The 71,339-nt window shown below is 43.4% G+C and overlaps 2 protein-coding genes and 1 non-coding gene across 6 annotated transcripts; 1 reads left to right on the top strand and 2 right to left on the bottom strand.

The window, feature by feature from the left end:
• Window positions 1-9,449: 9,449 nt before the first annotated feature.
• LOC114890107 lies at window positions 9,450-9,553 on the bottom strand. The gene has a single exon (XR_003792242.1). It is a non-coding gene; the product is annotated as a U6 spliceosomal RNA (small nuclear RNA).
• Window positions 9,554-39,794: 30,241 nt separating this feature from the next.
• Window positions 39,795-45,321, top strand: LOC114908620 (cationic amino acid transporter 3-like). Its single transcript, XM_029244909.1, has 12 exons — window positions 39,795-39,803; window positions 40,061-40,463; window positions 41,069-41,227; window positions 42,174-42,351; window positions 42,558-42,670; window positions 43,157-43,379; window positions 43,550-43,689; window positions 43,791-43,893; window positions 44,088-44,287; window positions 44,487-44,653; window positions 44,926-45,034; window positions 45,203-45,321. Exons 2-12 carry the CDS (start codon window positions 40,082-40,084, stop codon window positions 45,319-45,321), a joined length of 1,893 nt encoding a protein of 630 aa, XP_029100742.1. The 5' UTR covers window positions 39,795-39,803; window positions 40,061-40,081.
• A 5,090-nt stretch (window positions 45,322-50,411) lies between these two features.
• Window positions 50,412-62,939, bottom strand: ZNF331 (zinc finger protein 331). 4 transcript variants are annotated; one of them, XM_029244736.1, is made up of 5 exons: window positions 62,834-62,939; window positions 61,729-61,795; window positions 59,196-59,280; window positions 57,315-57,441; window positions 50,412-54,474 (listed from the first exon to the last, which is right to left on the bottom strand). In XM_029244736.1, the coding sequence occupies exons 3-5, from the start codon at window positions 59,202-59,204 to the stop codon at window positions 53,144-53,146; spliced, it is 1,467 nt and encodes a 488-aa protein (XP_029100569.1). In that variant the 5' UTR covers window positions 59,205-59,280; window positions 61,729-61,795; window positions 62,834-62,939; the 3' UTR covers window positions 50,412-53,143. The 4 variants fall into 4 exon arrangements, with proteins under 4 accessions (XP_029100569.1, XP_029100586.1, XP_029100578.1 ...); XM_029244753.1 differs by having other exon boundaries at window positions 61,743-61,795; XM_029244745.1 differs by lacking the exon at window positions 62,834-62,939 and having other exon boundaries at window positions 61,729-61,946.
• Between the last annotated feature and the right edge of the window lie 8,400 nt (window positions 62,940-71,339).

Below are 71,339 nucleotides of genomic sequence, written 5' to 3'. Positions count from 1 at the left end.
ATCGGTCACAATTTCATTACTGGGGACCTGAGCTAGGAAACTTCAGACTATGCCAATGATCATTGGCAAACTTCACTAGGCTGCCATGAGCACGCCATGCTGAAGATGTCTAGAAGGACCAGAATTTACCAGGAAGCAGAGAAAATTTGTACATAAGACTTAGTGACTTTGTAAACTATGAAAGGTTGAAAACCCCAGACTCTGAAGATGACATTCCTGTGGCCATCAATAAATGTTCCGGCTACTCACATAAAACTGTCCCTTGGGCTTCCCTGGTGGTGCAGTGGTTGAGAGTCCGCCTGCCCATGCAGGGGACATGGGTTCGTGCCCCGGTCCAGGAAGATCCCACATGCCACGGAGCGGCTGGGCCGGGAGCCATGACCGCTGAGCCTGCGCGTCCGGAGCCTGTGCTCCGCAACGGGAGACGCCACAACAGTGAGGCCTGCATACCGCAAAAAAAAAAAAAACTGTCCCTTGAAATACTAATTGCTGAACCCTATAATTAAATCCTTAAATTATTAAATCTTTGGCTTAGCCCGGCCTCAGATCTCCCTTACAAGCAGCTTCTGAAACAGTTCTCACAAGCTCTATTTGATCATGACCAGACTTTTTAAGGCTGACTGAACTAAGGGTAACTTGTCCCACTTTAACCCTATTCCTAGGCTGTTATAAAGCTGAAGGCTAATGAAATCTGTGGGTGTGAAAGTTGAGTATGCCTTGACGTGAAGGTATGGGTTTTCTGGTTTTCTGTTCATAGTACACAACTAGCAACACAGAACTCCCAGGACTTGAGTTTAATTACTGGTCACTCAAGGTCCAGTAGCTGGAATGGTTTGGGGAGGGCTACTGGGAAACGAGTCTGTCAAGAGATGGGATTTCCCAATTATAATAGCGGGAATTTTTAACTATAGATGGAGTATAACCTATATAAATTGTTAATCACTTATTTCTGTACACCTGTAATTCTATTAACTATATTTCAAGAATTTTAGAATTACCCCCAATTACCAAGCAAATCATGAGGCTGCATCCCCAAAGTCTAAGGACAGTACTCCTGGCACAAGACTTTACCTATTTACCTGTAGTTTAAGGGTCTTGGCAGACTGCTAGCCCATTGATTCTAAGACCCTAGTTCAGCCATTTGAACTTCTGAGCAACTTCTTAACTTGCACTTAATACAATTAACTCTTTAATATTGGGTTGGGCATTTGTCTGGGCTATTCTTGTTATACCAAACTTTTTGGCCAACCTGATGTTTGAGACCCTCCTAGAATTGTCCTTTGCCACTTACACCTTTCATAGCTTTCTCTTGCCAACCTGTGTACAGCTGATCAGAAAGCTACAAATTCCTTGGTCTTCTGAAGGGTATTTTATGTCCTGAGTGCTATTAACCAAAACTTGAAAATATGAATATGGCAGGTTTCCCCATAAAGATAGGGAACACTAGGCCTTAATTTTTTTTGCCACACCTGAAGGTTTCTGGGATCTTATTTCCCCACCCATGGACTGAAAGCACACCCTCCACAGTGAAGGCCTAACCAGGAATTCCCTCTAGGCCTGCATTTACTAAGCCCAAACCCTCTCCATTTGACTAATTCTGATAAAGGGCACTAAAATCCTAAGGGAAACATGCTTTTCCTCTCTTGCTGCTTAAAGGGCAAGCAAAATGTTCAGGAGACACACTAGTGGGTTCGCGTACTTCACCCCCCCCCAGGACCCCCCTAACTTACAGAAACTGGGGATTTGGAATTCCCGGAAAAATAGGCAAATTCACACACAATATGGGTATACAATTTTATTGACATTTAAATTTCACTAGCCATTTTTTCAGATCTTTAAAGACAAACAGCTTTAGGGCTGCATGTATTGAACACTGCACAATATACTCACCAACTAGACAATCGAAGGGCTATAACTATACCCTTAGGAGCACGGAATTATAGGAACAAGCCCTGGAACTGGAGGACAAACCTGCCCCGCCATTCAGGAATGAACAGAGATCTTTGGTTGCTGACAGAATCTCCCCTTGACTTCGGACTTGAGACAAACCGAGGGAGTCTGTCAGTATACAAAAACCACCGTCTTCAGTAACAGGATGAACTGGCCAGGGCCAATTCATATTGGGGGCCAGTCTGAGGTGAGCAGGGTTGGCTGGAGGCTGGAAATGTTGCAGCTGAAGGCCAGCATCGGCAGATCAGAGCAGCCATCTTCTAAAAATCGCCGATTTCTACACAAGTTCCTAACATGCCATTTCCCAAACAGGGACGCTCGAAATGGGAGCACTTTCCAGTCGTATAAAACGGCAAGTACCCCCATTTTGAGTATCACGGTCTGAGTTGTTGGAACTTGTTCTTGGAGAAAACACCGAAGACTCTCGACCATATGAACCTGGTTCTAGAAAGCGCCTAGACTTTACACATGCTTGAAAGGTCACTGGTCTTAAGACGTTAAAAAGCATAGAATTATTACCATTACTTGGAGAATGATCATGTTTGTAGGCGGTATTGGTATTTCGCTACTAATTTTTACTCCCCGTCCGCCACTTAGCAAGCACATACCGGTGGGGTGACCATTCCTGAATTGCTCCCTAAATTCACATGAGCACCTATAAGATTAATAAGGCATTTACTGTATTCTAAGACACTGATTTCCCAATGGACCCCAGAATCCCAGCAGTTAATACCCTTCACATAGGAGTTACCAGAAGACAGTCTGACCAGAACAGGACAGACTGGTCTTGAGCCGAGCAATCCCAAAAGTCTTTGGCTAGAGGTAGCCTGAAGTCTGCTCAGCCCAAGAAACCCACTCCAGGAGTTCAAAAAGCGTGTCAAGGACCACCGCACTATGTGAAATGGAAGCTACCTTTAGTGCCGCCGCGTGGCATAAGTGACCCATTTCCCAACCACGGGTCGAAGCCACGCCCCCTGCAGTGGAAGCGGAGTTTTAACCACTGGACCCCCAGAAAAGTCCCGGAAGCTACTTTCTCAATCGGTAACACTCAAAAGATGGCGGCACTTCCCTTCGTAGAACAGAAAGTGCCCCCACAGTTTGAGTACCACAGGCTGAGAAGTTCCATAAGGGACACATGATCACCAACTGAAAGACTTACCAGACAGGGAACGCCTGCAAAGGACCAAGATGAACCCCACCTTAATCCCCAAATCTGGAAAATGAAGAGGTAAAGGTAAGGAAATCAGACCATGGAAATCAAGCTCATAGCATGCCCTCCGCACGCAATTAACTAGTCAAAATTCAATGAGCAAGCATTCAGCGCATGCAACAGAGTTGGGGGTAGGTGAGATGGGCTTACCTTAAGGGGCTCCATTTTGAACCTGTTAACCAACTGTTGTCACTTAACACACAATACACCCCAAACCACAGATAAAAGACGAGACTTACAAAACCTGCCTTAAATTGCTCCGCTATGAGTGAAGACCGAAGCTTCCCAATGTAGATATCCCAAGTCATAGACAACACTACGCCCACACATATAGCTTCTGGACCCAAAGGCCGAAAGAGGGAAGAGCACGTGGTGTTATTAAAGCTGGAGAGGAAAGGGAGCTTAGGGTGAAAGGAGGGGACGACCATCCCAATCGAATTTCAGAGCAGAAGGCAAGGCAAGTCCCCAAAGGATACAAAATGAAAGATACTAGTTTCCTGGAGGGAGGAGAGGATGGAAAAGTAAAGGTGAAATAAAGTGCAGGCGACACTTACAAGATGCTGAGTCACGCTGCTTTCCTCTTCAGGTGATGAGAGCTGGACGCTCCTGGGCTCTTATATAAGCCAACGACCCAGACTTTGAGGGGAAGACCACTCCCCTCCACTGGTCTCCACCCACACCCACCCAGCCTCCTTCTGGGTCAGACCCACCCTCTTTTTTTTTTTTTTTAAACTGTTGACTCCTTTATTGTTTATAGCACCAGAACAAATTATTGTTGTAAACAAACTGGGGGAAAAAAAAAGGATAGAAGTACCCAGAAGAATGTCAGTCTACCTCCTGGGGACTCAGTTATTCATTCAACAACTATTTACATATAATATTGATTTGTCGTATTTATTGAGCAAATAAAATACACCAGGCCCTTTGCTAGTTTTGGGGGTGATTGAGGTGAATAAGACCATGGATTTTATAGTCTAGAACAGTGGTTTTCAACTGAGGGTGGCTATTTTCCTCCCCTGGGGACATTTGGCAATGTCTGGAGACATTTTTGGTTGTCACAACTGGGGTGACGAGTGGAGTACAGCCAGCCTATAGTGGGTAACACCGGGGATCTTGGCAAACATCCTACAGTGTACAGCCCCTCACAATAAAGAATTGTCCCCGCCTAAAATGTGAATAGCGCTGAAGCTGAGAAACTATGATCTAGGTAGAGGTAGGGTGATGGACAGAAAAAAAACAAACAACAAACAAGCACACATCTAATTGCTGTTCATATTATTTCATCTGAATCTCTCCATATTCATATAAACATTGATGTGGGGATCACTTCTGTGCTCTTTAAATCCAATAGCCTATTGAAAAGTATTTAAAATAGGTTTTAGCAACCATGAATATTAGAATAAAATTTCTCAAAATGTTTTCAGTATCTTTTAAAATGTGCACAAGTTTACTAAACTGATGCCTATTTTCGAGGTCTTATAATTATTCTCCCTGTAACACATCTTGGACAAGGAGTAACAAATCCATGGGACTTGCTAAGGATGGTTGGATGAACTACAGAAAATATATAAATGAAATAGTAGAAAAATAAATAAATGTGCTTTAATGCTTGAATGGCAGTACAGAGTACGCTTTTACCATAATTTGATTAATCCCCTAATTTTAGACATTTTCAAATTTTATAAATTTAGGATAATTTATTAATAGTGCTATAATGAGCATTTTTTATTATTTAAAATTTGGGGGGGTTTAATTTTCTATTTAAAAAAAATTTTATTGGAGTATAGCTGATTTACAGTGCTGTGTTAGAATGAGCATTTTTAAAATTTTCTTTTTTGTTTTTTTCTCTTTTAAATTTTCTTTTTTTCTTTTGCAATGAGCTTTTTTTTTTTTTGGCCACGCAGCTTGGCTTGCAGGATCTTAGTTCCCCGACCAGGGATTAAACCCGGGCCCAAGGCGGTGAAAGCACCAAGTCCTAACCACTGGAACGCCAAGGAATTCCCCAAAATGAGCATTTTTGAGAGCAACTTTGATAGGAGTGGAGACATTTGTTTCTGATGTCTTCTACAAATCTGTGTTAACCCTCCAAATATTCTCTGCATTTGGAAGTACTGAAATGAAGTGATTTGCCCAAGAAAACATGGTCAGAAGTAAATGGAATTGAACCCAGGTTTAGAAGTTCTTGCTTTGGTCCTGGTCAAGGTTGCTGCGGGAGAGCACTGCTTCTGACCTGGCATCTGCTGAGCCCATTCAGAGGCAGATCTAACCTGTCCACTCCTCTCCCATCCCACCTGGACCTCTCATACATCCCCAGCAAGCACCTACCCATCACCTTCTTTTGTGTGTTTGCCATTTTGTCAGCCACGGGCAGCTTTCTCTTCCTGCCCTTCACCCTCATGGAGTACATTCAGCGCTGACCCCTATGTGTCTTTCACGTTTCATGGGTTTAGCATTTCTGTTAGTCTAATAACTAACCTACCAGTTCAACTATTTGTCGCAGTTATTTGTCTTTTGAGCTCAGCTCCCGGGGCGCGGGGGGACAATGGTTTTTCTTATTCACCTGGTCCCCCACCCCCAAACCAGCCCCGGAACTGGCCCATTAGTAAAGGTGCATGGGGCATTTGTTTTTAAGGGTGCAAAACTCTTTTAATGCAATTGAATTTAAGGAACATTAAACAAAGACTTACATTCAAAGTTGATTTTAAGTAAATTTAATGTAAATTAAATTTTACATTAGACCCTATTTGATATTTTCCTAGTGATCCCTAACATTTGTGGTGAGACAGTTGTAAGATGACTTTTATTCCTCTGAGTTGACAATTACATATTTGCTTGGTCCAATAGCCTTTGCAATTTTGGTAATTTAATATGCCAATTAAAACCTCAAGTTTTAATCTTTATTAGCTGGTTTTTCCAATTTTTTCCCAGCTTTATTGATGTATGATTAATTTGTTAACTATTAATTAACATTAATTCTCAAATTAATATCTTTCCTCTTTAATAAGCTGCTTTTTTAAAAAAAATTATTTTTTTGGATTCAGAAATTCCGAAGACTTAAGAACTGAGATTTGATAGCCTGAGGTGGCCAGGGGAGGTCGGGACTAAATGGAGGTTGGGACTAAATCAGAAATTCTTCCTGCTGAATTGAAAGGTCTTCATCTGCAAATCACTAGACCTCGTTGTCATTACAATCACCTGGACTCTCCACCTTCCCCACCCAATTCTTAGCTTTATCTGTCTGGTCTCCATACCAATCAGAATAGGGTTTTTTTGTTGTTGTTGTTTTTAAGATCCTCAACAGTTTTTAAAATCCTTTTACGTACAGCATTCTTTCCTCAACATTGATCTACAGCCTGGAGGTGAATGGGTGATAATCCTATTTATTAAAAGGATTCCTACCATGTACTGCTTTGTGATGAGGTTAAGAAAAAAAGTGGGGGGATGGAAGAAGGACTGTTTCCAGACTAAATGAAATGCTTCTCTTGGGTGCCTACTTTGCTTACGTGTGTGTCTGACACCTCTGAGACTTAATAGGCATCATTTAATATACCTTGAGCACCTAAGATGTACTGTCCTTAGTCCTAAATCCTCAGTCCTAAGTGCTGAGGATAAAATGGCATTTAAAAAAGAAAGAAAATCCTGACCCTAGTGGAGTTTACATTCTAACAGCGAAGAGAGTTGACAATGAATTTAATAAACCAATAAAGTAAGCGGTTACGTTAGAACATCACAGGCTATGGAAAAGACAGAGAGGAAGATTGTGAGTGTTGCAATGATGCAGTGGGTCTACTTGTCCGGAATTTTCTAGCTATTTAATTGCTTACTTCCCTGATTTCATGCAAGGCTGTCGATCAAATCATGCCTCCTCATGGACACCTCCTCCAACCAGCTTTTCTTTTCTTTCTTTCTTTTTTTTTTTGCGGTACGCGGGCCTCTCACTGTTGCGGCCTTTCCCGTTGTGTAGCACAGGCTCCGGACGCGCAGGATCAGCGGCCGTGGCTCACGGGCCCAGCCTCTCCGCAGCATGTGGGATCCTCCCGGACCGGGGCACAAACCCGTGTCCCCTGCATCGGCAGGCAGACTTTCAACCACTGCGCCACCAGGGAAGCCCCCAACCAGCTTTTCTAAAATAGCAATTCATGATGTTCACCTCCAAGCTGTGTCTTTATACTTAATATGTACAGTGAGCTGACATTATAAGCTCATTTTCTTATTTCTTTATCATCTGTCTCCACAACTAGAATGCAAGCTTGGTGAGGGAACGACATTTTCTGTTTTGTTCAGGGATGTGTGTGCCACTGCCTGGTCCATCACAGACATGCACACAATAAATGAATCAGATGTTCACACAGTAAATGAATCTGTCAAGTTAAAAAAGAAGTGATCAAGTCTGGGAGAACACTAGAAACGGAGAGAAAATCCCTGTGAATGTGTATCTGTTATGATAATTTTACATTTGAAAAACAAAAACAGGACTTCCCTGGTGGCTCAGGGCCACAACTGTGCAAGCCCAAGCGCCTAGAGCCCGTGCTCCGCAACGAGAAGCCACCGCCATGAGAACCCCGCGCACCGCAACGAAGAGTAACCCTTGCTCGCCACAACTAGAGGAAGCCCGCGCTCAGCAACAAAGACCCAGCGCAGCCAAAAATAAATCAGTAAATAAAGTAGTTTTTAAAAAGATGAATTTAAAAAAAAAAAAAAAAGGAAAGAAAGAAAAACAAGAGCAAACCTCTACTTTTAGCAACACCCATTGTGAACCGGGCAGAAGCCTTTGGGAGGCATTTCAGAGGTTAATCACAGTCGCAGAGTGCTTGGGGTAGAGTGGGCTTGGAGTGACACAGCCCTCTTTGGGAATATTTTCTCAGGCATCTTTGTGAGTTCTGTCCTGGTTTTCTCCTTGATTATCTTGTATTTCCTTCAGGGTTCGGTACATTGTGTGGATAAGAAATCCAGTTAAAAAGTGTGAGTTGGGCTTCCTTGGTGGCGCAGTGGTTGAGAATCCGCCTGCCGATGCAGGGGACACGGGTTCGTGCCCCGGTCCGGGAAGATCCCACATGTCGCGGAGCGGCTGGGCCCGTGAGCCATGGCCGCTGAGCCTGCGCGTCCAGAGCCTGTGCTCCGGAACCGGAGAGGTCACAACAGTGAGAGGTCCGCGTACTGCAAAAGAAAAAAAAAAAAAAAAAATGCGAGTTTGTGTTTTTTTTGCCTGACCTACCATCTACATTCAAGCTTTTCGAGGATGGCCATTCCTTTTTTAAAATAAATTTATTTATTTTTGGCTGCATTGGGTCTTCGTTGCTGCGCACAGGCTTTCTCTAGTTGTGGCCAGCGGGGGCTACTCTTCATTGCGGTGCATGGGCTTCTCATTGCAGTGGCTTCTCTTGTTGCAGAGCATGGGCCATAGGTGCGCGGGCTTCAGTAGTTGTGGCTCCTGGGCTCAGCAGTTGTGGCTCCCTGGCTCTGGAGCGCAGGCTCAGTAGTTGTGGCGCAAGGGCTTAGCTGCTCCGTGGCATGTGGGATCTTCCGGGACCAGGGCTCGAACCCGTGTCCCCTGCATTGGCAGGCGGATTCTTAACCACTGCGCCACCAGGGAAGTCCAGGATGGCCATTCTTAATAATATTGGTGATGGAATGTACATGATAGATAAGAGAGAGGAAGGTATGAAAGATGAGATTCCAAGTGTCAGGAGTGTGCAAATGTGTGTTTGGAAGTGCTGTTGATTCACATGGATGAGAAAACATGGATGTGCCTCAGCTTTAGGGAGGAGCAGAGTCATGAGTTTTAATTTTTGAGTTTCTGAAGGCACCTTGTAAAATCTTGGAACCACTTAACTAATTGAATTATTCAATACACTTTCCCGAGTGTCTGTCAAGCTCCAGGGTCTGCCTGGGCTCTGAGGACACACATATAAACCATTCAGTACATATATATTTTAATCATGCCACTCACATCCTGTTTACTATTCCAGCCTCAGTTTTCCCATCCAACAAATCCCTGGGAAGGTTGAAGAAAGGGGATTGTTTCTATATCTGGGTACCACTGTCTTTATGTCAGAGACTGTCCATCTCTATTTCCTTTTATCCAAAAGAGCAATTCAGCCTTACAAATCACTACTTTATTGATGGATGGTTAAAAAAAAAAAATTCCATGTGAGAAAGAAAAAAAAAGTAAGGAATTGCAATAGGGATTGTAAGGGAAGCAAACTTTTATGTTTTTAAGGTTCTTGCTGGTGGTTCCTGAGTTAAATTGACATAAGTTTGACCAGCAGGAGGAAAACATACACATTAAAAAAATACAGAATGCTTCATAATGTTGCGTGTCATCCATGCACAAGGCCTATGCTAATTTACTCTGTATCATTCTGTTCCGATTTTATTACCCATGCTGTGGAAGCAAGCTCCATGCAAATTTATTGAATACAAGTTTTACATGACACGGGAGCCTTCACGAGGACTCAAGACGCAAGAAGATGGCAAAACTTACTTGCTTTTTTTTTTTTAATCAGTAATCACTTTTTTAAAAATTGGAAAGTATTGTTGATTTACAATGTTGTGTTACTTTCAGGTGTACAGCAAAGTGATTATACATATAGGGCTGGCCAAAAAGTTCGTTTGGTTTTAAGGAAACAGACACATTTTCATTTTCACCAAGAATTTTATTGAACAATGTATTCACTAACCGAATGAACTTTTTGGGCCAACCCAATATCTATATATTCTTTTTCAGATTCTTTTTCATTATGGCTTATTACAAAATATCAAATATAGTTCCCTGTGCTATACAGTAGGAACTTGTTGTTCATCTATTCTATATATTGTAGTTTGTATCTGCTAATCCCAAACTCCCAATCCATCCCTACCCCCCTTTCCTCCTAAATTTGTTTTCTGTGTCTGAGTCTATTTGTTTTGTAAATAAGTTCATTTGTGTCATTTTTTTTAGATTCCACATAGATATCATATAAAACCTACTTGCTTTTACATTGGGTTATATAAGAGACGTGTCTAGAACTCTCTCATTTACAACTTGTATTAAATAAATTTACATGGTTTTCTCAGCTTCTCATCCTTAATGACAAGAATGTGACTTCCTTCTGAATAAGAATCATCTGTCATCTGGGAATTTCACCTTCCACTTTTAGGAAAAAGAAGGAAGGTCAGAGTGTTTTTCCTGTATTTGCGGTTTCAGGTGCCTTTCACTCAAAATAGTCAGTATGCCAGAGCTGCATAGTTTGGGGTGGCCTGTGGTAAACTCCTTCAGGGTGAAGACTTTTTCAATAGGGGAGACGGACTGAGCGCATCTCCAGTTATAACAAGGAGAAATGGGGATTTGCAGCCACAGTGTAGAATGAGGGGATCAGTGGATGGAAAATCACTGAGAACAGTTCCAAAGGTGGAATTCTGACTTAATGAGTCTAATAGGATTCTCGTTAAGGCAGGTCAAGGACTTAGACATTAAATGGAGGGATGAGAAACTTGATCAGATGTCAGAGGTGATCAGATATCAAGGGTGGGGGAAATTATTTAGTCGAATTCTTTGCTAAGAAGGGGCTTGGGCATGTGGAAGGCATGCCCAAGACCAAGGTCAAGGTCGTTATTCCCTCAATTACAAATGCGACCGGGGGGGGGGGGAACGGAAAGACTAGGGGGCCAGAGCTGGGGAAATTGATGCAAAAGTAAAGGGCAATGGAGGCGGGAGTGGGGGTGGGAATCTGAAAGGGAAACGGGGACTTGGAGGCAAGAATTCCTCCCTCCTCAGCAGGAAACACATTCACACCCTCATTCAGTGCAAAGAATGAGATTTGACAGCTGTTTCAGAGAGTATTTTGAATATCAACAGAACACAAAGAGTAGGCATACATCTGTTAACAATGGTAAACAAACTTAATTCTATTTACTATGAAAGCCCTAGGGGTGGGGATTTGGGGGGGGGGATGGGACATACTCTCATTCTTCGGGTTTCTAAGAAATTACCGATCCAGAACAGTAGTTTTTTTTTTAATTTTTAAATTTAATTTTATTTATTTTTTATACAGCAGGTTCTTATTAGTTATCTATTTTATACATATTAGTGTATATATGTCAATCCCAATCTCCCAATTCATCCCACCCCTCCCCCCCAACCCCCACCGCTTTCCCCCCTTGGTGTCCGTATGTTTGCAGTAGTTTTTAAAAATAAACTTATTTTCTTTAAGACACTTTTAATTTTACAACAAGTTTAGATGTACAGAAAAACTGGAAAGAGTACAGAGTTCCCATCATACCTGCGACCAGTTTCCCCTGTACATTAATACATTCTTAGTCCAACAAGGACCTACTCTATAGCACAGGGAACTCTGCTCAATACTCTGTAATAGCCCAAATGGGAAAAGAATTTGAAAAAGAATAGATACATGTAAATGCATAATACCTGAAACTAACACAACATTCATAATCAACTATACTCCAATATAAAATAAAAGTATTTTAAAGAATAAATTTAAAAATACATTAGTGTGGCAAATTTGTTACAATTGTTACCAATATTATTATTATCAGCGGCAGTTCATAGTTTATTCAGAGTTCCTTAGTTTTTTTTCTTTTTTTTTTTAACCTAATGTCCTTTTTTCTGTTCCAGGATCCCATCGAGGACATCATACTACGTACAGTTGTCATGTTTTCTTGGGCTCCACTTGGCTGTGAGGCTCTCTCAGACTCCTTATTTTTGACAACCTGGACAGTTTTGAGGCATTCTGGTCAGGTATTTTGTAGAATGTGTGCTTCAGCTGGGATTGGGCTCTCGCTTTTCTTATGACTAGACTGTAATCATGGGCTTTGGGGAGGAAGACCATACATTTCAGTGCCTTCTGATCACATTTCAAGGGTACATCCTTTTTTTTTTTTGGCCTCGCCACAAGGCTTGTGGGATCTTAGTTCTATGACCAGGGACTGAACCTAGGCCCTCGGCATTGAAAGCTCGGAGTCCTAACCACTGGACCGCCAGGGAGTTCCCTTAAGAATACATACTGATCCAAGACTCTCTCCTTGACCAAACTTCAGTCAGGCTCCCCTGAGGCCTGTAGGGAAACACAACTGGCCACCCCGATATGCGTCTCTTTGGCACGCGGGTTATTTGGAGCTGAAAATAATCAAGGCCCAAAAGACTCAGGAAGAACATTTGACCTTCCCCCTAACTGCTTAAAGAATTAAAATGGTGGGTCTGTTCCCAGAATAGAGCTACGACCAGAGATGTCTGCAAAGAATATGAGCTAACAGTGGGGGAAACTTGGCAGGACCTGGAGATCAGAGTCCTCTTTGTTGCATTGTCCCTGCCCGGCCCAGCAAATCTTTGTCTACCAAGGATTTGCTTTTCCATCTCCATGTGAATTGTCTTCCTCCCCTTTCAGGTCCCAAACCACCAGCCCCAACATCCTCTCTTGTCTTTAGCTGAAGGTGGCATTTAAGAGGACAGTGTTGGCCATTTTGACAAGTTACTCAGTTTTCCTGGGACTCTCCCATGTACCCATGTTATTAAATGTTTGTTTCATTTTCTCTTGTTAATCTGTCTCATGTCAATTTAACTCTTAGATCAGCCAGAAAAACCTAGAAGAGTAGAAGCACATTTCTTCCTCCTGGACAATACTGACCAAGACTTTCTCTCTCTTTTAAAAAAAATCTTATTCATTCATTTATTTATTTCTGGTTATGCTGGGGTCTTAGTTGCGGCCCACAAACATTTAATTGCAGCATGCATGTGGGATCTAGTTCCCCTGACCAGGGCTCAAACTGACGTCCCCTTCATTCGGAGGCAAATTCTTAACCACTGCGCCACCAGGGAAGTCTGTGAAGACTTTCTCTTTGACCGAACTTCAGTCAGACTCCCTTGAAGCCTCTTAACTAGGCCTTGACCTGTCTGTGGCCTGTCCGGTCCAGTCTTAGCAAAGAATCTGGCTGCCTCCACCCCCATCCTTGATATCCGATAACTCCTGATATCTGATCTAGTTCCTCATCCTACACCCTTGATGTTTAAGTCCTTGGTCTGCCTTTAGCAAGAATGCTGTTAAGCCAGTTAGTAAGCCCCCTACCTTGATGTCTCCTCTTAGTAATTTTCCATCCACTAACCCACCTTTACTCTGCTGTTGGCTATGAGTCCCTGGATTTTAGCCCAATCTCAATCCCCTATGGCAATGGTCACAACTCTTACTTATTTGTCTGAAATAAAGTCTTTACCAGTTCTTAACATTTATTTTATTTGATATTGGAGTATAATTAATCTACAATGTTGTGTTAGTTTCAGGCGTACAGCAAAGTGATTCAGTTATACATATACTAGTATCCTTTTTCAAATTCTTTTCCCATTTAGGTTATTACAGAATATTGAGCAGAGTTCCCTGTGCAATACTGTTGGTCTTTGTTGGTTATCTATTTTAGATATAGTAGTGTGAACCTGTCAGCCCCAAACTCCCAATCTGTCCCTTCCCCCCACCCCACTGCCCGCCCGCCCACCTGCCCTCCCCAGCCATAAGTTCATTCTCTAGGTCTGTGAGTCTGTTTCTGTTTTACCATTTTTTGTTCTTTTGTTGCCCACGCCATGCCACTTGTGGGATCTTAGTTCCCTAACCAGGGATTGAACCTGGACCCTCGGCAGTGGAAGCATGGAGTCTTAACCACTGGACTGCCAGGGAATTCACAAGGCTTTACCAATTTTACAAGTGTCCATTGGATAATTTTGTTTTCTTTAACACTTGTTCCAGAAACTTCACTGTCAAACACTCAGAGCCATACCATTTATTCCAGGATTCCATGCTCAGATGGGGTTTACTGATGGTGTACTTGTTTAAAAAAGAGAGTACATGCCAAAGCGATGAAGGGTTGGAGACAGGAGAGGGGAGAGATGGGCCATGAAGGACCTCTCTGGTCAGCATTGGGAAACTAACGTCTCAATAACTGTGTCCTGTTACTCGCCCTCTGGACTCATTTTTACCAGCTACTCTGTGCTGTCCAATACAGTAGCCATGTGTAGCTCTTTAAAATTAAATTAATTAAATAATTAAATTAAGAATTCAGCTCTTCACAACAAGGCCCTACTGTATAGCACAGGGAAATATATTCAATATCCTGAGATTAAACCATATGGACAAGGATATAAAAAGGAATGTAGGGCTTCCCTGGTGGTCCAGTAGTTAGGACTCCATGCTTTCACCACCAAGGGCCCAGGCTCCATCCCTGGTCAGGGAACTAGGGTCCCACAGGCTTCGCAGTGTGGCAAAAAAAAAAAAAAAAAGAATGTGTATATATAACTGTGTAAAGTATATATAACTGTATAAAGTAACTGAGTCACTTTGCTGTACAGCAATTAACACAGCATTGTAAATCAACTATACTTTAATAAAAACATACAATTTATATATTTTTTAAAAAAGGTAGGGAAAAAAAAAAGAATTCAGCTCATCAGTCTAGAGTTGCCACGCAAAATACAGGATGCCCAGTTAGATGTGAAGAGCCGATGAACAATGAGTGACTTTTTTTTTTTTTTTTTGCGGTACGCGGGCCTCTCACTGTTGTGGCCTCTCCCGTTGCGGAGCACAGGCTCCGGACGCGCAGGCTCAGCGGCCATGGCTCACGGGCCCAGCCGCTCCGCGGCATGTGGGATCTTCCCGGACCGGGGCACGAACCCGTGTCCCCTGCATCGGCAGGCGGACCCTCAACCACTGCGCCACCAGGGAAGCCCCCAAGAGTGACTTTTGAGTATAATTTTTCAGTATGTAACAGGGAAGAGCTAAATCTGACTACACATTGAAACTGTATCTTTTACTTTAAACTGTGCTTCCCGTTGCTTTTGTTCACTAAAAGGATACTATCTGTACATAATGGCCTGCCTCCGGGAACCCTACCCATCTGCCTGAAGGTTAAACCAAAGTGCCTTTGTTCAGGGAAGTATCCTGACCCGGTCCACCTGTGGATGGCTGCAAGAAAGAAGAAATTAACACATCCCCTCCCCGAGGCTGGCCATTCCAGGAGATATTTGCAAACTTTATGGCCTTTTTCTTTACTTCCTCATCTCCTCCCCCTCTCTGTTCTATTTTTAAAAACTGTCATTCAAACCCAGATAAGATGGTTATGTTGAGACTCTAGTGTGCCGTTTTCTCGGTTTGCTGGCCTTTCTCGCCTCAACGCTTCGTCTCCCGATTTATTGGCCTTTAGTGCGCCGAACAGAGCGAGCTTAGACTGGGTAACAAGTATAAGTTATGTCCCAAAGAGTGCGTGTTTATCTGAAATGCACATTTAACAGAGAATCCTGTATTTTTTTTGTCCTAAATCTGGCAACTCTCCCTCAGCTGCAGGAACCACATTTCAAGTGTGCACAGCAGATGCTGGACCCATGGCTACCATGTTGGACAGCACAGATATTATATTATATATGTGCATCCTCACAGAAAGTTTTACTGGACAGTGATGATCTATAAAACGGCTTTTATGGAAAGAGTCAGGTCTGGGAGATGGGGAAGGACATCACAGAGGGAATGGAAATTGCAGTCAGGGCAAGCATAGGGGTGTGAAATAAAATTCATATTTTATGGCAAGACAAGAAAAATTTAAACATAAAAAAAATTCTTCTCAGCCTCTTGTTCCCTCTCCCCCCACTGTGCGTTGTATATCTGCATTATGCATCACCAAACCTAAAAGAGCAACGTTCTCCTAGCATCAAAAAGACAGCTCCTTAAAAGATAGGATTCCTAAAAAAAAAAAAAAAGATAGGATTCCTTCTAGAGCTTATAAGGGGTCACATGACCCACCACGAAGTTGCTTATCTCTGGATTATGTAGACTGTCAATAATACATCATGTAATGTACAGCCCTCTGTATCTAAAAACTCATAACTGTGCCTTGTCTTCTAAGGGGCGGAACAGTTCTCAGAGCTTTCTGAGATGCTCTTCCCAGGTTATGATCCTCTAAGTTGGAAATTTCCATTTCTTTCTTAGATCGACCGATTAATTTTCTGTTAAAAAAATCAGAGGAGAGGTCTAGAAATTAGGGGAGAGGTCTAGAAAATATGATTAGATTCCAAGGCATTGCAGCTTCTGGAAAAGAGATTTCAGGTGTCCAGATCATTTCAAAGAATGGGTTCTCATGAGCTTGCTGCAAAGAGATATTTTTGACACATAGAGCAATGATGGCTCACTTAGGGAATTCCTCTTGGATTGCTGTAGAATCCTGAAGAGGATTGGGGTGGGGCATAATCTCATTTTCTTTATCTGTTTAGGATTTGTTAGGACAGTCTTTTAGTTTCCAAAATCCAGTTTCGCTGAATATTCCTGAAGATTTTTATTATTTTTTAAAATAAATTTATTTATTTTTGGCTGCGTTGGGTCTTCGTTGCTGCGCGTGGGCTTTTTCTAGTTGTGGTCAGCCGGGGCTACTCTTCGTTGTGGTGCGCGGGCTTCTCATTGCGGTGGCTTCTCTTGTTGGGGAGCACGGGCTCTAGGTGCGCAGGCTCAGTAGTTGTGTCGCGCAGGCTTCAGTAGTTGTGGCTTGTGGGCTCTAGAGCGCAGGCTCATTAGTTCTGGTGCACAGGCTTAGTTGCTCTGCGGCATGTGGGATCTTCCCGGACCAGGGCTCGAACCCATGTCCCCTGCCGTGGCAGGCGGATTCTTAACCACTGCCTCACCAGGGAAGTCCCTTCCTGAAGATTCTTGTGAACAGTTTATTTGTTCATTAGGTATTAGTTGAAATCTATTTTCCAGGTCCTAATTCATTGGTAAGAAAGGGAGATGTAATTCCTTGGTACTTGGAGTCCATGTCAAGGGCTCAGAACTTGAGAAGGCCAAGAGTTATAGTGGTTGCATAGAGGGGTTCAGTTCAAGGACAACTCCCTGTGATTTGGGATCCTAGGAAAGAAATTCTAAAGGAAGCATCAGGAGGAAAATCTTTCCTCTTCCAAATCAGGTCTTGTAGTTGGAGGCCTGCAAATTAATAGCAGGAGAAAAGAGGTTTAGTAACAAGTACATGAAGGACCTCCCAGTAATGAGAAACTTTTATATATCAATTTAACTGAAGGAGGGGGCATTAGGATTTCAGTGGGAGGGTATGGAAATTTCTTTCGGGCTTTTTTTTTCTTTTTTTGCGGTATGCAGTCCTCTCACTGTTGTGGCCTCTCCTGTTGCGGATCACAGGCTCCGGACATGTAGTTTCAGCGGCCATGGCTCACAGGCCCAGCCGCTCCGCGGCATGTGGGATCTTCCTGGACCGGGGCACGAACCTGTGTCCCCTGCATCGGCAGGCGGACTCTCAACCACTGTGCCACCAGGGAAGCCCTCTTTTGGGCTTTTTGATGCTAAGAGAATGGGCAGTCTGTCTTGGCAGCAGAATTTGCAGGAAACTTCCCTTGGAGGGAATGGTTAAGGGCAGCTGTTTTTTGAGGAGGCAGATGAAGGAAGCTTATCTAAAGATTTCTTTTTGCATCTTCAGCAGCTGAAATGTTTTCACTTTGGGATGAAGATAGCTTGGGGATAAAAGGAACTTCCCTGGCGGTCCAGTGGCTGACTCCACGCTTCCACTGCAGAGGACTAAGATCCCGCATGCCCCACAGTGCGGCCCCCGCCGCCCCCCTCCCCCCCAAAAAAGATAATTTGGGCATGAAAGATTGTTTCATCCAAACTCTGAGGGTCCATGTGGGCCCCCATTTAAAAAGGAGGTAAGACAGGCAAGCATAGTAGGGTGGGGAGGTATGTAAGAAGACGCTGTGAGAACCCGCATTCATAGGATAAAGAGTTTAATCTGAAAGGCTCTTGAATGGGTTTTTTTGTGTGTGTGTTTTTTTTTTTTGCGGTACGCGGGTCTCTCACTGTCGTGGCCTGTCCTGTTACGCGCAGGCCCAGCGGCCATGGCTCACGGGCCCAGCTGCTCTGCGGCATGTGGGATCTTCCCGGACCGGGGCATGAACCCGCGTCCCCTGCATCGGCAGGCGGACTCCCAGCCACTGGGCCACCAGGGAAGCCCTTTGAATGCTTTGTTTTTTTTGGCCACGCTTGCAGCTTCCTTGGCCCTAGGCAGTGAAAGCGCAGGAGTCCTTACCACTGGAGCACCAGGGAATTCCCTCCTGAATGCTTTTCGAGGAACTCTTATGAGGCTGGAGGGTGGAATGGTGGTGCCCATGAGTAAAGCTGAAGCTTCACAAATAGTAAGGAACCTGATCTCTGAAATAGAAGCTTCGTGAGAGCAGAGAACAGGTCCGAATGAATCACCTGGTGTCTTTCCAGGGCAGTTGCGTCTGTGCTCGATATTTGAGTCAGTTATAGTGTCTTAAGTTTGATTTTTTAACGTGGGCGATTGGAAGTCAATAAAATGTTTTTCTATACAGGCTGCCACTGTACCCATTTCACAGATGGGCACACTAAGACCCCGTCAGAGTGTGGTCCCAGCCACCAACTCAGGTAACTGGACTGGAGAGCACATTTTGGGTGAACATGGAGAAAGAAGAGGGGTTGAGTAGACGAGAAATAAACTTTGAGGAAGTGGTGTAAACCCCCAAGAAGACAAATATCTGCAGTTACCCAGGACTTTCTTTGGAGTGAGGACTCCCGTTTAGTGGGTGAGATCTGTGACTCCACACATGAAGTCCCTTGCTTGGGCCACCTGGGCTGTGACCACCTTCTGCATCAGAATAGGAGCACCTCAAGGGCAAAGCGTTAGGCAGACACGTCTCTCGTATCATTCTGCTTGGGTGCTGGCCTGCAGAAAGCTTGTTGAGTAGCTCAATTAATTATGGATCCATTTAGCAAATCAGCATGCCAAGTGCTTAACAAGCATGCTTTCATTTATTTACCCCGGCCACGAGTAAGTCAATGGCTAACGCGGTTCTCATTGTGACTTGAGAACCTAGAGATGTCAAAGTCACTTGCTCAAAATCACGGAGCTTGGTTGGTACAAGCTAGGATTCACACTCAGGCAGTCGGAGTGAGACTCGAGATCTTATTCGTGTTCCTAGCTCCACCTACTGGAGGCTTCCGGTAATTTTATTTTACTTTTTGGCCTCGGCTTGGGGATCTTAGTCCCCCGACCAAGAATTGAACCTGTGCCTCCTGCAGTGGAAGCGTGGAGTCCTAACCACTGGACTGCCAGGGAAATCCCCTGGTAATTCTTAGTCTAATTCTTAGATACAAGGGCAGGCCTCGTATCTCGGTGTGATCAAAAAAAGTCCAGAAAAGCTCCCTTCCTGTCAAGATCAGAGCTAAGGGCCATGGAGTGTTGCTTGGGGATTCGCCTACAGTTAGTTCCCTGTGCTGTACAGTAGGTCCTTGTTGATTATTTTATATATATTAGTGTGTATATGTTAATCCCAACCTTCTCGTTTATCCCTCCCCCAACCCCCAAATTTGGATTTTTAATATCCCCATTTAAGAGATGAGCAAAATGAGGTTTGGCATAGGGGGAAATCATCTATGTAAAGTGATTAACATCATGTCTTACTTGTGATAAGATCTCATTAATTGGGAAACTACCATTATGTCATTGTAGTGATAAGTAATACTATTGAAGTTTATTATTGTTTTTGTAGTAATGTATTACCATTATTATCACTATTTTTTGTTAGTACCTATAAGAATTACCACTATTATAAATATTGCTATTATAGTAATAAGCATTACTATTATAGTAATTAGTATTACTATAAATATTACTATAAGTATTACTATTATCACTATTAGTAGTGCTTAAAATGACTATTTATTGGGCTTCGTTGGTGGCACAGTGGTTGAGAGTCCGCCTGCCGGTGCAGGGGACACGGGTTCGTGCCCCGGTCCGGGAAGATCCCACATGCCGCGGAGCGGCTGGGCCCTTGCGCCATGGCGTCCGGAGCCTGTGCTCTGCAACGGAAGAGACCACAACAGTGAGAGGTTCGCGTACCGCAAAAAAAAAAAAAAAAAAAAAAGAAGAAGATGAAGACTGACATTAAAGGCATGCTGTAGCAGGACAAGTGGTGGTGCTAGGTTTTGAACCCAGGACCCTGGAACTTAAGCGGTCCCATCTGTCACGTAATACAGCCTTTAGAATTCTGGTTTCCTTTATCTTGTCCACGTACCAGGCCAGAAAAGGAAATGTTTGCAGGGACAGCGTCTCAGCTTTGGAGGAAATGGCTTTGCTCGGAGCGCCCCCTGGTGGCAGGGGCGGGAAAGCGCGTCTCTGATGACTGCCATTTATTGTGTTTGCGAGGTACACGCAGCATGTCGGAGAAAAGTCAATTTGGATTTAGGTCAAATTTGGCTTGTTGACCTGCATCCATAATCTTTTGTATACACTCCCACTCCTAGTAGTAGACCACTCCATCTCCCCTACCACTCCAAGTCTATTTAAAGTCACATTCCTGCTAAAACATCCACCCTGCAAACAAGTCCCTTCCCCCCACTGGCTCCCCCTGGGTGCTTACGTCTCACCCGGATGAGGAATCGGCGTCCTATGCGCTTGCCCTGCATCCACTCTGGCCTCTCTTTCATATGTTCTGAAGCTAGACCAGAATGTTCTTTTCGAAACGCAAATAATTATCCTGACATAAACCCAGGTCAAAAGAACTTAATGGACCCCAGTGTCCTTGTAAAGCCAAATTCTTACCAGCGCTTACAGGGACCTAAATAACCTTGTCTCTCTTAGTTCTGCATGGTAATTACTCTCTCTCTGCCTCATTAGATTTCAGCCACGCTGATTATCCCTTATTTCTTTTCTGACGAGGGCTGTCAGCCTGATTCTATCTGCCTGGAATGCTTTTTGCTAGCTAATCACCAGCCTGATTATCCCTTTTAAACGTAAATGCCATTTCCTCAGAAAATATGTTCCTGACAAGACCAAGTTTCCCTCTTTTTTTGCAAAACAGACCACATTTTTTGGAGTCATACTCAGAAGCTTCTATTATAGCTATGCTTTTTTTTCTTTTAAAGAGAGGAAATTTTAAAAAATAGGAAATCAAATGTTACAAAATGAACAAGAAGCATACTGGGTATGCCGGTCTGAACCAGTACCTGATCCTGCTGTCAACTGGCAGGAAATAAAGACATAGGATCATTGCACCAGGAAGGTGCAACCGAAAAAATCCAGACTGTGGGACATCCTTACAGGTCAAATGGCTCAGGTTCTACAACATAGATTATAACAAAGGGAATATAATATTCCGGAGAAGGGTCTGGGTGATCGGGAAGAATCAGAAGAGAAGGGAAAATTATTTCTGTGACTTTATTATGGTGTTTCAACAGTCTCTTTATTTAATGATGTATTTCTGTATCTTACTGGGAACGTAAGATCCTTGAGGACAGAAGTTATTCTCGAATTCACCCATCCAAACAGCAGTACAGTGTTTGGCATGGAGTACTGCCCCCAAATATTTTTCTCAATTAGTTCAGCAAAAAAATGAATGATGGGGGTTTCCCTGGTGGCGCAGTGGTTGAGAGTCCGCCTGTCGATGCAGGGGACATGGGTTCGTGCTCCAGTCTGGGAAGATCCCACATGCCATGGAGCGACTAGGCCCGTGAGCCATGGCCGCTGAGCCTGCGCGTCCGGATCCTGTGCTCTGCAACGGGAGAGGCCACAACAGTGAGAGGCCCGCGTACCGAAAAAAAAAAAAAAAAAAAGAATGATGAGACTTCCCTGGTGGCACAGTGGCTAAGAATCCGCCTGCCAATGCAGAGGACACAGGTTCGAGCCCTGGTCCGGGAATATCCCACATGCTGCAGAGCAACTAAGCCTGCAAGCTACAACTACTGAAGCCCTCACACCTAGAGCCCGTGCTCCGCAACAAGAGAAGCCACCGCAATGAGAAGCCTGTGCACCGCAACGAAGAGTAGCCCCCGCTTGCCACAACTAGAGAAAGCCTGTGTGCGGCAACGAAGACCCAACGCAGCCAAAAATAAATAAATAAATTTATATTTAAAAAAAAAAGGAAGAGAATTTTAACACATGCTACAGCATGGATGAACCTTGTGGACATTCTACTAAGGGAAATGTTGCCAAAGTCTGGCTCCCTGTGCACCGTTGCCAAATAAAAATATGGAGACAGAGAATTGGAAGATAGGAGATAGAGAGGCTTTTTACTTTCTTTGCTAGGCAAAGGGAAGACACAGTAGGCTAGTGCCTCAAGAACTGTGCTCCCCCGCTTCCTGGGGAATTGCAGGGATTCTTATAGGGAAGTTCACAGTCCGAAGCGAGTGTTAAGGATCAGAATGGTGAAGGTCTTGCATTCTTCTTCTTCTTGCATTATTTCAAAACAGTCATCGCTGGAGTCAGGCAACCCGGTAATTGGGTCCGTTAGTCTCTGGGTTATCAGTCTGCAGACCTCCTTTCTGAAATGCAAACAGCTACAAGGGCTGATTTGCTACAAGAGTTTAGTAAAGAATAAATACCAGGTGCAGGATGTTAATTACCTAAATTACACAGGATTAAGGGGGACAGGTTAGCTTTGTGAAGGAGAAATCTAACTACAGACACTACAGTTTAGTAACAGTTAAAACAAAACTAGGAAAAACAAAACAAAACAAAACTAGGATTAACTCAGGCCAGTTTATGTTTCTTCTCTAGCCTGTTCACTGCTCCCTTTATTTTCCTGTTTATCAGGAGAGGAAAAAAAACCTCATTTCTATTTTTGTTGCAACAGAAATAAGCCTGACAGGAAAGGACAAATATTATACGATTCCACTTAAATGAAGTACCTAGAGTCATCAGATTCATAGAGACAGAAAGTAGAATGATGATAGCCAGGAACTGAGGGGAGAAAGGGGGAACTGTTGAATGGGTACAGAGTTTCAATTCTGCAAGATGAAAAAAGTTCTGGAGTTGCATTGCACAAAATGCGAATGTACTTAACATGACTGAACTGCACCCTTAAAGATGGTTAAAATGGTACATTTTATGATATGTGTACTTTACCACAGTAAAGAGCATCTCAGAACCATCCCCTGAGGGTAACCACAGAAGAGTCCAGGGCTGATAGCAACACTGCAGGTACTCCCCACCCACCCAAACCTGTCCTGTTTTACTGAAAGCCTGCTTTCGGTTTTAAGGTTTGTTGGATTTGCTGGCAAAATAACCACTCGTCTCACACACATAAACAGCTTTAATCAATTCTTTAACGAAAGGTGATTTCACTTAATTTTAATATACAATCATTAGAAGGAAAAGAATAAGAATATTAGAAAAAACGTAACAGGGTACACATCACCGAATTGGGCCGACACCTACATCCAGATACAAACAGCAGCTGGGAACTTCTGAGTAACAGCAATCTGGAGCCCCAGTTGGGAAGGGTCCCAGGTTTGTGCGTCCATCCTACTGGTTAGATTTCCGATTGGCGTTCTCAGGGCTTCTGTTGTTTATAATTCCAGGCCTCAAACTGATATTATCAGTTTGCCCGCAAAAATGCAGCTCTGGTTCAATTATAACAATGCTGCTAATTTCACCATGCAAGTCACAAGATTTTCCAGACCCCAGGGGACTGGCCAGGTCTCCAGGGCTCAAGAAATTCCAAGACCCATTCCCTTTCTTATCATCCGTGCTGCTTGACTTGTAACAGTTGTTAGGTGTGCAGGCAAGCAGGCAGTCCAGGCAGGGTCACAGGTCGGTCAGAGGCCTGCTTCTGCCTCTGAAGCCTGGATAAGATTATTTTACTAGTTTTCCCAACACATCTTCACCCCCAGCAACCCAGGGGTTAAGGGTTGTCTTTTGTGCACAGGGACTCCCTGCTTTGGTTTTTTTTTTTTTTTTTTGCAGTACGCGAGCCTCTCACTGTTGTGGCCTCTCCTATTGCAGAGCACAGGCTCCGGACGCGCAGGCTCAGCGGCCATGGCTCATGGGCCCAGCTGCTCCCGGGCTTGTGGGATCTTCCCGGACCGGGGCACGAACCCGTGTCCCCTGCATCGGCAGGTGGACTCTCAACCACTGAGCCACCAGGGAAGCCCTGGTTTTTAGAGATGTATCAGCTCCAGCCCTACACAGCTTAAACTCAACATCACTGGCTTTGATCCAGGGCTCCAGGCTCTACTCCAACGATCCAGTAAGTCTTGGGTAACCCCCTCTTCTGTAGGAAACTGGGCACTGAGTTCAGATCTTCCTAAAGAGACCTCTGCAATCCAAGTGTGCAATTGGGTCAGCCTGGCTTCTAACCCATTTTCTACATGAAGACAGGAGCTGGGAGCTGTGGGTGTGTGTGAAAAGAGCTGTGTGTGCGTGCGTGTGTGTGTGTGTGAGATTGGATCAGTGTCCTGATGATCTAAGACTATTTTTTTGGCTCGTGTCCAACAATATTAATAATTACCCTTATACAGTGAATGTGACATGTGGACCACTGATTTCAGTCTTCTGTCTGCCCTCTGTGTCTGTGGGTTCCTCATCTGCAGATACAGGGGTGACTGTAAGGGACTTGAGCATCCGTGGAGTTTGGTATTCATGAGGGGTGACTATACAGTGATCTATATTAAAACACTTTTGGGTTTGCTCCACCCAGCAACTCTGAGAAGCTGGCTCTATTATTTATCATTGGTAGCAATTTTAAAAATGGTAAAATACACATAACATAAAATTTACCATTTTAACCATTTTTAAATGTACAGTTCAGTAATGTTAGGTATATCTTCATTACTGTGCAACCAATCTCCAGGGCTCTTTTCATCTTATAAAACTGAAACCATGTCCTCACTTACCAAGAACTCCCCATTTCTCCCTCACCCCAGCCCCTGGCAAGCCACCATTCTCCTTTACGTTGCTATGAATTTGACTACTTTCAGTACTTTCTAGAAGTGGAATCGTAACAATATTTGTCTTTCTGTGACTGGGTTATGTCACTTAGCATATCGTCCTCAAGTTGCGTCCGTGTTGTAGCATGCGTCAGAATTTCCCGTCTTTTCGTGGCTGAATAATATTCTGCTGTGTGTATAGACCACATTGTGTTTATCCGTTTCTTCGTGGATGGCCGTTTGGGCTGCTTTCATCTTTCAGCTGTCGTGAACAATGCTGCTGTGAACATGGGTGTACAAATATCTCCTTGAGACCTTATTTTCAGTTCTTTTGGATGTACACCCAGCAGTGGAATTGCTGGTGAAACTGTGCACCTCAGATTGGGACTTGAACCCACCGTCTTTTAATTAGAATCACTGGTCTAATTAGAATCGCTAATTAGAATCGCCGGTCTCTGGACTCACTGAGGCTCAGATTCTTTGTGTCTCAGCGCAGAAGGAATTCCGCGAGAGGCAAAGTGACAGGCAAGAAGTAGATTTATTAATATAGGACGCTTGTGAGAGATGCAAGCAGGCAGGCAAGGAGGCTCTGCCCCGATGATTAAGTGGGCTACAATTTTATAATCAAAGGAAGGTGGGGGAGGGGAAGAGACCACCTTCTTCCAGTAGTCGCCAGGCTTACATCACCAGCTCCTCCTTCGTATTGGACAGGAGAGTGTCTGACCCTACGAGGTCTAACTAGGACTGTCATAGCACTTATTCAAATCAGTAGAAGGGTGGTAACATTTTTCTTCCACCTGATGACCTGGGGCATATCTCGTGCCTTTATTTACGGCTTTATAGTTAAACAAGCCTGCTTCACTCCACAGTGTTCTGATAGCTTTCTTGAGCTGGTGATCTCAATGTAGAAGTCAGCGTTCGTATCCACTCAGCTCATACCAATTAAGCAGCTAGTATGTGCTTTGCTGGAAGCTTTCGCTTCTGTAGGGGTGGAAAACTTGGCTTTCCATGTTCTTTGGCTGGTCTAATAATTCAATTGACATAAGGCAGATTAACAAGTTTAATTTGGTATGTATGGGAGCCCCGTATAAACTCTGAAGCTCAAAGACATTCAGGCAACTGAGGCTTAAATGCTCCCCTGACCTAAGGAGAACTGGGTAGGGATCTGGGGCTTCAAAGGGAAGGAAGACATCCCACGGGAAGATGGGAAGGGCAAAGGCTTGGTAAACAAATGTTTGCCACTCCTTGCAGGTGAGTCTTTTTTTTTTTTTTTTTAAACATCTTTCTTGGAATATACAGGTGAGTTTTTCTGAGATAAAAAGTTCTCTCTGGTAATAGGTCTCTTCCTGCCATAGGCCTCCCAATCTAAATTATTTTGAGCAATTAAGGGAGAAGCAAAGAGCTTTCCCTGAGTCTGCAGGGTCTCGATTGCTTTCAGCTCAACACAATCCACATGACAGAGTGGCAAATTTGGGGGAGACAGATTCCACTCCCCCTCACTTCTCTTCAAGCAATCCTTCCAGTGACTTGGAAACAGATTAGAAGTCTTGTTTGTGTTTAAGAAACCAAAGCTGGGAGATGGAGAACTTGCCCAATGTGTCCTTTTACCAGCTGCTCTCCATAACTCTTTTGCTCTATGGAATTGGATTCCCAGGGCCAAGGGTGGATGGACATGTTTTAAAAAAATAATTGATTAATTAACTAGGCCGTACCAGGTCTTAGTTGCAGCATGTAGGATCTTAGTTGCTGCTCGCGGGATCTTCGTTGCAGCATTTGGGATCTAGTCCCCTGACCAGGGATCGAACACAGGCCCCCTGCATTGGGAGCACGGAGTCTTAACCACTGGACTACCAGACAAGTCCCTCTCAGCAGCTCTTTTTAGCCTTCCCAACTGCGTCTAAGATGCTGTGTCAGAACGTCTGCCAATCTGTCCCAAAGCTGGTCTGCAGATGACTGCTGGAGCCCAGGGAGTGTTCTGAGAGTTCCATGGCTCCCTGTCTGAACACTGTCGACCTGGTGGCCTTGGGTGTGAGCAATACCGTGGGAGCTGGCGTGCACATCATGGTTTGTGAAGTGGCCAAGTACGTAGCTGGACCTGCAATGGTCATCTGCTTCTTGGTGGCCACCCTGTCTTCTGTGTTGTCTGGGCTCTGCTATGCTGAGTTTTGGACCTGGGTACCAGGTCTGTGTATTGCTACAGCTATGTCACAATGGGACAACGGTATGCTTTCATCATTGGCTGGAACCTCATACTCTCTAATGTCATTGGTGAGATGGTAGGGGTGGGGGCAACAAAGGACTTATTATGGGAAACTAGGAGGGGGGTCTTCAGTCATTCCTGAGAATTTGTTATCCACCTTGTGTGATGTAATATGTAACAGTGGCAGGAAAACCACACAACTTCATTCTACTGAGCTCTATCCTGCTTTCCTTAAATGGTGGACCAAGAACCTAGAAGGAAAGGGAGCTGTAGGGAAGGGGTAAGAGGGAGGCATGTCCCACAGGCTCATCCCCTCACCATTTTGAAGTTCTGGCTCAGCTGTTGCCTTCTTGGAATTTTCCCTTACACCTCAGTTTAAAACTTCAACACTCGGGCTTCCCTGGTGGCGCAGTCGTTGAGATGCAGGGGACACGGGTTCGTGCCCCGGTCCGGGAAGATCCCACGTGCCGCGGAGCGGCTGGGCCCGTGAGCCGTGGACGCTGAGCCTGCGCGTCCGGAGCCTGTGCTCCTCAGTGGGAGAGGCCACAACAGTGAGAGGCCCGCGTACCAACAAAAAAAAAAAAAAAAAATTTCAACCCTCATCTCCCAGACTGCCCACTCCCACTTAACCTGTTTTCTTTTCTTGAATAACATTGATCTCCTAACATATTAAATAAAACTGACCCATTTTTTTGGACCGCCTGGGTCTACTCTCACCACTCAATGAAAAGGAACTCTTTGGGATTAGGTATTTTGTCTGTTTTTGTTTTTTTGGTTTCTTTGCTGCGGCTTGTGGGATATAGGATCTTAGTTCCTCCACCAGAGGTCAGGCCCGAGCCCCCTGCAGTGGAAGGGTGGAATCCTAACCACTGGACCGCCAGGGAAGTCCCATGCAGCGACTTACTTTTAATATTAAAATGTATTCACTCAATTAAATTCATTCTCAGCTTTGCCAGACCTGGTCACGAACAGAACTCTTTTCCCAGAGTTCCTTTTTCAGAAACTTTCTATAACTTCCTTCTCTACATTCAGATTTTATCCTGTGCTTCTCCCACCCTCCTCACTTTAACCTAGCTTTGGGACAAAATTAATTTCCTTTAACAAAATGCATATCCATTGCTTATAACTTTTTAGAAACTTCCTTGCACACAAAGATGTTTTCCTTCTTAATTACATATATCAACCAGAAACTTAACCCTTAGAAAAGTTAATTTCTAGTAGAAACTAAGAGATGAGCAATTGTGAACTATTTGTTATGCTAGCATTTTTTAAGTTGAAGTATAGTTTATTTACAATATTACATCAGTTTCAGATGTACGGCCTAGTGATGCAGTATTTTTACAGATTATATTCGATTAAAAGTTATTACAAGATAATGGTTATAATTCCTTGTGCTCTAAGAGATCTCCTTGTTGCTTATCTAGTTTATATATAGTGCTTAGTGTCTGTTAATCCCAAACCCTTAACTTGCCACTCTCCCTTCCCTCTCTCCACTGGTAACCACCTGTTTGTTTTCCGAATCTGTGAGTCTATTTCCGTTTTGCTATATACATTCATTTGTAATTTTTTTTTTTAGGTTCCACATATAAGTGATATCACATAGTATATGTAAAAATACTGAGTCACTATGCTGTACACCTGAAAACTAATGTAATATTGTAAACCAACCAACTATATTTATAAATAAATAAATAAACAAACAAATCCATTCAGGAAGAAAAGCACCTTTGTGGGTGCTGTGGGATCTAGCACCATATGCCCAAAGAACCCTGGAGAAGTCCCGTCTATCTGTGGATCTGGGAAACGCCAGAAAGTTGTCTATGTGGGCTACGGAACCTGCAGAGCCAGGGAACCTACGCAGACCCCTCCTCTGGTGATGAGAAGGTGGGGGGAACCTGGAGAGTACTGACTTGGGCAGATTCCCAAGCGGAAGAGAGAATGTGCAAAAGTCCAGTCTTCTCCAGTGGAGATTCCAACTGCCAAAAAAACCAGTCTGGTCAAAGCAAATGCGGCAGTAAGATAAACTTTCCCCTCCCCCCTCCAGGGAAACATCTCGTGGGGCTGATCTCTCCAGAGGCCACCTCTCCCACCACAGAGAAGGAAAGTGGCAAGTGAGTGCTCAGCTACCCTGGTTGCGCAGGACACCGCTGGAGACCCAGAGTACAGAGGCTGGACGCCCCTGACAAGGGAGAGGAAGCGTATTGGGAAAGAGGCAGATAAGCATTTCAAAGGGTGCTAAGGCAATTGCTTTCAACAGGGGGTCCTCTTACAAGCCTCTGGGAGTACTACATCTGGGAATCTCCCTACTGGGTCCACCAGCACCCTCAAAAGCCCTGATTGCTAAACCCACACCTCCCGCCACTCTTCGGGGGCTCCTTGTTTGAGCTTCCACCTGCAGCACCCAAGGGAGCATGTTCAGAAAACTGGCCACCTGCCATGGGCAAGGGCGCCCACAAATTTGAGCTATAGCGCCACCTTCTGGAAAACCAAAAAGAGGCTTCCAGGAGGCTGTCTGCCGAGTTGTAAGACCAGAGAAGACGTAGAAGCTTAAGAATTCTCCACAAGAGGGAGCAAGAAGAATGGACCAGGTGTACTGAGAAAGCCGCAGATAACGGACACCACCATGGAACACAATACGCCACCTGTGAAAGCACTAATGCAAAACTCCAAGGAAAGTAGAAAGTAAAAATGTCATTACAAAAATAAAATAATACTTTTCCAACAGTTGAGCTCAAAGCCACGACATTTTGTGATGTAGCAGTTAAAGAATTCAAAACTGCTGTTTTGAAGAAACTCAGTGAGCTACAAAAAAACTCAGAAAATTAAATGAAATCTAAAGAAACCCAAAAAACAAAACACACACTATCAAAGTGGGATTTTTACCAATGAGATAGAAACCATAAAAAAGAACCAAACAATTTCTGGAGGTGAAGAACTCAGTGGATGAAATGAAAAATGCAGCAGAAAACATCTGTAGGAGAGTAGAGAAAGCGGAAAATAGAATAAGTGAGTTAGAGGATAGGAATTTGGAATAGAGGTTAACGAAGAAGAAAGAATGAAAAAGAGCAAAGAAAGCCTATGTGATCTATGGAGTTCCATCAAAAGTACTAATAGTAGAATAATTGGGAACCAGAAGGAGAAGGGAGGGAGAAGGGAGCAAATATTTATTTAAAGAAATATTAGCTTGGTGTGATGAATTGGGAGATTGGGATTGACATATATACACTAATATGTATAAAATGGATAACTAATAAGAAGCTGGTGTATAAAAAATAAAAAGAAATATTAGCTGAGAACTTCTCAAACCTGAAGAGAGAATTGGATATGCAAATACATGAAGCTCATAGGTCACCCTATTATCTCAATGCAAAAGACCTTCTCAGAGAAACAGTACAATGAAACTGTCAAAAATCAAGGACAAAGAAAGAATTCTCAAGGCAGCTAGGGAAAGGAAAATTGTAACCTACAAAGGAACCCCCATTAGGATATCAGTGGATTTCTCAGAAGAAGCCCAGGAGACTGGAATGACATATTCAAAGTGTTGAAAGGAAAAGATTCCTGGCCAAGAATATTCCATCTGGCAATGTAACCCTTCAGATATGAAGGAGAGAGGCTGGGAAATTAGGGTGTCATGAGGGGTGGTGGTCATGACACTCTCACCCTGAAACACAGGGTAATGGTTGAATGAAAAAGGAAAAAAGAAAAACAATGTAAGCATATCTCTTACATTTACCAAAGTCACTGTGAGATGAACTAAATATAATTGGGGCTTCCCTGGTGGCGCAGTGGTTGAGCGTCCGCCTGTCGATGCAGGGGACACGGGTTCATGCCCCGGTCCGGGAAGATCCCACATGCCGCGGAGCAGCTGGGCCCGTGAGCCATGGCCGCTGAGCCTGTGCGTCCGGAGCCTGTGCTCCGCAACGGGAGAGGCCACAACAGTGAGAAGCCTGCTTACCGCAGAAAAAAAAAAAAAAAAAAAAAAAAGGTAAATTATATTGGACATATGAGAGGGTGAGGAGAAGGAAGAGGTGAAAGTGAGTTACATTCTCATGAATCATAGCAGGAAGATAATGCCTGACGATTGGGGTCTTTTAAATCCTATATAATGTGATATTGGAGATGAACATCCTCAAGGATTAAATCTTTGTCCTAATATTATTTTAAACTCTTTGCATGGTTTCTCCTATTATGTTATGGTTGTTTTGAAAAGTTAGACTCCTTTAAGTATATGAAGTTTATTTCATATACTCCTTACAACTGCAGTTCCAGTGGTTAAGAATCCACCTGCCAATGCAGGGGACACGGGTTCGAGCCCTGGTCCGAAAAGTTCCCACATGCCACGAAGCAATGAAGTCCGTGTGCCACAACTATTGAGCCTGCGCTCTAGAGCCCGCGAGCCACAGCTACTGAGCCCACGTGCCTACAGCCCATGCTCGCAACCAGAGAAGCCGCTGCAATGAGAAGCCCGTGCACTTCAATGAAGAGTAGCCCCCACTCGCCTCAACTAGAGAAAGCCTGCGTGGAGCAGCGAAGACCCAACGCAGCCAAAAATTAAAAAAAATAAAAGTTAATGTAACAGTCAACCATGACAGTTAAATCCCAGGTTGGTGCCCAGTGTTTTAGCATGTGTGTTATTTGATGCATGTCATAATCCTGTCAAGCCTCCACCAGCAGCCACCCAGCTGCAACACTCCCCTCTCACTCCCAGGTTTTTCCTTCCTTACCTCTTACATCCTATTTCCCTTCCCTGCCTGGGTTCTCAGCTCTCCCAGCAGAAGGGGCCCTTGAAGAAGAGGACTAAGTCGCACTCCCCTTTATCTTCTTCCATCCCTTTATGCAACGCTGGATGCAGGCACCATGCTTATTAAATGTTTTTGTTGCTTGAGTTAACATCAGAGATTTTAAGCTCCCCTTCTCCTGGTTGGGGCCCAGGTGGGCTTGGGGGTTCCCCACATTTGAGTGTCTCAGGCCATGGGCGGACTGTGCAAAGTCGAGTAGCGCAAGAAGACTGGAGAGAGCAGGGTTGGAAAAAACAGTCGAATATTTTTAATAGAGGGTTATTTGTTTCAACCCAGTACATTCTCAGTAAATGTCTAATGTGTGAGGCCACTCTTTCTTGTTTGGAATCTATTCTGTAGTAGGCTGATAATATCACTTCATTGGTTTTCCTTTTTTTCCAGTTTACTGAAGTATGATTCACAAAACTGTATATATTTGGACTGTACAAAGTGAAGATCTCTTTAAGATGTCCAAAATGATGATTTAATACACATAGACACTGTGAATGATTACCACAATCAAGTTAATTAACTGTCACCTCCCATAGCTTCTACTTGTGTGTGTCTGAGTGTTGAGAACACAAGCAGCTCTCTCATACTAGACAGCAAAAATACAATACAGCAATATTAACTATAGTCAACATGACATATATTAGGTACCTAGAACTTTTTTGTCTTTTAACTGAAAATTTGTACCCTTTACCGATATCTCCCCACTTTCTCCACCACCTACTCCTTACAACTGCAGTTCAAATTTATGGTGTTATGAGTTTGATTTACTTAGATTCCACATATAAGTGAAATCACACATTGTTTTTCATTGTCTGATGTATTTCAATAAGCATAATGTCCTCAGGTCCATTCACGTTTTCGCAAACAGCAACGTTTCCTTCTTTTAATGGCTGACTAATATTCCATTGTCTATATATACACACTACATTTCCTTTTCCTTTTTTGTTTTTTTGATTATAATGTAAGATTTTATTTAACAGTTATTGGAAAATAGAAAATGTTATTTAAAAAAATTCCATTCACAATTACATTCAAATTTACATGGTACCCAAGGAAAAAAATTTAGAAAATAGTGGTTAATACTTTTATAGAAGAAAATGATAAAATCAAACAAGATAAAAACATTTTGTTAATGCATATACAAGCTCAATATCAGGGACATGTACTATAAATTATTACCAAAATTGACCTACAAAGTTAATATAATTCCAATAGAAAAAATCTCAATAGATTTTATCATGAAATTTGGTGAACTTATTTTAAAATTCCTGTGTATGAGAAGATGTTCAGGAATAGACAGGGCAGCTATGAGAAGAACTAAGAGAATTTGCTCTTCTAGATATCAAGAATTATTTTAAAGCTATAGTAATTAAAACAGTATGGAATTTTGTAGGGTTAAAAATAGATTTAATCAGACAAACTCGAGAGCTTAGAAATAGACTCTGGCTTATATATGTATATTTGGTTTATGAGAAAAGTGGCCTCAAAAATGGAAACTTATTGGAATAATTGGCTATCTGTATGGCAAGAAAGAGAATTAGGTCATTGCCTCTATATAAAAAAAAATAAATTCCAGGTAGATTAAAGGCTTAAATTTGTTTAAAAATAGTTTTAAAATACAAGAGGACAATTTTATGATCCTGTGAAGAAAAATATATTTAGATACATGGAAAAAAGCACAAATTGTAAAGAAAATTGATTCATTTACATTAAAATTTAAAATGCCTGCATGACAAAAGGTAACAAAGCCAAACGACAAAGATTTTTTGCAACATACATAACAGACAAAGAATCTCTCCAAAATATATAAAGAACACTTTACCACCAGTAGGATAATGAGAGTAGCTAACATTTACTAAGCAGTTACTATATGCCAGGATCTGTTCTAAGTGGTTAGTGTGTATTAACTCCCTTAACCATCAGAGTAATCCTATGAGATACTATTTTTATCTTTATCTTACAGATTAAGAAACTGAGGCACAGAGAGGTAACATCCAAGTACAAACGACGGTTAATGACACATTTGGAATCGAAACTAATGCAGTTCAGCGTGTCTGCTGCTAACCACTATGTAGAATTGTGCCTTTCCCCCCGCAAAAGAAAAATAATTCAGCTGACCACCAAGCAAAGATGTGAACAGGTTATTCTTAGAAGAGTTGCTGGAATTGCTAGTAAAGATGAAAATATGCCCAACTTCATTAATCAGAGAAATGCAGTTTATTTATTTGATTCTTATAAGTTTATTTCTTTATGTATTTATTTATGGCTGTGTTGGGTCTTCCTTGCTGCACATGGGCTTTCTCTAGTTGTGGTGTGCGGGCTTCTCATTGCAGTGGCTTCTCTTGTTGTGGAGCACGGGCTCTAGGCACACAGGCTTCAGTACTTATGGCACACGGGCTCAGTAGTTGTGGCTCGCGGGCTCTAGAGCACAGGTCCAATAGTTGTGGCACACAGGCTTAGTTGCTCCGCGGCATGTGAGATCTTCCTGGACCAGGGCTCAAACCCGTGTCCCCTGCATTGGCAGGCGGATTCTTAACCACTGTGCCACCAGGGAAGCCCAGAGATGCAATTTAAAATTTTAATAATGTTTCTCACCCATCAGGTTGGCAAAATTTGTAAAAGTCTGAGAATACTAAATGGTGACCAGATTTGACAAGATAGGAATTCATATATCCTGCAGAATAGACTGTAAACTGGCACACAAACGTCGGAGAGCAAGGTGGCAATATTTAGTAAAACAGACCTATAGGTACCTGATGACCCAGCAGTTTCACTTCCAGGTAAACGCACATATAAAGAAAAATGTGTGTTATTATGTTTAATGCGTTTTTTAAAAACATCTTTATTGGAGTATAATTGCTTTACAATGGTGTGTTAGTTTCTGCTGTACAACAAAGTGAATCAGCTATATGTATACCTATATCCCCATATCCCCTCCCTCTTGCTTCTCCCTCCAACCCTCCCTATCCCAGCCCTCTAGGTGGTCACGAAGCACCGAGCTGATCTGCTTGTGCTATGTGGCTGCTTCCCACTAGCTATCGATTTTAAAATGAAGGGAATTCTAACACATGCTACAACATGGATGAACCTTATGGACATTCTGCTAAGTGAAATAAGCATGACAGGAAAGGACAAATATTGTTTGATTCCACTTAAATGAAGTACCTAGAGTCATCAGATTCAGAGACAGAAAGTAGAATGGCGATGGCCAGGAACCGGTGGAGGAGAAAGAGGAAATTGTAGTTTAATGGGTACAGAGTTTCAGTGTGGTTTTTTATTTTTTTATTTTTTTTTATTTTTTATTATCAGAGTTTCAGTTTTGCAAGATGAAAAACTTTGGTTGCACAAAATGTGAATGTACTTAACACTACTGGACTGCACGCTTAGAAATGGTTAAAATGGTAAAGAGATTTTCTGTTGTGTGTATTTTACCACACACAGACTCCAAATCTCAGAACCGTCCCCTGAGGGTAACCACTCTCGCTCAACTGGCTGATTGTATCACTGCAGGCTTGCCCCGCCCATCCCCGAGCGTCCCCACCCATCCCCACCCAGGGATTGGGTTGTCTTTTATTGTGGAAGCGTTCCCAGATTTGGTTTTTAGAGATGTATCAGCTCCAGCCCTACACAGCTTAAACTCAACCTCACTGACTCTGATCCAGGGCTCCAGTTTCTGCTCCAAGAATTTGGTAAGTCTTGGGCAACCCCTCTTCTGTAGGAGACTGGGCGCTGAGTTCAGATCCTCCTAAAGAGACCTCTGCAATCCAAGTGAGCAGCTGGGTCAGCCTGGCTCCAGCCTGAGGGTGGCAAGACCCATTTTCCAGATGAAAGCAGAAGGAGCTGGGAGGTGTGTGTGTGGTTGTGTAAGAAGAGGTGGGGTAGGGGTAGGTTGCATCAGTGTCTGGAGGCTCTAAGACTCTTTTTTTTTTTTTTTTTTTTTTGCGGCACGCGGGCCTTCTCACAGTTGTGGCCTCTCCCGTTGCAGAGCACAGGCTCCAGACGCGCAGGCTCAGCGGCCATGGCTCACGGGCCCAGCCGCTCCGCGGCACGTGGGATCTTCCCGGACCGGGGCACCAACCCGTGTCCCCTGCATCGGCAGGTGGACTCTCAACCACTGCGCCACCAGGGAAGCCCTTTTTTTTTTAAATTAATTTTATTTTTGGCTGCACTGGGCCTTCGTTGCTGTGCGCGGGCTTTCTGTAGTTGCGGCGAGAGGGGTCTACTGTTTGTTGTGGTGCGCGGGCTTCTTATTGCTGTGGCTTGTCTTGTTGCAGAGCGTGGGCTCTAGGCACGTGGGCTTCAGTAGTTGTGGCACTCGGGCTCAGCAGTTGTGGCTCGCGGGCTCCAGAGCACAGGCTCAGTAGTTGTTGCGCACGGGGCTTAGTTGCTCTGTGACATGTGAGATCTTCCTGGACCAGGGCTCAAACCCGTGTCTCCTGCATTGGCAGGCGGATTCCTAACCACTGCGCCACCAGGGAAGTCCTTAGCTGAACTTTAAAAAAAATGGTGGTAAAATACACATAACATAAAATTTGCCACCTTAACCATTTTTAAGTGTACAGTTCAGTGATGTTAAGTATATTTACATTGTTGCACAACCAGTCTCCACAGCTCTTATAATCTTGTAAAACTGAAACTGGGTCCTCATTTCACAATTACTCCCCATTTCCCCCTCACCCCAGACCCTAGAGAACCACAATTCTACTTTCTGTCTCTAATCAAATGAATTTGACTACTCTAGGCACTTCATAGAAGTGGAATCATACATTGTTTGTATTTTTGTGACTGGCCTATGTCACTTAGCATAATGTCCTCAAGGTTCTATCATGTTGTAGCATGCCTCGGAATTTCCTGCCGTTTTTTTTGTTTTTTGTTTTGGCTGTGCCACGCGGCATGCGGGATGTTAATTCCCAGACCAGGGATCGAAATGTGTTCCCTGCAGAGATATCTTGGAGTCCTAACAGCTGGACCACCAGAGAATTCCCTTTCCTGTCTTTTTAAAGCTGAATGACATTCCACTGTATGTATAGACCACATTGTATTTATCCATTCCTTTGTGGGTAGACATTTGGGTTGCTTCCATCTTTCAGCTACTGTGAATAATGTTGCTATAAACATGGGTGTACAAATATCTCTCTGAGACCCCATTTGCAGTTCTTTTGGGTATATACCCATAGGGGGAATTGCTGGATCATATGGTAAATCCATTTTTTAGTTTTTGGAGGAACCACCATACTTTATCTACAGCAGCTGTTCCATTTTACTTTCCTACTAACAGTGCCCAAGGGTTCGTCAGCAGCATTTGAAAAAGAAGAAAACAGAGGTCCAGACCAGTAAATGACTTGTTCAAAGGCACAGAGGTGTTGGCAGAGCCAAGATTCTAATCATAGTTTCTTGGCTTTTTGAATGCTTGCTCTTAACCAAAATACGAAACTTGGAGTATCAGGTACGGAAGCGCCCTGATGATAACTTTTGTTCACTGGGTCAGCCTAGCCCTATAGCCTTGTAGAGAGGAGACATTTCATGCCCCAAAGGAGCAGGAAACAGAGTTCCATCATTTCTGATTCAAAATGAAGATTAGTCCTCCCTCCCTCCAGGCAGTTGGAAGCCACTCTGGTTTGATGTTTTCCCTGGGCTGGGCTACAGTCTGTCCCTCCCTGCAAATTCCATCTCATTCTGCCCCAACTCAGAATTCCAGTTCAATTTCACTCTGCAAGCAATGAAAGAGAAAGCTTCAGGTTTCAGGATCCTTGGTGTAGAAATGTGTGGAGTGTGAGCTTGTTGTGGAATCCAAGTTCATGTGCCTGACGCACAGTGAGGCCAAACAAATTGAAACATTGGTGTTTGGAGCAGGGAAAGGTTTATCAATTGCGAGGGTGCCACCCTCTTGAGAAGTTGGGAGAAATAGGTTGATCTCAAATCCACCTTGCTGGCTGGCCGGGTTGCAAGGTTTCTAAAGAAAAGAAGAGTAAAGGGGAGGCGATCTTTGTGATTTTAGTTTCTGGATAAGATCTCAGTTGCAGACTTCCTGACAGCATTTTTGTGACTCAGTGGGTCATTGGTGATTGTGATTGATCTACGTGTTCCTGCAGAGCAAACTAGTACGTCAAGGTCTTGTGATCCCTTAACTTCTTTCTAGAAGAGGGCAAAAACAATGGTTGAGGCATTTTGTTATTTACTTAGAGCCTACATGACAAGTTAAGAATTTCAAGCAGGTTGGTCCCTGCTGCTTTTTCCTTTAAGGCCACTGGTACTGCTTTTCCTTTGTTTCTGCATACCCTCACTTCCCTGACTAGTAAGTGCTTGAGTCTGCTCTTTGGAACTTGGGAAGACCTGGGAGAGAGAATCCTTTCTTTACAAACCAATGAGGGGACACGAGAAACTTTTGTATGAGGAGGGTCCTGCCTGAGTTCAATCCCCCTTTTCTTTGGTACTCCTCAATCCTGAGGGGAACAGGGTTGAGACAAGAAAGGGAATAAAGTTTTGGATGGAGAGGTGAATCATAAACTCAGCAGGGGAACTCGGTTTTACAGGGACTTGGTTTCATCGCTCTGATCACCGAGCCCCTTAAACTGTCACTTCACTCACATCAAGGAAGGGAGGGAATAAAGATGATAATAATAAATTTCCTTGTTTTATAGAAGAAAGGAGGACAAAGTGGTATATAGCTCATGCAAAATCAAACAGGCTACACATCACAGTGCTAGATTTGAACCAGCAGAGCTGGTTGATTTCTTTTCTTTTTTTTCTTTTTTTAAATTTATTTATTTATTTATTTATTTTTTTTAAATTAATTTATTAAAAAAAATTTTTGGCTGCGTTGGGTCTAAGTTACTGTGTGCGGCCTTTCTCTAGTTGCAGTGAGCGGGGGCTACTCTTCATTGTGGTGCGCCGGCTTCTCATTGCTGTGGCTTCTCTTGCTGCAGAGCACAGGCTCTAGGCGCGTGGGCTTCAGTAGTTGAGGCTCACCGGCTCTAGAGTGCAGGCTCAGTAGTTGTAGCCCATGGGCTTAGTTGCTCCGCGGCATGTGGGATCTTCCCGGATCAGGGCCCGAACCCATGTCCCCTGCATTGGCAGGTGGATTCTTAACCACTGATCCACCAGGGAAGTCCCAAGCTGGTTGATTTCACTTTAAGGATCAACATTCTTATCCATTCACGTAATAGTATTTAAGCACTTACTGTGTGCCAGGCACTGTGCTGGAAGTTTTTGCTTCTATACGGGTGGAAAACTTTTCTTTCTAGGTTCTTTGCTGAGTCTAATAATTAAATTGATATACGGCAGATTAAATAATTTCCTACGTACGGGAGCCCCATAAAGACTCTGAGGTTCAAAGACAGGCAGTTGAGGCTTATGTGCTACCCTGAGCTAAGGAGAAGGGGGTATGGATCTGGGGCTTCAAGGGGAAGACAACACACAGAAAGATGGGAAAAGCAAATGCTTGGTAAGCAAATGTTTGCCACTCCACGCAGGTAAGTCTTTCGGAGATAAAAAGTTCTCTCTGGTTAAAAAAAAAGTTCTCTCTCTTCCTGGCATAGGCCTCCTAATCTAAATTATTTTGAGCAGTTAAGGGAGAGGCAAGGAGATTTTCCTGAGTCTGCTGGGTTTTTTAAAAAATTTATTTTATTTATTTTTATTTTTGGCTGTGTTGAGTCTTCGTTGCTGCACGCGGAATTTCTCTAGTTGGGGCGAGCGGGGGCTACTCTTCGTTGCGGTGCGCGGGCTTCTCACTGCGGTGGCTTCTCTTGTTGTGGAGCATGGAGACTCTAGGCGCGCGGGCTTCAGTAGATGCAGCACGCAGGCTCAGTAGTTGTGGCACACGGGTTTCGTTGCTCCCTGGCATGTGGGATCTTCCTGGTCCAGGGATTGAACCCATGTCTCCTGCATTGGCAGGTGGATTCTTAACCACTGAGCCACCAGGGAAGTCCAGTCTTCTGGGTCTTAATTGCCTTCAACTCAAAACAGTCCACATCCCCAAATGGCACATTTTGGGGATACATAATCTGCTCCCCCTCATTTCTCTTCAAGCAGCTCTTCCAGTAACTTTGAAATACATTAAAAGTCTTCTTTATGTTTGAAGAAACCAAAGCTCAGAGACAGAGAACTTGCCCAATGTGTACTTTACCATCTGCTCCCCATAACTCCATTGTTCTGTGGAATTGAACTCCCAGGGCCAGGGCTGGATGGACATTCTTGATGGCTTTGTGTCTTGCTTTCTCAGCAGATTGTAGCCTCCTCAACTATGTCTAAGATGCTGTATCAGGATGTTTACCAATTTGGTCAGAAGCTGATCCGCAGGCGGCCTCTGGAGCCCAGGGAAGAGTCTGAGAGTCGCATGGCTCGTTGTCTGAACACCTTAGACCTGGTGGCCCTGGGCGTGGGCAGCACCTTGGGAGCTGGTGTGTACATCCTGGCTGGTGAAGTGGCCAGGGACAAAGCTGGGCCAGCGATTGTCATCTGCTTCCTGGTGGCCGCCCTGTCTTCTGTGTTGTCTGGGCTCTGCTATGCAGAGTTTGGGGCCCGGGTACCATGCTCTGGTTCTGCGTATCTCTACAGCTATGTCACAGTGGGACAACTGTGTGCCTTCATTACCGGCTGGAACCTCATACTGTCCTATGTCATCGGTGAGATGATGGGAGTGGGAGGAAGGTGTGGGGCTTAATTAAGATCAAGAAACTAGGAGGTGGGATTTAGGTCTTGACTCATTCGTGAGAAATTGGTTATCCACCTTGTGGGGTGAAGAGGGTAATAGTGGCAGGAAAACCCCGCAACTTCATTCTACTCCGCTCTATCCTATTTTCCTTAAATTACGGGGCCTAGAACAAAGAAGGAAAGGAAGGTGTAGGGAGTGGGTGAGAGGGAGGCATGTCCCACAGGCTCATCCCCTCACCATGTGGAAGTCTCTCCTCAGTTGTTGCCTTCATGGGAGTTTCCTTTGCTACTTGATTTAAAATTTCAAACCTCATCTCCCAGACTTTTCACTCCCACTTAACCTGTTTTCTTTTTCTTTCTTTTTTTTTTTTTTGCATAACATTGATCTCCTAACATTAAACAGTTGTGACCTATTTTGTGGATCATCTGGGTCTACTGTCCCCAGCCCATGAAAAGAAGCTCTTAGAGATTAGGTATTTTGTGTGCGTCCCCCCACCTCTCCTAAATCCATCCCGTGACGCGTGGTAGGGGTTCAATTAATGTTTGTTAATAAATATTCCTTCTGCTGCTGCTGCAGGCGCTGCCAGTGTGGCCCGGGCCTGGAGCTCCGCTTTAGACAGCCTGACTGGGAACCACATCTCTCAGGCGTTACAGGGAACTTTCTCTCTGCACGTGCCCTACTTCCTGGCCAAGTACCCAGACTTTTTTGCGCTGGGCTTGGTACTGCTGCTTACGGGTGAGACAGGGTCCAGTGATAGGATGGGAAGAGTGGGGTGTGGGGGGAGAGCTGGGGTGGGAAAGGCTTGGGATGGAAGAATGGTGGGGGGATTATGACTGGAAAGAGGGGTCTGTGGTATGAGAGACAGGAAGGCAAGACGTAGACCATTGTTTTCCCACGGTTGGCACCACTGACAATTTGGGCTGGATCATTCTTTGGTGTGTGGGGCTGTCCTGTCGAGTTTTTTTTTTTTGGCCGCGCTGCGTGGCATTGCGGGATCTTAGTTCCCCAACCAGGGGTCAGACTTGTGCCCCCTGCAGTGGAAGCGTAGAGTCCTAACCACTGGACCTCCAGGGAAGTCCCAGGTTTTTTTTGGTGGTTGTTGTTTTGTTTTTTAAATCATTGTCGGATGTTGAGTAACATCCCTGGCCTTTATCTACTAAATACCAGGGTCGACCACCCTCCAAATTGTGTCAATCACAGTGTCTCCAGACATTGCTAAAAGTCCCCTGGGGGGCAAAATCACCCCAGGGGAGAATCATTTACTTAGACCAGTGAGTTTCTTCCTTTGTACTGAGATCAAAGATTTTTTTTTTTAATTGAGAGGAAATTCGTATAGCATAAAATTAACCATTTTGTTACTGCCCCGGCTTTACTGAGATATAATTGGTATACATTGTATAAGTTTAAGGTTATGATTTGATAGACCTGTGCGATGACTGTCACAATAAGAAATTAACCATCTGAAAGTGTACGATTACGTGGCACTTAGTACGTTCACAATGTTGTCACCATCACCTCCCTCTAGTTCCAAACATTTCCATCACCCCAAAAGGAAATCCCATCCCCGCTGAGCACTTGCTGCCCAACTCCTCAATACCCCAGCCCCTGGCAACCACGAGTCTGCTCTCTGTGTCTATGAATTTGGTTATTTCGCACGTTTCATATTCCACCTTTCCCACAGGAGTGCTGGTTCTGGGAGCTCGCGAGTCGGCCCTGGTTAACAAAGTGTTCACAGGCTTGAACCTTTTGGTTCTCAGCTTCGTGGTCATCTCTGGCTTCGTCAAGGGAGATCTGCACAACTGGCGACTCACAGAACAGGACTACAAATTGAACACATCTGGATCCAATGACACCTCTAGGTTAGGAGGGTGTCCTTGACCATAGTAATGCTGGTGGGGGCACGTGTGCAGAGCTGGGAATACGGTGGGGACTAAAGAGATCTGGGCTGATGGATCCAGGTGATGGGGTCCTGGAGCCCAGAACTTGTGGTATTAACCAAAAAGTCCAGTACAGATGGCTGAACACAGCTCACCCACATTCTTTCTTGCTCCTTCTCTCACCATAGATTGGGCCCTCTGGGTTCTGGAGGGTTTGTGCCTTTTGGCTTCGATGGGATTTTCCAAGGAGCAGCTACATGTTTCTACGCATTTGTTGGTTTTGATGCCATTGCCACTACAGGTAACATGGTCATTGTGTGTCCCATCAGGGGTTGGGGCACAGATAAGGCTGCCCTTGGGCATAGGGGTTTCTTTTGGAGGTTCAAGAGGAAAGCGGATTTTTAAAAAAAATACATTTATTTATTTATTTATTTATTTATTTATTATTTATGTATTTTTGGCTGCACTGGGTCTTCGTTGCTGCGCGCAGGCTTTCTCTAGCTGTGGTGAGCGGGGGCTACTCTTCTTTGCGGTGCGCGGGCTTCTCATTGCGGTGGCTTCTCTTATTGGGAGTACAGGTTCTAGGCGTGTGGGCTCAGTAGTTGTGGCGCACGGGCTTAGTTGCTCCGCGGCACGTGGGATCTTCCCGGACCAGGGCTTGAACCCGTGTCCCCTGCACTGGCAGGCGGATTCTTAACCACTGCGCCACCAGGGAAGTCCGGAAAGGGGATTTTTGTATTTCATCACAGTGTGTTTTCCTGGCCCAAAACTTCCTCCCATCCTGCAGGGGAAGAAGCCCGAAATCCTCAGCGATCCATCCCCTTGGGCATTGTGATCTCGCTCTGTATATGCTTTTTGGCATATTCTGGTGTCTCGGCGGCCCTCACCCTCATGGTGCCCTACTACCAGATTCATCCTGACAGCCCCTTACCACACGCTTTCCTCCATGTCAGCTGGGCCCCTGCCAGATATGTCGTGGCTGTTGGCACCCTCTGTGCTCTTACATCCAGGTCAGTGTCAAAGCTTTCTCCCCATCTACTGTCAGATGCTCAGGTATCCCAGCCGTTGGGATTGAGAAACAAGAGGGAAAGACACCTTACCCCACGTAGACTAGGGAGCAGACACCCCAGTCTGTCCTGCTTATCCACGTCCTCACACATGTTCTCATTTTCTCTTCTAGCCTCCTGGGTGCCATGTTCCCTATGCCTCGTGTCATCTACTCAATGGCAGATGACGGACTCCTTTTCCGGGGACTTGCCCAGATCCATGCCCGTACACGCACCCCCATCATGGCCACCTTGGCTTCTGGAACTCTTGCAGGTAAATAAACAATGCCCATTCCTTCTTTGATAATTTTCTTAACTTGGATATTTCTACTGGTTTTTCACTCCCTCTCCACCTTGTTTGTGCCCTCGTTCTAGGGGTCATGGCATTACTTTTCGAGCTCAGTGATCTCGTGGACCTCATGTCAATCGGAACCCTGCTTGCTTATTCCCTGGTGTCTTTTTCTGTTCTTGTCCTCAGGTGAGAGTACGCTACACCTTGGCTGGGGGTCTTTGACTCGTGGGGATTGAAGGGGAGATAATCGTCGTTTGCCTTCCTGCTGCCTTCTAAATGTCCCGCTAGGCTTACGTTGGGAGAGAGATGGATTAGACTGCTTGATGTTGGATGAGTAGGGGCTGCTGTTAATATTGACTTATTGACTACCTCTAATTCAGGTACCAACCAGACCAGAATTTAAGCGAGATTGAGAAAACAGAGAAAGAAACTGAGATGAAGCCTGTAGTTGAAGAAAGCCCTTTGGAATCTGTACCTGAAGCAGGAAGCTCAAAGATTCTAAAGAGTCTGTGTGACCCTCTCAACACCATCCCCACCCTGAAATCTGGCCGGATTATCTATGGATGTGCCTCACTCCTTGGTGAGCAGGGGGACTGCTCTTTGGTGGGCTTCTGAAATTGACAGGATAGGACGGGAGTGTGTATATTGGCAGTTGAGGCATCTTGGAGATAGGATGGCCCTTCGTGATGTGGGCAGTTCTGGGGAGGGGCGTGACCCGAGGTCTTGAGCTATTTGGCTTCCGGAGTTGAACCTGTTCTCCTCCACCCTGACCCTTGCAGTTCTCCTGCTGACGACCCTGAGCCTGATACTGGCCCAGTGGCCCAGCCACGTGTTCTCTGGAGACCCCGTGTATACAACAGCAGCTGTGCTGCTGTTACTGCTCACCACCGGGCTCACTGTCATCATTTGGAGGCAGCCCCAGAGCCCCACTCCCCTTCACTTCAAGGTAGGTGACCTTACGTGCCCACCTGTCCACCTGAGCGAGTGAAGTCTGCATGCTTTGAGACCTAAACATCCTTTGCTGGACCAGGGAAGAAGGGGAATTATTAAAATTAGCGGACCCTTCCCTGATGCACACTCAGTGCTTTCCATGCCCAACTGCAGTAGGCACTGAACACACAGCCTGAGTAGGACTGAGGTCTTCTCGGCCATGTGGGGTAGAGGCCTGCCTTTCAGACGTCTGTGGTGTGTCCAGGGAATAACTGACTTTGCCCGCAGGTCCCTGCTTTGCCTGTTCTCCCACTCATGAGCATCTTTGTGAATGTTTACTTGATGATGCAGATGACCTCTGGGACTTGGGCCCAATTTGCTGTCTGGATGGTGATTGGTAAGTGGCTTTCTGGGATTAAAAGGCCTCTTGAGTGACTGAACCCAATCCTCTTTCTACTACCTCTCCCCGCAGACTGTGTCAGACACCATAATAGCAAGCCTGTTGGGCATTTGTAAGCAGGGAGAGCACCTACTTTTCCTTCTCATTGTCTTATTTCTCTACTAGGATTTGTCATATACTTTGGATATGGGATCCGACACAGCTTGGAGAAGAATAATCAACAGCCACCAGCCTCCAACTCCCAGACTTTTGACAAAAACATCCCTGGTGCTGAATCACCTTAACCACAGGCAATAGATGCTGTGTGGAATCCCACCGTGCACTGGAGGTATCTTCTGGTTCAAGGGGCACTTTGAGGCTCTATGGAGTGTGAAGGTGGGATGAATTTACAGCCCTATATTTAATGCCAGTGGACAAAATGACTTCTATGTTGTATAATTTTTAAGTAACCATTTCAAAGCATTATATATATATACACATACACTCAGAAAAGTGCATGCTTCATACCTGTGCAGCAAGATGAATTTTCACAAAGAAAGTACAAGGTAACCAGAAACCAGAGAAAAAATAAAATATTAACCTGCATGTAAGAAGTGCCTTCTTGCGCCTTTTTCCAGCAAAAACACATAGATTGCCACATGGGAAGAAAACATAGGTAACTATATATTGTGTCAAGAGTTGCACTGTATTTATTTACTTTTTTTGTGGTATGATTCTCCATTTTATTAATCTTCTTTAATGATATTCAATAACTCTTTTTTTTTTTTTTTTTGCGGTATGTGGGCCTTTCGCTGTTGTGGCCGCTCCCGTTGCGGAGCACAGGCTCCGGACGCGCAGGCTCAGCGGCCATGGCTCACGGGCCCAGCCGCTCCGCGGCATGTGGGATCTTCCCTGACCGGGGCTCGAACCCGTGTCCCCTGCATCGGCAGGCGGACTCTCAACCACTGCGCCACCAGGGAAGCCCCAATAACTCTTTGTTATTATTTCCAAAGAGCTGAGTGGAAATTATTCCAAAATATTTTAAAATTTTGATGCCTTTGTATTATTATTTCTTTGGTTGCACCACACAGCTTGCGGGATCTCAGTTCCCAGAACAGGGATGGAACCTGGGTCACAGGTTCCCGAAATCCTAACCATTAGGCCACCAGGGAACTCCCAATGCTGTTATAATTTTTTCTCTCCTTTTTGTTACTGGTGAAATGAAAAAAATTTTGTGTGTTTATTTAAAACTTTCTTTAAAAAACTAAATATGTACAATTTTTAATTTACAGTCATACCTCAGTAAAGCTGGAATACAAATAGGGAAATTGGATGACTTTATCACATTCATCATTCATTTTTAAGATAACATCATACAGTGATTCTTAAACTTATTGGATTTTTGATACCTCCATATTTCCACTGGGATATTTTAATACACATCTGCTGTCTTCACACATTATTCGTTTTTTAAAAAATGAGCTATAGTTGATTTACAATATTAGTTTCAGGTGTACCACACAGTGATGTAATATTTTATAGATTATATTCCATTTAAAGTAATTATATATAATGGCTTTATTTTCCTGTGCTGTACAATATATCCTGTAGCTTATTTTATACATAGTAGTTTGTATCTCTTAATCCCTCACCCCTATTTGCCCTAACCCTTCTCTCTCCCCACTGGTAACCACTAGTTTGTTCTCTTTATCTGTGAATCTGTTTCTCTTGTATACATTCATTTATTTTTTAGATTCCACACGTGATACTACGCAGTATTTGTTTTTCTCTGACTTATTTCACGAAGTATAATAACCTCCAGGTCCATCCTGTTGCAAATGGAGAACGTCATTCTTTTTTTTGTGGCTGAGTAGTATTCTGTTGTATTTATATACCACAACTTTTTTATCCATTCATCCGTTGACAGACACTTGGGTTGCTTCTGTATCTTGTCTATTGTAAATAGACATGCTGCAAACATTAATGCTGTGAACATTGGGGTGAATGTATCTTTTTGAGTTAGTGTTTTTTGATTTTTTCAGATATATAACCAGGACTGGAATTGCTGGGTCATATGGTAGTTCTCTTTTTACTTTTTGGGAAACCTCCATACTGTTTTCCATAGCGGCTGCACCAACTTCAGTAGACATTCGCTTCCCATCTTCGGTGCCTCATCTCTTCTGTTTACCTGCAGGCTTGAAGCACAAGTGTACTCTCTTTGACTTCCATGTCCACAGAGGTCCTGCCTGTGGGCCAGTCTGGTTAATTCCAGCTAAGACTTCTGTCAAAGTATTTAAATACTCATAATTTTTCCCCTTATTTGAAATTTCACAGTTGGCTAGGTCACTCATTACATAATAATTAAAAAATTTTTTTAAAATATTTATTTGGCTGCATCTGGTTTTAGTTGTGGCATGTGGGATCTTTTGTTGTGGTGGGTGGGCTCTTTGTTGCAGCGCATGGGCTCTCTAGTCGTGGTGCATGGGGTCCAGAGTGTGCGGGCTCAGTAGTTGTGGCATGCAGCCTCTCTAGTTGTGGCGCAAGGGCTCTAGAGTGCACAGGCTCAGTAGTTGCAGCACGCAGGCTAAGTCGCCTTGTGGCATGTGGGATCTTAGTTCCCCGACCAGGGGTTTGATCCTCGAGGCCCCTGATTGGAAGGTAGATTCTTAACCACTGGACCACCAGGGAATTCCCTACACAATAATTTAAAGAATATGAATTCTGTCTAGCAAAAGATGGCCTGTTCCTCCAGGATAACCACGTATAACCTAGATGTGGAAGTTTTCAATGGATTTGTGCATGAGTTTTGCTTCATACGGATACTGGAATAATCCCCACACCCTGCCAAAAGAAAAACGAAAAACAAAACAACTCCACAGCAAGTCGTCAATGTATTTTCGCTAAGGAGCTCCTGAGAATAAGAGGAGGTTCTTTGGGAAAAGTGATATGTGTCTATGGAAAATTTTCTTTTAAGTGATTAAAAAAAAATTTTTTTTTTTTTTTTTGGGCCGTGCTGCAGGGCTTGTGGGATCATGGTTTCCCGACTAGGGATTGAACCTGGGCCCTTGGCAGTGAGAGTGCAGAGTCCTAACCACTGGACTGCCAGGGAATTCCAAATTTTTTTTTTTTTTTTTTTTAGGTAAGAAGTGGATTTATTTAGAGAGAAACACACTTCCCAGACAGGCTATGGGTCATCTTGGAAGGTGAGAGAGGCGTCAGGGGTACAGGGTTGTCGGTTTTTACAGGGGTGGGTAATTTCATAGGCTGAGTGGGAGGAGTATTCCAGTTATTTTGGGGAAGGGGTGGGGATTTCCAGGAATTGGGCCACCGCCCACTTTTTGATCCTTATCAGTGTTGGAGCTGTCACGGTGCCTGTGGGTACATCATTTAGCTTGCTGATGTGTTACAGTGAGGGTATACTGTATACTGATGCTCAAGGTCTAGTGGAAGTTGACTTGTCTACTATCTTGGAGCGACTTGGTTCTAGTCAGTTTATGTCATGTCCTCGGGCTATGTCATTCTTTCAAAGGTTATGCCCTGCCCCTTCCCCTCCTATTTCATTCCCCTCTCAGATTTTACTCCCGTATTCTTATGGGAAGCAGAGGGGTGATGGTCATCTGTAACTGCTTCAAGGCTGAGTAGGGACAATGACCCTTCCTGTCAGGGAGTAAAAATCTCTGGATGCCTGATCTAGGGGCCCAGGGGCAGGACAGCTCCTTGTTTTAAGTCAGTATGGGCTGGAATCCTCACATAGCCATACATCTTGATGTGGAACTGCTGTAACTGCTTCCATAGCCTTTCTATGATCTCCTTGATGATGAAGCACTTTTTCTAGCAGCATTAGAGTACAAAAATATCTATCTATAAATGACAAGAGATTTTAGATGCTATCCCTTCCCAGGCAGTCTCCCAACCAGGTGTTAGAGTGCCCAAAAAGTTGTCTCAAAGAAACGGCACAGAATGTGTCCCCAGTGGTGTTGACTATGAGAGGGAGTTGGTCTAGCTTATCACTGTCCCTTCGTGGCTTGCCAGCTGAAACCGTGGAACTCAGATTTGGGACTTGAACCCATGCACCGGGAATTGAACCCAGCCAAAACCCAGACTGGGACTTGAACCCAAGGTCTTTATATATTTATTTTTTTTGCGGTACGCGGGCCTCTCGCTGTTGTGGCCTCTCCCGTTGCGGAGCACAGGCTCCGGACGCGCAGGCTCAGCGGCCATGGCTCACGGGCCCAGCCGCTCCGCGGCATGTGGGATCCTCCTGGACTGGGGCACGAACCCGTGTCCCCTGCATCGGCAGGCAGACTCTCAACCGCTGCGCCACAAGGGGAGCCCCCAAGGTCTTTAAATTGAGATCACACACCTGGTCTCAGGACTTAATGAAGTTCAGGTTCTTGATGTCTCATCACAGAAAGAATTCAGTGAGAGACAAAGTGATAGGTAAGAAGTGGATTTATTTAGAGAGAAACACACTCCACCGACAGAGTGTGGGCCGTCTCAGAAGGCGAGAGAGGCCCTGAAAAATTTTAATTAATGCTATAAAATAGTATATCCTTTTAAGTGGGAATGTTGAGTCAAAGACATGCACGTTTAAAATTTTCGACAAATGTTGCCAAATTTCAGAAGAAACAAATATGACATCCACACAGATAATTAAAATATTCCTAGTATCACATTAAAAAAGGAAAAAGAAATACAGTTAATTTTAATAATATACTTTATTCAGTTCAGAATATCCAAAATGTTATCATTTAAACATATAATGTAAAACTCACTAATGAGATATTTGACCTTTTTAACTTCTGAACAGTCTTCAAATCTCAGTGTGTATTTTACACTTACTTTACCACCTGGCCACACTTCAAGTGCTCAAGATTGTATGTGGCTGTTTGTTACCAAACTGGATAATGCTGACCTAGAATCTTTTCCCAAGCTTACCTATTGGTTTAGTGCAGCAGTCAGGTAAACTCTGGTCCATAGCTCAAATCTTGACTGTGGCCCTGATTCTGTTTGGTTTAGAGGCTGAATGGTTTTTATTCTTAAAAGGTTGTAAACAAATAATAATAATAAAAATAAAGAGGAACATGTGATCCAGAGCATATGTGGCCTGCAAAACCTAAAATATTTATTATTTGGCCCTCAACAAAAAAACTCTGGCGAACCCTGGTCTGGTGTAACCGAATGCACTCAGGTTTATTCTATTTATTTGCAATGTCAATGCGTTCAAGTTTCTTTGCTTTTGTGATGTTTCACTTTAGCCACACATACCTAGAAGAGACTGGAAGCATCTCTAGTGACCTTTGACTTCTCTTTGCATAGCTTTTTCCCCCCTTGGTCAATCTAGCTAAAGCTTTGCTCATTTTGTTCATCTTCTCAAAGAACCAACTTCTGGTTCTGCTGATTCTTTGTATCATTAAAAAAATTCTCTATTTCACTTTACTTTAATCCCTATTATTTTCTGCCTTCTGTTGCTTTTGGTTTTGTTTGTTCTTTTTTTTAGCTTCTTACCATGTAGAGTTAGTTTATTGATTTGAGGTCTTTCTTCTTTTTCAGTGTAGGCATTTCCTGCCATAAACTGTCTTCTGAGCGTGCCTTTCACTGCATCCTGTAAGTTGTAGTTTGTTTTGATTTTCACTCCTACGTATTTTCTAATTTCCCTTATGATTTCTTCTTTCAACCATCTGTTGCTTAAGAGTGTGTGGTTTGATTTCCATATAGTATTCTTGTTTTCCTTCTGTTGATTTCTAGTTTCATTACATTGTGGTCAGGTTTCAATCTGTGCTTTTAATCTTTTCAATTTGTTGAGATTATTTTGTGACCTAACATAGGGTCTATCCTGGAGAATGTTCTATATGTGTTCTGTTGTTGGTGGAATGGTCTGTATATGTCTGGCATCCCTCCCCCCAAATATGTTCCATGTTCCCTCATTCCCTCCCTGCCAAGGATCCAAATCCTTAACCTAACCCTAACACTATGGTATACGTAACCCAAGGACAAAGTAACTTGAATTGAATTGTAACCCCAACCCTGAGATAAACCAAACATAAGGCCTACGTCAACCTGATTCTGAACCCTCTGTCGGCCTTCATAAGGCACTCCTCTGGGCTCTAACCACACTGGCATCCCCTGTGCCACAGTTCTCCCACTGGCTGTAGCACCCACCCTAGATCTCCCAGGCCACATTCATGGATAGCATTCAAGTTCTCCAGCTCTCAGAGGCTCCCTTCCTGGACTCTCTCCTTTTCTCCAGTCTCCCGGGACCTGTCTGAGCTCAAGCCTCTCCCTCCTAATGCACCAGGCCCTCCCATGGCCATCAGCCCCACCCCTAGCTTTTCAAACTCACTCCCATGGGCTCTAGTCCTCTCCCACCCATACTCTTAGATTCCCCACCATGGGCTCAAGTCCTTTCTCCAAGACAACCCACTTTCTTCACTCTAGGACTGACCCTCTTAAGACAGCTCAGGTCCCTCCAGAGTCTAACTGCTCCCTGAGCTCTCTCAAGGACTTGATCCTGGGCCCTGGCCCCTTCCCCAGGGCAAATCCACTTGCCTCCCTTGAGTATCACCTTCCCATCCCTGTTGCGGGACCTCCAGGATTTGGAGAGGTCCAGTGTGCTGATTCTCTCTTTTTTTTTTTTTATGAATTTATTTATTTTTGGCTGCGTTGGGTCTTCGTTGCTGCGCGCGGGTTTTCTCTAGTTGTGACGAGCGGGGGCTACTCTTCATTGTGATGCGTGGGCTTCTCATTGCGGTGGCTTCTCTTGTTGCAGAACATGGGCTCTAGGCACATGGGCTTCAGTAGTTGTGGCACGAGGGCTTCAGGAGTTGTCACTCACAGGCTTAGTTGCTCCGCGGCATGTGGGATCTTCCCGGACCAGGGCTCGAACCCATGTCCCCTACATTGGCAGGAGGATTCTTAACCACTGTGCCACCAGGGAAGCTGCTGTTCCTTCATGAACAGGCCATGTTTGAACATCCAACAAAGACACTGGCTTATAAGCAATTTTAACGTCAGCCATTCTGGTGCGTCTAGTGACATCCCATGATGATTTTACTTTGCATATCCTTGAGGAGTGATGACATTTAACACATCTGCACTTACTTATTTGCCATTTGGTGATCTTAAGTGCTTATGTTAAGTCTCCCTCCACCTTTTAATTGATTTGTTGTTTTATTATTGACTTGAAGGATTCTTTTTATCCTTTCTTTGTGAATCCTTTGTCAGGTTTATGTAAATATCTTCTCCCAGTCTTCTTGCTTTTTCACCACCTTCATGGTGTCATTTGATGATCAGAACTTTGTACTTTTGATGAAGTCCAACTTAATAACTTTTTATTTTTTGTTTAATGTCTTCTGTACACTAAGAAATGCTGCCTACCCCAATGCTGTGACAATAATCTCCTAAATTTTCTATTTTTTTTTTTTTTTGGCCGCACCGCACGGCTTGTGGGATCTCAGTTCCCCAACCAGCGATCGAACCTGTGCCCCCCTGCAGTGGAAGCATGGAGTCTTAACCACTGGACCACCAGGGAATTCCCCATATTTTCTTCTAGAAGTTCGATAGTCTTTTCTCAGCTCACTGCACCCGCAGGGGGTCTTCTTGTAAAAATTCACTAATAGCAATGTTAATGGTAATGAGAACAACAAAAACAGCTAATATTTATTGAGCTTACACAACGTTTCAGATACACGTTCAAGGAGCTTACATGTACCAAACTCATTTAATCACCACAACAGCAGTATTAGGTAGGTGTGATTATCGCCATTTCACAGATAATGCACAGAGAGTAATAGCTAATTTTCTCAGTGCCTCACAGGGAGTAAAGAGGTGGGATGGTGATGGAAACAGGTAGCGGTATGTACCACGAGAAAAGCTCTCCCACATATGCTCCATTAGCAGAGTTTTACCTTAGAACAAATCTGAAATACGACAGAGATGAAATGGTATTGGAAGGTTTCTACGCATTCAGGAAACTAACCTATCCAGTAGAAAATAGTCTACAACTGAGTATGTTGTGATCGATAAGAAAAAGTGATTTCTCCAATACTCCAAATTCACCTCTCATATGACTTCTGATATTCTATAAGCAGAAGAGGGACCGTGAAGGCTTTCTTGCGTTAAGTCTTATCATGGATTTTCCTCTTGTCGTGGAAGAAATGAATGTTGAATAGAGGCCTCTGTATGCTCTTTGTACCCAAAAGGTTTCTCAACAGCATGAATTCTCTGATGTTCTGGAGGATGGTCTACACGTTTACATGCCTTTCCACATTCCTTACACTCAGAGGGTTTCTCACCAGTATGAATTTTCTGATGCTGTGTAAGTTGATGGCCGTGACTGAAGGCCTTCCCACATTCTTTACACTCGTAGGGTTTCTCCCCTGTATGAATTCGCTCATGTTTGACAAGGCTTGACCCATAAATAAAGGCCTTTCCACATTCCTTACATTTGTAAGGCGTTTCACCAGTGTGGATTCTCTCATGCTGAGTAAGGTGATAGCCACAGTTAAAGGCCTTCCCACATTCTGTACATTTATATGGCTTCTCACCCGTATGAATTCTCTCGTGTTTCACGAGACTCGAACCCCAGCGGAAGGCCTTCCCACATTCCTTACACTCATGAGGTTTCTCACCAGTGTGAATTTTCTGATGCTGAGTGAGATAATTGACGCGAGTAAAGGCCTTCCCACATTCTTGGCACTCATAGGGCTTCTCACCGGTGTGAATTCTCTTATGTTGAACGAGGCTGGAACCACAAATGAAGGCCTTCCCACAGTCTTTACATTCGTAGGGTTTTTCACCACTGTGGATTCTCTTATGCTGAATTAGTTTATACACTCGGCTAAAGGTCTTCCCACAGTCTTTGCATTCATAGTCTTTCTCACCAGTGTGAAATCTCTGATGCTGAGTGAGCTCATCACCGCGTCTGAAGGCCTTCCCACAGTCTTTACATTCATAGGGCTTCTCACCCGTATGAATTCTCTTATGAATAACGAGGCTTGAACCCCACCGAAACGCCTTCCCACAGTCCTTACATTCATAAGGTTTCTCACCAGTGTGAATTTTTTGATGTTGAGTAAGTTGATTACCCCAACGGAAGGCCTTTTTACATTCTTTACATTCGTAGGGTTTCTCACCAGTGTGAATTTTCTGATGTTGAGTAAGTTGATAGCCTCGGCTAAAGGCCTTCCCACATTCCTTACATTCATAGGAATTTTCCCTGTTATGAAGTCTCTGATGTGGTCGGACAGAGGTATTTTCTCTGCAAGTGGGCGTTTTCCCACCGTTGATTTGATTGATATATCCCTCTTGTGGGGCCTGTGGTCCTTCAAACTCACCTTCACACATCCAGTCAAGGCCAAGGGATTTACTTTTTCTATTTGAGTTCTGTTTGGAAAAATTTATCTCATAAGTGCCCTTCTGTGTAGGTAAACTCTTGGTCTCATATGGTGATTCCAAATCTGAAAAAAACAAAACGAACAAAAAACCCCAACATATTTTGTTTCTTTTTAAGAAAACAAAAACAAACCTAATCATAAACTAAAACCTTCTCTAACAGAAATAAAACTCCTCCAGTGGGAAAAATATGAATCACCTAGAGCTCTTATTAAAATCTAGATTCCACGTCTAGCATCACAATACTTAATGAGGAAACACTGGAGACATCCCTGCTAAAATCAAATAAAAGAGGCACTTACTATTAGCTCTACTATTTCCTACCAGCTGAAACAATTAAGCAAAAAAAAAAAGAGGGACAAATCTCAAAAATGAAGATGAAAAAGTACAATTTATAGATGTGATGACAAACCTGGAAAACCAAGAAAATCAAATATACAACTACTGTAGGAAAATAAAAAGATACAGTTGGATAGTTGTGTATACACACAAAACCACAAGTAATATCATTAAAAGTAATTCTGGATACAAAGATCCAACATTCAAAAGATGTGTGTAGAATTAAATTTAATAATAAAAATTATGAAACACTTAGGAGGAAATGTTTAGAAAAATCTGAGCATCAATAAGGATGCTAGGGGCTTCCCTGGTGGCACAGTGGTTGAGAGTCCGCCTGCCGATGCAGGGGACACGGGTTTGTGCCCTGGTCCGGGAAGATCCCACATGCCGCGGAGCGGCTGGGCCTGTGAGCCATGGCCGCTGAGTCTGCGCGTCCGGAGCCTGCGGTCCGCAACGGGAGAGGCCACAGCAGTGAGAGGCCCGCGTACCGCCAAAAAAAAAAAAAACGGATGCTAACTCAAGGGACTGTAAAACATGTTTAAATTCATGAGTTCATTCAGATACTAAAAAATGTTAAATGGCCAACTTTGGAGCATGCTAGGAAACCAGCCCTTTGTTATTAAAAACTGATAGTTTTTTTTCTTTAAAGAACAAAGTTTTCATCTTTCTTATCCAATATGAGCAGTTCCACTACACAACCAATTAGCAGGTGGGTCAGTTTCTCTTCAAAGAATTATTTATAGTGAATAAATGAAGAGGCAATGATAGAATACCACCATTTGGAACCCCCAATGAAATACTGAATCTAGGCACTGAGTGTCAGTGACTGCTAACACAGCATCAAAAGAGACATAAGCGGATATTGCTTCGTGATGGAAGAACAGAGAACCCAGGAAGCAGTATCACCAAAAAATAGATTAAAAAGGAAAAAAGCACACGAAGCTAGGATAACAACCAACTTTCAGAAACTACGAATGGCACAGGGTCCTGTTTTCTATGCCCTTGCTACTCAGTAGGGGTGAAACATGAGAAGGAAAACAAATTGAGAAGGGAATGGGGTGAAGATAAAGTTCAAGGTGGTGACTTCTTCCTCAGAGGCCTTGGGCCCGAGACCTTTGTAGGGAGCTCTGCAAACACCTCAGGGGTGCAGCTGCCCCCTGCCCAGCTGGGCCGCTTGTGGTAGTGATGGCTTGCCCGAGCCGGGCTGGCTGTCGCTCTCCTCTGCACTACTTTAGTGTCTTTTCTCCTCAACTGTCGAAGGTCTCTCCCTTGCTTCCATAAGACAATTGTGTCTGGCTTAGAAATGAGATGTCTTGCTTTCAAAAAAAGAAATGCCACATGATGTAGAACTTAGGAGAAAACTGTTGGCTCAAGATTTTTTGATTGCGCTTTAGTCAAATTTGTGTAACAACCTAAAACTGACTTCAGGAAGAGAGAAAGGCCTGAAGGACAAACAGGAAACCAGATGGGTAGGGAAAAGGGCTATTTTATTCTATTCTATTCTATTTTACATTTACTTCATTTTTTAAAAAAGTTAAAAAATTTTATTTATTTTTATGTTTATTTTTTGGTCTTGTGTCGAGGCTTGCAGGATCTTAGGTCCCCGACCAGGAATTGAACCCAGGCCCACAGCAGTGACAGTGCCGAGTCCTAACCACTGGACCACCACGGAATTCCCGAAAAGGTCTTTATTTAAACTTCTGGAGGCAAGCAGAACCTGGCAGTTGAGAATACGGATTCTGGGGCCAGAATTCTTAGGTTCCAGGTTTGCTTCTGCTTCCTTGATTAAGTCACTTTGTGCCCCAGTATACTCATCTACGAATTAGATGTAATAATTTCCTAGCTCATAAACTTGTGAGAACGGAATGAAACGTATTTGTACATATACATACACACCAGGCTCAGAATGTTTTCTGGTGCAGAGCAAGCACAGTATTTATTAGCCATTAATATTATGGCTGTTATTTTGCTAATAGAAAAACAAGAAATTTCCTTACATATTTATCATCCAATATTTAACTCAGAATTCATAGGTTATAACTTTCAACCTCACTTCGGGTACAATGTGTAGGGAATGCAATATGCTCAGTGTGGTTTTACACAGATTCTGTTCATTCATCCCACCTCTACATCAAACATAGAGTCTGGTTTGCCAGAGAAAATCAAGTCACTGTGTAGAGCCATTTCTCCTAAAGGTGGGTCCCCAAAGTACCATCGACAGCAATTTGGGTGTAAACATAGGCTCACAGCATGAAGCTTGGTTTCTTTGAAGATGGTCATGAAATAAAATAAATACATTTATTCTAATAAATTAAATAACTCTAATCAGTCCTTTGGCCAGTAAGGAAGAGAGGTAATTACAGGAGGGGCCAGAGATGGGAAGATCACTGATGGATGAGGAGGTGAAGGTGCATGCGTAACGCCCACTTCCAACTGGACAAAGCTCAAAACATCCCTTGGGTGCAGGAAGAAAGAAATTCAACTAGTATCTTGAAAGGTGGTCCTGAAAGGAGAGAGCTGACTGTGCAGGGAGCAGAGTCCAGATTATCTGAGGCAGGCAACTTACCCAGCGAGACCAAGTTACTGTAGTTCTCCAACATCACGTCCCAGTACAGGTCTCTCTGCGTAGAGTCCAGACATGCCCACTCCTCCTGAGAGAAGTCTATGGCTACATCGGAGAATGTCACCAAACCCTGGAAACGCAAACCCACACGTCCCTGATGAAACGAAAGCACACAGTTTCCAGATGGAGGAGGGGGGAGGAAGGGCTACACTCTGTGCAGGGGTGGATACAGCGGGTAGATTAAGAGCCTGTGATACGGGGAGGGGCCAGTGAGGACACGACTGTGGCTGAAGCCCCTCCTGCTGCAGGGGAAACCACCTACACCCTGGGGAATTCTTTTTTTTTTAAATTTTTATTTATTTTATTTTATTATTATTTTTTGCAGTACACCAGCCTCTCACTGTTGTGGCCTCTCCCGTTGCGGAGTACAGGCTCCGGACGCACAGGCTCAGCGGCCATGGCTCACGGGCCCAGCTGCTCCGCAGCACGTGGGATCTTCCTGGACTGGGGCACGAACCCATGTCCCCTGCATCGGCAGGCGGACTCTCAACCACTGCGCCACCAGGGAAGCCCTTTATTTTATTTTTGGCTGTGTTGGGTCTTTGTTGCTGTGCGCAGGCTTTCCTCTGGTTGCGGCGAGCGGGGGCTACTCTTCATTGCAGTGCGCGGGCTTCTCATTGCAGTGGCTTCTCTTGTTGCAGAGCACGGGCTCAGTAGTTGTGGTGCATGGGCTTCGTTGCTCCACAGCATGTGGGATCTTCCCGGACCAGGGCTCGAACCTGTGTTCCCTGCCTTGGCAGGCGGATTCTTAACCACTGCGCCACCAGGGAAGCCCCTGGGGAATTCTTAATCATGCCAACCTGTCAGGAAATGGATAAACCAATTCCAGTTTTCCTCCGCTGCACAAGCACAGAGCCTGCTAACAGGCCTGTCTCATGAATTTTCAGCAAGCATGGATTCTTACAGCATCCTTTTCTCTTTAAGGAGAAAGAAAAAAAATGCCTGGGGTTTACTTCCCAAATGTAATATAAGATCTTTTATGTTAGAAAATCGGGTTTGCATGTTTTCAAGTCTCGGGTTCATCATTTTGCCAGGTTATCTTTTAAGCAGTCCACCTTTGTAATGACAAAAGCATTTTTTTATTCCATCATAGAGAAGGATTAGATTTAATTATGATAGTTACACACTTAGGTTGAGCAAAATGTCTAAAGTTTCCCCAGTTCCAGGAGTATATGATCATTTATTACTCTTGTATGAAATGACCTTCTTACCTGTTACCTGCTAGCCTTGCCTTTTCTTTGTTCCTGATTTAGGGGAAACTGGTATCAAATGATTTTGTGCAAAACAAAATTTATCTCCCGGGTCCCCTGGCAGGAACATGATCTCTGAGTCCACAGGCCCTAATCACAGCTCTACGCAATTCTAAAAGCTTCGTAAAGTGTGAGCTTTCACTACACACTAAGACTGAGACCAAAGAATATGAATGTTCCCTCTTATCTGCTTGGGAAAAAGATCAGTGGAGATGAGTGAGGAATTCTAGTTTTCTCGTGTGGTCAAATGGGACCAATGTCTCCAACTCATCAAACTGCAGACTGGACTCAAATATTTCTCCAAAGGTAGTTTCTGCTTCCATTGTTCCAATTACTCTTGACAAAAAGGTGAGTACATAAGAGATACTGAGTAACTAGCTCAAGGGTTAAGTGAACATTAGTCACAGAGGTGGGCAATAGGCTATATGGCGTTATTATTCACTGGAACAGAAAGAGCTGGGAAGTAGGTACTTGGATGGGACTCACTTGTGCAGGAGCCTTCATGATATTTCAAAGAAGTATCCACAGGACCTAAATATCACAATTCAAGAAGGAAAGAGAAAAACATACTTACGTGGGCCATGGTTTTAGAATTCAAGAACTGATCGGTCCTCTTGGGGTCTGCTTTACTGAAGACACAAAATCCAGAGAAGCCAGATCTAGACAAGGAAAAAGAGGCATTAAAATAAGTGCACCTTGGTCTCCAAATGACTTAATACAACCTTTTCACTCCTCCATCTTTTCTTCCAAAGAACGCTCATCTTCTTCCCCCACAAGGCCCCCCACATAAACACAGCACATCTGAAGATTAAAAGGATTCTGGAAAAAAACAAAACAAGTTTTCCCTGAAACCCCAGGAAACACAGCTGCACAGACAGGACAGAGGAACTTTTATTTTTTGTCTTGAAGTCAGATCCGGAAATTTCAGTGGGAGGATTCCTGGCCAGCTCCCTGTTGGGGGAATATGGATTAAGAATTTGGCCTTGGGGTTTCCCTGGTGGCGCAGTGGTTGAGAGTCCGCCTGCTGATGCAGGGGACGCGGGTTCGTGCCCCGGTCCGGGAGGATCCCACATGCCACGGAGTGACTGGGCCTGTGAGCCATGGCCGCTGAGCCTGTGCGTCCGGAGCCTGTGCTCCGCAACGGGAGAGGCCACAACAGTGAGAGGCCCGCGTACCACAAAAAAAAAAAAAAAAAAAAAAAAAAAAAGAAATACATCTTAAGATAGTCCCAAATTTTTAAAAAAAATTAACAAAGAAAAGGACTACAGTTATGAGGGGGCAGGTATGTTGCAGCCATTAAGTGAACTTTGAATAGATAGGTCTGTGGTAGGCAAAAGAACAGTCTCCCAAAGATGTCCATGTCCTAATCCTGGAACCTGTGAATATGTTACATTACACAGAAAAAGGGAGTTAGGTTGCAGAGGGAAAGTCCTGAATCATCTGACCTTAAAATAGGGAGATTATCCTGAATTATGCCAGGTGGGCCCCGTGTAATCACGAGGGTCTTCAAAAGTGAGTAAGGGGGATGAAAGAGGAGAGAAAGATGTGAGGACAGAAGCAGAGTCAGAGTGACAAGGGTCTAGTACTTGGGGTTTTGAAATATGCAGTCGTCACTCAGGGGGACACAGTTTTTGAAAAAAAGGAATAACTTTACAGTGGAGGAAACTGACAAACACTACCTAAGCCAGATGATCAAATTCAACCTCACCAATCACAAATCTTGTTGATAGTATGTCTTCTTGCTATGATGTGATGAAAGTGGTAATTTACTGCTGTGATCTTCCACCCCCAAACCCATAAACCCAGTCTAATCATGAGGAAAACATCGCATTCCAATAGAGAGTCATCCTACAAAATACCTGACCAGTAGCACTTAAAAATGTCACAGTCGTCAGAAACAATGGAAGTCAGAAATGGGCACAGCCAAGAGGACCTTAAGGAAACATGACAACGAAATGTAATGTGGTATCCTGGATGGGATCCTGGAACAGATGAAAACCATTATGTAAAAAGTAAGGAAATCTGAATAAAGCAAAGACATCAGTTAATGATAATGGTTCAGAACTGAGTTGTTAATAATAGAAGAAACTGGGTGCAGGGTACCTGGGAATTCTCTGTATTACCTTTGCAATTTTTCTTTAAATCTAAGACCATTCTAAAAAATAAAATCTATTAAAGAAGAACAATATGCAGCCATACGTAGCCCACAAAGCATGAAATATTTAATATGTGACCCTTTAGAGAAAGTTTGCCAAACCCTGCTCTGGATCCAAAACTTTTAATCAGCATCTAACCATACTGCTTCTCACAGTTCATACAAAGATATAACCAAAACATGGAAACTGTCAGACCTCAAATAAGACCTGGCTAATACAACAAATTTCTATTTATTGATTACTGGAAAAAAAAAAAATCCTTGCCCTTGATGACAAAGACCTTTGCTCAAACCCCACTCTTAAAAGCCTCACAGGGGGCTTCCCTGGTGGCGCAGTGGTTGGGAGTCCGCCTGCCGATGCAGGGGACGCGGGTTCGTGTCCCGGTCCAGGAGGATCCCGCGTGCTGTGGAGTGGCCGCTGGGCCCGCGCATCCTGAGCCTGTGCTCCGCAACGGGAGAGGCCACAACAGTGAGAGGCCCGCGTACCGCAAAAAAAAAAAAAAAAAAAAAGCCTGACAAAGCTGGTAACTTTGTCATTAACTGACTAAAACAATCAAACCTTCTCCTTTCTTACTGTGCTCTGAAAGTCAGCCCTGTGGAAAAGACCAAAGACATCTAGCCTTTGATTTCCACCTAAAAATTTAATATCCTCCTTACCAAATCACACACTAAAAATGCTAACATTAATCTCCCAGTAGTATTCCTCGATCCTAGCGGAGTCTTGGAAGACCACACAGGAGGATGTGAACAATCTGCTTATTGAATACGTGAGTACTCATTGAGACGGTTGGTCAACGGGGAATACACATTCACGACTCTTGTCACACCACTTGGGAAGAAATTACTGGGTTAAGTCACCATTAAAGAGGACATTTCGGGGCAAGGAAAGCAAATATCCTTAAGTGCTATAAACACAAATCATTTACTGAACAAGACGGTAACTCATCTGAACCTTGATTTCAAGACCTGATGACGATGATTCTTTCTCCTTGGGATGCTTTTTCTGGAGGACAGCTGGCCTGGAGGAAAGAGAGGTCAGAATGAGACATTAGGACTTTTCTGGAGCACAGATTACATCCGAAAATGCCCTCTGAGGCCACACCTGCTCCCATGTCTTATCTAAAACCAATCAGAAATAAGAGGGCACCCACATCTGAGTATTTCAGAGATTCGTGGAAACTAGACTCTAGTAATTGGGGTACCCCCACCTCCTAGGTCAGGGACCTCTCCTTTCCAAAAAAGAATCTTATTCCGGAGGCCCTTCCATTCTGTCATTCAGGTAGCCTGAATTTTAGATGGAGAGCACCTCTAGCTCCAAAGCTGCCATCTCATAACCATGTCTGTGCCATTCTTGTCATTTTCACTACAGCATTCAGGCTCTGACTTTCCTTTGGGGCCACTGTGCCCAAACAAGTACCCGCATGGTTGGAACGTGAAGGGAGAGGAAGCAGCAGAGACATCAGAGCTACACACTCAATCCGGGGCCACACACCCAAGAACAGTCCTGCACCTGTCACAGCTGAACAATTGTATACACCTAGGCTCTGTCACACTGGCTGACGCCCACGCCAGAGATATGGTACACGGCTGCGCCAACCCCACAGAAATGCAACGGCACATCTCATAGCCTCGGCGACACATCTGGGCCCCGCCAACCCCGCAGAGCCCACACGCATGTAACTCACACAGAGCACAGTGGAGGAGTCACAGCCCGGCCGCGGCACCGCTACAGATGCTCACACGCACAGGACGCACACAAACCGGGAGGGGGCCGCGTCTCGTCCCCCCGCTACACACACTCACGCGCAAGTGCGTCACAAACACAGGGACCGGGCCTGTCTCCCTCACCGACGCCCACGCGCACATCTCAGTCTGCAGACATGGCCGAGCCCCTGATCACACACACAGACATACACACACGCACACGCTCGCACTTCCTCCGCAGCGCTCCCGAAGCCAGAGGCCGAGGCTCCGTTTCGGGCCTCTTCTCCTTCTCCCTCATCGCCATCGCTCGCCGTATTCCGCTCTGTTTTCCTCATGGGATGCTAATTACTCACCGCTTGGGGCCCAACAACCGACGGCGTCGGGAGGGAGCGCCGGCGTTGAGGTTACCTCCGGACAGGGTCACCGGCAAACCAAAGCTTGAATAAAAATCCTTCTGGCAGAAAGCGCATCTCCCAGCATGCAACTCCCCGAGCTGCTAATGGAGCCATGCCCCAGAGCCCTCTGGGAAACGTAGTCCATAAACGCGGGAATCCGCGGAGCTGAAAACGTACGGCCTCTCTTTCCCAGCATGCAACTCCACAACGGCTCTAATAGAGCTGTGCCTCAGAGACTTCTGGGAAATGTAGTTCGCACCTTAGGTAATACACAGGCCTTCTGAAGACTTCTCTCCCTGCCTCTAGAGGAGCTGTGACTTGGGAGGGAGCGTATTTCAGAGTCGCAGAATTTGTAAATGCTGGGAGACTTACCAGCCGTTCAGATTTCTTTTCTTTTCAAAATTATTATTATTATTTTAACGGGAGAAAAGCATGCAAATTTTATTAAATTTTTACATGTACATGAGAGCTTTCAGAAGAGAATGAAGCCCTGAAGAAGTAACCAGAGCAGGAAGCTTTTATACCTTTTAGACAAAGAAAGGATAAATTTGTGAAACTGACAGTGCAATGGGCTAGTGATAGTCCAATTAGGGCCCGGTAATCCTTATCTTCATTTAATGAGGTTTGTTTGCAGATTCCTCTGGTGCCATCTGTGGACTGGTAAGAGTCTATCTCCATTAAAAGAAGAATTTAGTTCCTGCCTTTGGACAGAGAAGGGGAATCTTTCTGTATGTTTACCGCTTCTTAATTGCCTTCAGCTCAAAATAATTTTTATGTCAAAGAGGCGTATTTTAGGCTGACGTACCTGGTTTCCATCAATTATGATACAGGCATTGCTTGCAATAAGGAAGGCCAAGAAATCTTTCAGTAAGTGTTCTCTTTTTGTATATCATGTTGTTTTATACTGTTTATGTATTAGTTTAATTTAGGTCTATTTGCTGTGAGTCAGTAATACTCATATTTATTTTCTAAGGTGCCTACGAATTTTGTGCTAAGATCTCATCCCATCTTATTAACACCTCTACTATGAAAGAGCTCAGTTTCTATACTGGGGGTTTACCTGCCTCCCATAAGTTGTTTTTGTTGTTGTTTTTCAAACAGGTTTTATCGATCTTCTAATGGGACCAAGTGAAACACAGAGGCATTTAACATAAACCAATACTCTCAATTGTTTATGCATTTTTGTGTAGGGATGGCATTTCCCTAGATTATTCTAATCTTTTCTTTATTTTTTATTCTAGTTGATTTACATATTATATTAATTTCAGATGTACAACATAGTGATATAATATTTTTATAGATTATATGCCATTTAAAGTTATTAAAATATTGGCTATATTCCCTGTGCTGTACAATATATCTTTGTATCTTATTTGTTTTAAACATGGTAGTGTGTACCTCTTAATCCACAACCCTTATCTTGCCCCTGCCCCAGTACTCCTCCCACTGATAACCGCTAGTTAGTTCTTTCTATATGTGTCTGTTTCCATTTTGTTATATTAATTCATTTGTTTTCTTATTTAGATTCCACATGTAAGTGATAGCATACAGTGTTTGTCTTTCTCTGTTTGACTTATTTCACTAAGCATAATACCCTCCAGGTCTATCCATGTTGTTGCAAATAGCTAAAATTTCATCTTTTTTATGGCTGAGTAATATTCCACTGAATATATAAACCACACCTTGTTTATCCATTTATACACATAGAGTTGCTTCCATATCTTGGCTGTTGTAAATCATGCTGCTATGAATATTGGGGTGCATATATCTTTTTGAATTAGTGTTTTTATTTTCTTTAGATATATACCCAGGAGTGGAATTGCTGGATCATAGGGTAGCTCTATTTTTAGTTTTCTGGGGAACCTCCATACTGTTTTCCATAATGGCAACATACACCAGTTTACATTCACATCAGCAGTGTACTAGAGTTCCCTGTTCTCCATACCTTGGCAACATTTGTTATTTGTGGTCTTTTTGACCATAACCATTCTGACAGGTGTAAGGTGATATCTCACTGTAGTTTTGATTTGCATTTCCCTGATGATTGGCAATGTTGAACATCTTTTCATGTGCCTTTTGGCCATCTGTAGGTCTTTTTTGGAAAAATGTCTATTCAGGTCTTCTGCCCATTTTTTAATTGAGTTCTTGTTGTTTTTGATATTGAGTTGTATGAGCTGTTAATATATTTTGGATATTAACCCCTTTTCAGACATATCATTTGCAAATATTTTGTCCCATTCAGTAGGTTGTCTTTTCATTCTGTTGATGTTTTCCTTTGCTATGCAAAGCTTTTAAGTTTAATTAGGTCTCGTTTGTATGGTAGGGAAGTCCCTACCATACTGTTTTGATTACTGTAGCTTTGTAGTATAGTCTGAAGTCAGGTAGTGTGATACCTCCAGCTTTGTTCGATTTTCTCAGAATTGCTTTGGCTGTTCAGGGTCTTTTGTGGTTCCACATAAATTTTAGTATTAGTTGTTCTAGTTCTGTGAAAAATGTAATGGGTATTTTGATAGAAATTGCCTTAAGGACTTCTCTGGTGGCGCAGTGGTTAAGAATCTGCCTGCCAATGCAGGGGACACGGGTTCAAGCCCTGGTCCGGGAAGATCCCACATGCCGCAGAGCAACTAAGCCCGTGCACCACAACTACTGAGCCTGCGCTCTAGAGCCCATGAGCCACAACTACTGAGCCCATGTGCCACAACTCCTGAAGCCTGCAGGCCTAGAGCCTGTGCTCCAGAAGAAGAGAAGCCACCGCAATGAGAAGCATGCCCACCGCAACAAAGAGTAGCCCCCGCTCTCTGCAACTAGAGAAAGCTGGCGGGCAGCAACGAAGACCCAGCACAGCCAAAAATAAATAAAATAAGTAAATAAATTTATTTTAAAAAAAAGAAATTGCCTTAAATTTGTAGATTGCTTTAGGTTGTATGGCTATTTTAACAATATTCTTCCAATCCATGAATACTGAATATCTTTCCATTTCTTTGTATCATATTCAATTTCCTTCACTAGTGTTTTATAGTTTTTAGAATATAGGTCTTTTACTTCCTTGGTTAAGTTTATTCCTAGATATTTTATTCTTTTTGTTGTGATTTTAAATGGGATTTTTTTTTTACTTTAGCTTTCTGATAGTTCATTATTAGTGTATAGAAAAGCAATAGATTTATGTATATTAATCTTGTATCCTGCAACTTGCTGAATTTATTTATTAGTTCTAATAGTTGTGGGTAGAGACTTTAGGGTTTTCTATATAAAGTATCATGTCATCTGCAAATAGTGACAGTTAAACCATCCTCATGACCCTAGAAGAAATTCAACTGGGTTATGGTGTATGATCCTTTCAATATATTGTTGGATTCCAGTTTGCTAATATTTTTTTGAGGATTTTTGCATCTATATTCATCACAGATATTGACCTATATTTTCTGTGGCTTAGCATGTGATCTGTCCTGGAGAATGTTTCATATATACTTGAAAATAATGTATATTCTGCTGTTTTTGGATGTAATGTCCTGTAATGTATCTACTAAGTCCAACTGGTATATTGTGTCATTTAAGGCCATTGTTGCCTTATTGATTTTCTTTTCTTTTTTTCGAAATTTAAATGATACATTTATTGAGCTGTGCCTTTTCTACCACACTGGATTAAATAAACTTGTCAAGAAGTACGGTTTTTGTCACCTTCTGGGACATTTAGTAATTTGCTGTTCTTACTTTTATGTACCTCTGTTAGTACATATGGCCAACTGGTCACCTGTAACAGGTAGGTCTCATGTTATTAGATACACAGGTAAGGAAAGTTACATTCATTATGTCCTTGGTTCAAAGCAACAGGGGCTCCCTAGCATGTAAATCTTTGCAGAATCACGTGTCTACTATTTTATATATACATATTAAAAAAGAAGCAAAGGCACTAGATTACTTGGATTAAACATTCTGTCCAGAGGGATAATACCAGGCTTTACTTTTCCTCATTTGTAGTAAGTTTCAGGTCCTTGACAGAAACAATGTCTGCTTACATTCTCTGTTCAAGAATTTTTTACCACACTGAATTGGAAGATGTAAGTAGTGTCTCTCATTGGGGCACAGGGCAGAATAATTGCCTAACTAATATAATAAAGATAATGACTCCCTCTGATCAAATATTGGGCAGGATTGCTTGCAACTCATTTTAAGAGATTGGGGTATCTTGAACTAAGGAATCCTCAGCTGTGACCCAAACCTCTCCCATGCACAGCATCCACCTGGATCTCTTTACATCACCCTGTGGAAATCAGGGTGGACAAGGTGAACATAGATAATCATGAAACTCTAGCTGCCTGTTATGTCATGAAAGATAAAGTATTTTGTCTCATATTAAGGCATTTAAATTTTATTTATTTTTGCCCAAACCCATGAAATTATCAGGCTAACATGTTGTCTTTGCAAATATGGTAAAATCAAAGACACCTCAAATTTCTTTCCAGATTCTCCAAATTTCTTTTCTTTGGTGATAATGGGATACCCAAAGAGACATGACTTTCTTTTTTTCCATTTTCTCCAAGATTAAAAAAAAATGCAAATTAGAGGGGATAATGTTTCTTCTCTTTTTCTCTTCACTCTAATAAACCCTAATTATCACCTGCAGCAATAGGTAATATTTCCCCTTTAAATGAACCAGTGGAAGACTCCCCTTCCAATAGCCACCAGGGCACTTCCTGTTTGCTCACACCTTGTTCAGTTCAACGTGAAGAATATTTATGGACACACAGACTGTGGGGGATAGAAGACACAATTATGCCCTCTGGGGGTTTATGGTGGAGGTGGGGAGCTAGAGACGTGACTTCCTTAAACAGAGTAAATAAGGCCTCTTCATAGAGCTGGTTGAGGACTAGGAGAATAGTCCCAGTAAAAAGTAGCAAATTCTCTAGTCCAAATAGTGTGTGAGGCGGGAATATGTGCCTTCTATTGTTCTATATGTTAATACAGCTGATTATAAAAGGTAAGGATGAAACAAGCAGCCTAAATGTCCTTAATTTTTGTTTGTTTTCTTACTGGTGGAAGGAGTAAAGATCAATGAGTTACCAACATTGATGTAGAGTTTTGGGTGATTCAAAAATATTGCAAGTTTATTGGCTGAGCTGCAATTAGCCAATAGAGTGCTTGAAACTAAACAGAAATGCATCTTGCTGGTATTTGTGTGTAGTTACTGTCTTCTTGGTGTGCTCTGATACCTCACTATACTTATATACCGACTTCAGATGTATTCATCAGAAAGCTACATCTATTCATTGGAATTATGAGGTAGGGGAAAACTGAAATATTTTAGCTTGTTTTATAGTTATACATGTCACCATCCTATTTTATGCTATGTCATGAATGGAGGGGATACTAGGAACAGGGGAGTCTGGAAGCACCAAGGACTGTGTGGTTAAGCATGGTTGCACTCATGGGCAGACAGAGTGAAGCCTCTTATCCTGGTTACTCTCTAGATGGTGGTAGCTACAAAGAGAAATAGGCAACAGAGATCTCAGGGTGAAGAGCCCAAGGAAAATGAAATCTCCCTGTTCCCTTAGGCAGCCCTTCATGGTAGCCTCCCATAATTAGCCCTTTGAATCCTTTTACACACTTGGTGATTGTAATATTGCTAGAGCATCTGACATTTTCAGATGTTAAAATCCCTTGGTGACCACTTAGAAAAAAAAAAAAGAAAACCCAAAATATATTCAACTTATTGTTTTCGGAAAGGGTTCACACCAGGGGAGGAAGCTACCATAACAAAGCAGACAGACTTTTTAGATGAATTCAACATCCTGTTATTTTTGGCTGCTTCAGAATGTATAGCAGGAATTGATGTGTACCATGATGTATTTCCCTGATTTATGAGTTTTAGAGGGAGTATCCTCATTACGGAGAAGTGCAGGTAGAGGAGTGTTAGTGAGACCAACTCCCTCACTGTCTGCCAGCAGTGGGCGTGATAGAATAGGATGTAGCCTGAGTACCTCCGTCCTTTCACATCCCAAGTTTTCACCATATACGTGATCTGTTTGTTGGCAATTCAGACGGCTTGATCTCAACATCTCTATGAAAAAGTGTTATGTCTGCCAGTAAGAGTAGCTCATGAAACTTAACAAAATTGGAGTCCTGCTTACCAATCAAGGTTTATTGGGACTATTTAAGCAAACTTACAATGTTCAAACCTTCTCAGAGAATCAGGCTGACAGACCTTGTGCTTCTAGAAGTTCCCGCCCCAAATCCTCACACTACTCAGAGGTCTCAGGTGTGTTGTGTGATATCTCTAGGTCAGTGCTACTGAAAATGGGTCTTGGGGGAGCGACAACATCACCAACAGGAAACTTGTTAAAGCTGTCATTTCATGGGCACCACCTCAAACTTGCAGATTCACTTCTTAGAATGGGGTCCTGATCCCAAAGAGATTTGTATTCATTTTCAAGGTTCAGAAAAAAATGTTTAGCTAAGTGGTTCCCATCTGGTTTCCCATTAGGATCAGATGACTAGTATTAAGAAATAACATCACCTGTGCCCTCCCCACAGCGTCCATCTATTAGTCCTGTGAGATCATCAGTGTTATTTTAATTAAGTGCTCCAGGTGATTCTAAGGTGAGGCCAGGGTTAAGTACGTGGGCTTCTGGGTATATTTATGAGAGTTCAGAGCAAGCTTTAGTCCAAGGAGAGGCAGTAGGTTTTGCTCTGCGTCGGCTTTCAAGGGGCTAGTCGGTGAAGCCCACATACCCCATGTTAGCAGAATTTTGGGACATTTATATGAAGAGAGAAGAAGTGTAGACAACAAAGAAAAACTCATTGATTGGTCTCCATGTAGGAGCTGATTGTTCCTGAATCTCTCCTGAGAGGAAGGACAGGAGAGGTTGGCTTTTTCAGCATTTCAAGGTCCTTCTGCCTGTGGTTGTGCTGGGAGCAGGTGAAGGAGCTGTACTGACACCGTTGAAGGCATATTCTCAAGATGCTGGTGTGATTCCTCAACATATTATTGATGAGAAAAGGACCCAGTGCAGGAGGAAGAAGAGGAGGATTGGCAGCTTCTCAGGTAAGTGTCCTGTCCTGGGTCAGAGGCTGGGTTTGCTTTTCCTCCTGAAATGTCATGGATCGAGAACCTGCAAACCTTTAATTATCTACTTTTGGTGTTCTTGCCTAGCGAGGTTGTTTTCAACTACTTATTTTTATTTTTTTGCGGTACGCGGGCCTCTCACTGCTGTGGCCTCTCCCGTTGCGGAGCACAGGCTCTGGACGCGCAGGCTCAGCGGCCATGGCTCACGGGCCCAGCCGCTCCGCGGCAAGTGGGATCTTCCCGGACCAGGGCACGAACCCCTGTGTACCGCATCGGCAGGCAGACTCTCAACCACTGCGCCACCAGGGAAGCCCCTCAACTACTTATTTTTAAACATTTATTCTTATGATAGTCAAGATCATGTCTTTAGACTACTTCTCCCCTATGTCCCAGAGCCTTTTCTCTATTGTTTGCATCCAAGCTCCCTGTAGAGCACGAAGAAGTCTCAATATGATTTAATGAATTTCAAGTATTGAAAATATTTCCTTTGTGAGAGATGAACATGGGAAAGCATTAGTACCCCAGATTCCCATTGGGATGGGGTTGGGTGTTGGTATCTTACTGAATTTGGGGAAAGTGGAGTGGTTACCTTATATCTGGATGCAACATCATCTCTTTAGAACAGGATTAAGAAAATGCACGTATAAACAGTATGATCTTAGTGGTCCAGAATTCCTTAGAAAGTTCTGAAAAAAATTATAGACTGTTCTCTACATTGGTAACAAAGACTTACTATTTAAATGTACTATTATGAATACAGAACAAGGGAGGTATTTATGGATTGAAATTTGCATAAAACTGACATTTTTTTCAAGATAGTTTCAGATTTCCTTATTTTTGCCAAAAATACCCAAGCAGTGACAATGTGTCCTCTTGAGTGTTTCCGTCACCTGAAACCAATTTATCCCAATTATACCTGATCACTGATTCAGGTGTTTTCTGCCAGATTCCTGCACTATGAAGTTCCTATTTTCCCCCTTTTTTCTTTAATAAATATCTTGGAAAGATTTAGTGAGGGATGTCCCAGTTAATGTGGCAACTCCATTTCTTCTTAGTTTCTCTTTGCTTCTAGTTTGCTTTGAAATATGAGCACTCAACTGTGTTTAGTAGAGATATTGAGTTTTGTAAGCGGAGGTTTTCATCAGTCAAGACTAGGTTTAGATAGTTTCCATTATACTCCATGCTCACGTTACAGACATACTCTTCTTTATCATTTCTTTGTGTTCTCCAAAAAGTTTCCGAGGATAGTATTACTAATATATGTTCAACTGTGTCAATATTCATAAATATAGCTCAGCACAAATTATAAAGATCTGTAAAGAAATAAAAGATTCAGAACCAATAGCTCTAATTTATTTTATATCATTGTACACGTTTGTATCATAGTGTATTTTAAAAATA

Source organism: Monodon monoceros, unplaced genomic scaffold (genome assembly GCF_005190385.1).
Source record: "Monodon monoceros isolate NGI ecotype Baffin Bay Population unplaced genomic scaffold, NGI_Narwhal_1 Super_Scaffold_10, whole genome shotgun sequence".
NCBI classification, from domain to species: Eukaryota; Metazoa; Chordata; class Mammalia; order Artiodactyla; family Monodontidae; genus Monodon; species Monodon monoceros.
The sequence above is the reverse complement of the archived record's forward strand: the minus strand, read 5'-3'. Positions and strand labels throughout refer to the sequence as shown.

Bases quoted from the DNA above. Each gene is read 5' to 3' on its own strand.
- LOC114908620 (XM_029244909.1), top strand. From the start codon at position 40,082: ATGTCTAAGATGCTGTATCAGGATGTTTACCAATTTGGTCAGAAGCTG. The intron at 41,228-42,173 runs GTGAGACAGGGT...CCTTTCCCACAG, and splicing joins CTTGGTACTGCTGCTTACGG to GAGTGCTGGTTCTGGGAGCT. The intron at 44,288-44,486 runs GTGAGCAGGGGG...TGACCCTTGCAG, and splicing joins TGGATGTGCCTCACTCCTTG to TTCTCCTGCTGACGACCCTG.
- ZNF331 (XM_029244726.1), bottom strand. From the start codon at position 61,722: ATGAGTTACCGTCTTGTTCA. The intron at 59,281-61,702 runs GTAAATGATTTG...TTCCTTGTCTAG, and splicing joins ATGAGTTACCGTCTTGTTCA to ATCTGGCTTCTCTGGATTTT. The intron at 54,475-57,314 runs GTAAGTTGCCTG...TGTTTTTTTCAG, and splicing joins CAGTAACTTGGTCTCGCTGG to ATTTGGAATCACCATATGAG.